The following is a 60948-nucleotide window of genomic DNA, read 5'->3' as shown; positions in this document are numbered from 1 at the left end:
AAGTTGGTGAATCAACCCACTCAAGTGACACACCCCTCCATCTAGTGGTGTGAGGGCTGTGATTTGGCAAAGTGGGTGGGGTTATATCCTGCCTGTTTGGCCCTGTCTGGGGGTATCGTCTCAGGCTCCAGTATTTATGCTGCAATAGTTTGTGTCAGGTCTCTCTCTCTCTCTCTCTCTCTCTCTCTCTCTCTCTCTCTCACTCTCTCACTCACTCACTCACTCACTCACTCACTCACTCACTCACTCACTCACTCACTCACTCACTCACTCACTCACTCACTCACTCACTCACTCACTCACTCACTCACTCACTCACTCTCCCTGCTGGCCATGTTCTGTTATAATCTCCACCCGGCACAGCCAGAAGAGGACTGGCCACCCCTCATAGCCTGGTTCCTCTCTAGGTTTCTTTCTATGTTCTGGCCTTTCTATGGAGTTTTTCCTAGCCACCTTGCTTCTACACCTGCCTTGTTTGGGGTTTTAGGCTGGGTTTCTGTACAGCACTTTGTGACATCAGCTGATGGAAGAAGGGCTTTATAAATACATTTGATTGATTGATTGGTTGCTGGATCAATCCTTGAGCTGACAAGGTAAAAATCTGTCGTTCTGCCCCTGAACAAGGCAGTTAACCCACTGTTCCCCGATAGGCCGTCACTGTAAATAAGAATGTGTTCTTAATTGACTTGCCAAGTTAAATCAAATAAAATTGTGTTAGTCATTGTTACAAAAAGTCTTAGGAGACATTTTTTCGCCACATCCAGTAAGGGGAGCAGGCTACACCCGGACAAATTGGGCGTGGCTTCCTGCCCTTTCGGGAAGTCGAGAATAAAGTCTCCAAAGAGTTTTTAAAACTCAGCCAAGCCAACAAAGCGGTGAGTGTTGAGTTAGCGACGAAGAAAATAAGTATTACGAATTGATTAAATGCAACGAGTTTGCTAGCTACAGTAGTCATAAAAAAATATCGTCACCGTTAGTTAGCTAAACAACGAAGCTAGCGTTAGCTGACTCCTAGTCAATGGCTAGCTAACTTAACGTTATCTAGCTAAATTAATTAACGTTAGCATCTAGCAATGGAACATTAGAGACTTAGCGGCATAATTATTGAATGGCACATGTGTTTAACTTTCCAATGAATCACATTTATGTCCCGGGAAGCCACCATGGCTAGTAACGTTAGCTAGCTTGCTAAGTTAGCTGTGTTTACATGTAGCTACCATGTTATCTAGCCGCAGTATAAATTATTTGTCTTGACCGACTAACTTGGTAGCCAGGTAAAGGCTAACGTTTAACGTTAACTAGATTGAAAATGGTAAACTAGCGTTTAGCTAGTTAGCTGGCCAAATAAGTTTTAAAAGCTAGCTTGGGTCTTGTCAATAATCAGTTGTAGCTAACTTACCATTATGTGTTTCAGTTGCGCTAACTAAACATGTATGTTGCTGACCTTTATGGAGATGCAGCTGGATTATACACAAAGCTAACTAGGTAAACCTTTCACATCCTGTTATATCCGTGCCACCTAGCTAAATGTTATGTCTCGTCTCTCAACACAGGGGAAAAGATGCACTACTATCGTTATGCAAATGAAGAGGTCAGCTGCTGCTACAAGTACCTCATGTTTAGCTACAACATAATATTTTGGGTAAGTAGCACTAGCGGTAGCCCTGTAAAACCTTTAAGACAGGCAAATGTTTAGCCTCTCTTTAGAACCCGAGAGTATGATACTTACTCATCTCTAACATGTAGGCTCAGCATTCCCGAACAGCCCTATTACAAGTCAGAATGTTGAACAGACTTCACTTCAACTTACTTTACCTGTTGTCTGCTGCTTTTCTCTGTCTGAAGTAATCTGAGACAAAATATCCACAGGGAAGTGTTATCAACCAGACTTGAGTACGCTGGCTTGTATTTCTGGTTGTGTTTTCAATACTGACAAAACAAACACATGCATAATATGGCTGAACCACAGACCGAACCTGTCCCATCCCAATCAGCTGGCAAACTTCACCATCACTTCAAGCTGATTGTGAGGAAACGTGCTTCGGTTTATTTACTATGTTCTGGTAAAATCGGCTATTGGTTACATATTGTGCAATGTGTCAGGAGATTGTAAATCTAAGCGGCAGATACTACCGGCACCGCAAAGAGTTGAGTTAACAACACTTTCCTGTGGATACCTTATCTCTACCACCTCCCGTCAAAAGCACAGACAACCGGTTAAGTAAGTGTAAATATAATTGTATTCAACATTCTGGCTCGTAGACTCCTGCTTCTTTTTTTAGGCCTTTCCTCTTGAATATAGGCATACAAATACTATGACACCCCCATGTCTCATTTGGTGCTAAGCAATGAATGTAGCTATGAATATACTGTTGGCTATGAGTCATCCATGAACAGTACCTACATCAGATACTAGAATACTGCAACAATAGGGTGGTGCCCATTGTTTTCTTTTCATGCAATAATTTCTAGGAATCCCATGTAGGAAACACATTGATTCACTTCAACCATTTTCTGCCTTGGAGGCCAGATGGCAGCCTCTGCAGGCTGACCCGGTGCCACTGTCTATCTACACAGAGTACTTTTTCCATAGCCTCTCCCTCTGATAAAATCCTCCACTGGTAACAGCCATGGCTTTGGTTTATTTAGTCAATTAAAGAATAGTGCAAAATATTGCTTTGTGCTGTCACTTCACACATTTCTATCAATTCCCTGCCAACATCGAGTTGAGGATGAACATTGAGAGACCATACTTCCTGCTTTAGAGTGAACAGGACTCAGTCTGATGGGTGCTAGTTTCCTCTCTTGGTGTCAACAGGAAATGTAGAAATGTTTTGGTTTGTTTTCTGGTTAAGTGTTACTTCGTCTCTTGATAGGGAAGGGGGTGTGGTAACCATTTGTGACTGCTCATCCTGTTTTAAAAAATGTATTATGTTGCTCACCCCTTTGTAATTAAAGTGTTTGTGGTCAGCAGGATTCCTATTTTTTTTCTAGTTTATTTATATATATCTATGCTTCAATGTTCGTTAGTGTGCAGAGGTCTACCTAATGCCCTGGTTAAATACAAGTAAACACACCTGATGTAAATAAATGAACACACCAGAAAAAAATGTTTCTATGTTTCTTTTCTCAGCTGGCTGGAGCAGCATTCATTGCCATTGGGTTCTGGGCCTGGAGTGAGAAGGTGAGTTAGCAGCTTCTCCCATGGCCCTGTGAATGTTTCACCACTGGACAGAGACAAATGACTGTTTGTATAATTGTGTTTGAGATTGACCTTAAACACACAGACTGATTGGCTGTATAATACTTAAGCCAGGATTATCCAGTCACTTCTCTTCACAGCTTTTGAAAGCTTCACAATTATCGAATTCATATGCAAATTCCACTCTTGTTACACATGGCTTAACTTTAGCTGATAAGGCATTTTAATGTAAATGTCTGTTGTCTAGGGTCAAACCGCTTGACTACATTAGAGGTTATTCCAATGCGTATTGGACCTATTAATTTTTACTAGGTAACACATCAGCTTTTAATCACAGGTACGCTGTGATTTATTCAATGTTTGAAGTAATGCCTGCATGTTGATGCTATTCTTGAAATTATATTAGTCTGTGTCATCAGTGTTTAGTGCTGTGCGATTAGTGCTTTTTTTTAGGCCTGTTTCAGTTTGATTATTAAATGTTTTCATTTTCTATTGAAAAAAAGTAAACATTAAATGCATTGTGTTGAATGCTGTCCCAACACAGAATAAAACAATTAATCAAATTCCAATGATGTTAGTGACTGCTTATCACTGGGGCATTTAAAGAATAGTGCAAAATATTGCTTTGTGCTGTCACTTTACATATCATTGAACGATTTAGTCACTTTACACAATTGAAATATTGTATTATATTACACTTGTTGGTCATCTAATCTCCATAGAGCTGCTGCCTATGCTGTTTGACAAAATCACTATGGTTTTAGTTCTTTAAAGTAAATAAGGCAAACATGTCACTGCTGGATACCAACCATGTATTTTCAGGTAGAGAGACCTTGTGAAACAACTGCTCTCTACCCCCTCGCACATTCTAACCTAATTTAGCAGTCCTAAAAGAGAAACCGGACAAGTAGATGGATTGTAGTTAATTACAACATTTTCTGCACAAAGCTATATAGGATATGGACTTGTTGGAAACCATTACTCCCTACTACATCGCACAGTAAAGGCTTGACATGATTTATATCTAGAGAAACTGCAATATGCAAATTGAGCTCACTGGAAAACAATTCTCAAAATAGATTTCAAATAATTGACCAGACTTCGGTCCTGTGTCGCCATACACAATAGCCTGGGGGTCTGTTGGCTCAACTATTAAAGGTCTGATGCAGCTGTACCTTACTGGGATTGTTTTTCAATTAAAATGTTAAAGAAACCAGCCTCCCGGGTGGTTAAGGGCGCTGTACTGCAGCGCCAGCTGTGCCACCAGAGACTCTGGGTTCGCGCCCAGGCTCTGTCGTAGCCGACCGGGAGGTCAGTGTGGCGATGCACAATTGGCCTAGCGTCGCCCGGGTTAGGGAGCTTGTCGCCCGGGTTAGACACCAGCTTGTTAGCGAAGAGCAATAATTTTGTTAGGGCTGTTTTGGGAGTGGCGGAAAACTAGCTGTTATTGTAAGATGTTTGGAACTTATTGGTCTAACTAATTGTGACTGCCTGATGTCACCGTTGAAGGCCAAACCCCCATCTCACCAAAACAGGCAGTCTTTTCAAACAGTTCTTGGACTTAAAGAGCATTATCATTTTTACAATACCACAGTATTATTCCAACCTCATTGTGTGGCTATATCTATATTTGAGAAATCTCGTCTTTGACTGCACTAGGCCTTTAACTTGACTGCTCTCTCACCTGTAGGGTGTGCTGTTGGACCTGACCCAGGTGACACGGCTGCATGGCTTTGACCCTGTGTGGCTGGTGCTGGCTGTGGGAGCGATCACCTTCATCCTGGGCTTCGCAGGATGTGTAGGTGCACTCAGGGAGAACATTTGCCTCCTCAAATTTGTGAGTACCGCACCCCTTCAACAATCCTTTTTCTCTGTGTCTCATAGCATACTGGTAAATATATTTTAGCTGCCCTTACAAACATGCACCTCTGTTGGCCCAGCTTGTGCTCCATGAGTCAGACATGCTCCACAGTTGATTCCACATCCTATGACTAACAAGGGGTGTCTATCTTGTTGAGTGGATCTATGAATAAGGGATTCCTTCATTCACCACATCCTGCATTGCAGTGTTGCACGTAAATATTACAGTATCAAAATATCACAATACCAACTCTTAAGAAAACCGTAGTAAAGTTTCATGTGACAGTAACACATTTTTCAGCCCTACATTTTTCAGCCCTACCAATCTAAAGAATCTGCTGGCGCCTGTTATAAAATGTTAAGTGTTTTATAAATTCAGTTGGATTTTTTTAAAGCAACGCTAGTCTCTTGAATGCCCCAGTCCAGTAATATCCACTTCACTTTCATGCATATATCAGGTGTGGGAGCTGTAATCAGCCAGCCGGCAGCCACATCCCCTTCCAGCCACCACTCACCTGCTTCTCTCAGTCCGCTCTGTCTGCGCATTTATTCCGCAATCAGTTTAAAATAGAATTTAGCTGGGATGGCGAGTGGGGGTGCACACCCTGATGAGTCTTCTGTTACATTGGAGAAGTGCAAGCAAAGTTGATACAATGTATCATTTCATAAAGCACAGGCCAGTCTGGGTAGGCTGTGTAAGTTCACTGTCAAGCAGCCTTTGAGCGCCAGAGGACAAATACAGCTTAGTGACAGGCATACTTGCAGCTTTACAGCAGAGATTCTTTTCTCTAGCTCAAATGGCAATAAACCATTACCTGTATTACTGGAGCGACCTTTTTACATTTTCTGCTCGATTTAATGCATATTTGATATACACTGAACAAAAATATAAACACAACATCCCAGAAACTTTCTATATGCACAAAAACCTTATTTCTCAATTTTGTGTAATTGGCATGCTGACGGCAGGCAATGTTCACCACAGCTGTTGCTAGAGAATTTAACAGGTAGGCCTAGTATGTGGGAGACGGGAGGGAGCATCTGTCTGTTTTTAATGAAGAGGTAAAGGTTTCATGCCGCGGTTTCCCCCTTATTGCCACAATGATATGCAGATCATTATGTATGTGTATTCCTCCAGCCAAAACACAGGTAGGCCCTTGAAAATGTGAGAAAATCAGCCGTTCTATCCAGTATTATGTTAGTGTGATGTTGAATATTATATGTGTGAGTGGGAGTGTGAATATCAGTGAAAGGTTGTTGATGTAGCACATGCGCATAACGTTTAGAAAACAGGAACAAGTATCACAGGGACTTGGATGAACCGGGTGCTAGGCCACTCAGAATTGTTTTCCTCTGTGGTATCGCTATTCTTGGCCTGGTATCGAATCATTAGTAAAATTTTGGTATTGTGATAACACTACTCTATTGATAGGGGTATGCAATTGTTTTTTTTTGTCTACTCGTGCTACCACGAACACGACTGTCCTGTCTTTGTGTCTGACTCGGATGCCCCTCTATTAGTCTCTCACCACGGGTAAATGGCTTGTTTCTGTCCTTCAGTTCTCAGGGGTCATCGGGTTCATCTTCTTCCTGGAGCTGACGGCAGCCGTGCTGGCGTTTGTCTTTCAGGACAACGTCAGGGAGTGGATCAATGACTTCTTCCTGTCCAACGTCAAGGCCTACAGGGAGGACATCGACCTGCAGAACCTCATCGACTCCCTGCAAAAGATGGTAGGAGAGCTATGCAAGGTCTGGCTGTGGGGGTGGTTAATGGGATATAGAGGCAGAGAAAGGGATTGTGAGACACAAGGTGATGTTTTAACCAGTGCCTCTTTCCCCTCCCTGATAATGTCTTGCTGCTGTTTTGTTTCATGCTCTCTCTCACATCCTTTCTGTCACATTGTTTCCTTTCCTCCCAACCGCTCAGAGATTGTTCATACATTCCAGTGTTAGTGTGTGCTTGTTTTCACAAGTCCCGCTGCAATGGCCTGTTGTTCTCTGGGGACCTGATGAGACCTGAACTGTTGTCCTCCTAATGTATATGTACTGTATGCTCAGTCCTACACTGTCAGATGTGTGGTATGAAGATGCTTCAGTGTGTTTGGTTAGTTAGAACCATCTCTGACTCAAACTCCCCTCTACTGTCTGTCCTAGAACCACTGCTGCGGAGCCAAGGAGCCTGATGACTGGAACCTGAATCTTTACTTCAACTGCACCGTCAACAACCCCAGCAGAGAGAGGTGTGGAGTGCCCTTCTCCTGCTGCCTCAGTGACCCTGCAGTAAGTACTCTCTGCCTGTCTCTCCATGTCTCTTTTGTGCTACTGTTACACTAGTGTATACACCCTTATGTTATACTAGGGAAAATGTGTTTGTATAGCTAGGGCTGACCGTGAGGACTTGTGAAGAGCAGAATCAACAACCTCTGCATAATCAAAACAGCTGCTTTGTGAGATGGTGTTAAAGTTCAATTCGCCATTATGTAAATGAAAGCTGAAAAGTACCAGTGGCCTGGGCTTTGGCCCCAAGTGTGACACCGGGTGCTGTGCTGCGTAGGTTGAAACCGAAAAGCCTGATTTTATTTTGGGTGAAACACTGGTCAAATCCGTAATGGAAATACGCCATTGGTGTCATTGCTCCGTCAGTATTCGTCTCCTCTGAATAAGTCACTCTGTTCTCGTGTTACAACTCCCACTGTCATACTCATTTTTAGGTATGCTTCTTATTAGTCCTTGACACTGCCGGTACTAAATCGAACTGTTTCTCTCTCCTCAGGACACCGTTTTAAACACCCAGTGTGGATATGATGTCCGTAAAGGTCCAAAGGTAAGACCCTATCCAGCGCACACATCACATACATGTGTTCATACTATATGCTATTTAGTAGATGCTTTTTCTCTTCATTATATCATACTGCATGTCTTTTGAAAGGGATACTTCAGGGTTTTGGCAATGAAGCACTTTATCTACTTCCCCAGAGTCTGATGAACTCGTGGATAAAAAGTTTGTCTCTGCGTTCAGTTTGAAGGAAGTTTCCAACTAGCATTACTGCAATTGCTAACTCGTGTTAAATATCCCGAACTGTCTTTATATCACCTATATATGCATCCATGTCTACTGTTTGTGACAATCTGCCTCTGTACTAGCTGTATTAAAACTACTGCTGTGAAAGGAAAACATTTTGTATTGTGAGAAAATGTTTAAGCAATTTCAGTGCAGAAAGAGAACTTCCATTTCTTAAGGGTAGATGATACAGGCTTTAGTGGCAGGTCATTTAAACTCTGTATTGACGGTGTCTTTTCTTCCCATTACCCAAATGGGATAAACGCATGTCCTGGTTGGCTCCCTTCTGCCTCTGTGAATCTCTCACTACGGAGAGCGGCAGGCTGAAAAATAAATGATTCTTCATCTATATTTTGGCCTAGTGTTTCAGTGGTCGCTCTCCAAGTTGGGGTTTAAAGTGGTGTTTTTCACATTCACCCTGTTTTACATTGGTTCTGGTCCCCTGGCTCAGAATGAACTATTAGTCTTCATTGTTATTAGTTTGGGAGACGGAAGAACCATACAGGGGTTTACAAGGTTTCAAGGCAGACTTATTTGTCTTCTTTATTGATCAGGAAGGACGTCTTCGACACTGCAGATGCACATGGATAAATGTTTTTTTAATTTTTATGCTGAACATGGAAGAGCTGAGTTTTTTTGTTTTTCATCATAGATGACTCAATTCATTGCAGAAGAACCAAATATTTGCCAACATTGACCTTTCCTCTGTCCTTTATGGTGCTCTATCAATTTCACAAAGATTTTTTTCATACATAGGTTGTCATGGATGAAGGCTACACAATAGCAGAAAGTACTTTTTTGTTCAAATTCTGTAAACTTCTTGACAACACACACTTGGTGTTAAATCTTTAGTATTTGAAAAAGCAATCTGTTGGATCTAGCCTTTATAAGATGCATTAAGTGCACCAATCGTTGTAGTAAGGTGATTTGAGTAAGCCGGTATATACGAAGGTATGGAAGAGCATTCTATATAGCTGTCATTTCCTGTTGCAGGGGGTCTGGAGTAACGCCATTTACGTCAAGGGCTGCATCCCAGCCTTGGAGGAGTGGCTGCCTCGGAATATCTACATAATAGCTGGAGTATTCATCGTTATATCTGTACTCCAGGTAAATATAAGTATATCCACGTGTAAATGACAGACTACATGTGGATATGTTCTAAGCTAATGCTATGAATTTTTCTCACTTCTCAGATGATGGGCATCTTCTTTGCTCGGACACTAATCGGTGACATTGAGAAGGTCAGGTTTAACTACTACTGAGTGGTGTGGTGAAATGCATAGGCCTACAGAGGACAGTACTGGGACTATCCACCATACATTCCTCCCTATCTCTGATCTCTCTCTGAGGCATGGCAAGCGACAAGAATACGTCTATACCCGTGGCTTGTTATCTTTGGACTGTTCTGTCAGTCTCTGGAGATGGGATACCTCTGCAAGAGCCTGCACAGTGGACATTTAATCCGCCTTATTCAACTCAAGACTCTTATGTGCCTTCTCTCACAGGATTGCAGTTGGACTTAAAAATACACCCTGGGTTTCCCTTTGTTTTTGTAATTAGATACATTTTTGTATGGTTTGCCTCAGACACAGTGAATGTTTTCCTCTTTCCCGGCGACAGTCTTAACCAATAAACCCAGGTAGATTCCTGGGTCAATACATCATACCTCAATGATCCAAAAACAACAATTTAAGTCGCCGCACAGGTTTAAAAGGTGTGTTCTCTAGCCTTCAGCGTTTCATGAGTAGAATGGTAGCATATCAGACTGGGGGAGGAGGAGGAGGAGTTTACCACGTCAGTGCAGCTGCAATGGCTCCGATATAAGACCTCGCCCTAGAGCTCAATCTGAAACAACAGGATTTTGGCACTGTTATGTGACAGGCTTTCAACTGGCACCACCATTGTCCCTTACCTCAGCTAAACATGAGAAATGCAGCTCTATTTTAAAGGTAGACTCAGTAGATGCAGACAGTAAACTGCATGGTGGGTCAATTTCCACAACAAAGTGTGAGCCTCAACTTCTCTTTTTTTTAATTAAAAATTCTCTACCTACAATGCTGTAACAGAGTGAAGCGAACCCGTGCAGATACTGTGTTGAGCGCAAAGTATTGCATCTTGCTCATCTCAATATCTGTGGTGCTGCTCGTGGCAGTCATCTAGCAGAGTCTACCTTTTAAACCATTAGAATCAGTCTGCAGCCAGTCAAAACCAAAAGTGCACAGCTGAACCTCTGACCTATTGTCCATCATGCCTTGCCTTTTCTAGCAGTCATGTCTCACAACTTGTCATTCCACAATGTGTACTGCATCATGCCAACTAGTGTTGCGTATCGGTCATGTAGACACAACTTAAGGGAAACGACTGTTGACGCAATGTGTGTGTAGATGACATGCTTTATTTTGATCAGTCTTAGATGACCCCTAAGTGAAGTATTAGTTGTTAGCTTGTTGACTCAAGAGTAGCTGAGTTAGATTATTTTACTGTTGTGTTGACTCCAGCCAAGGAAGCTTGGGCAAGTGCAGCAGTGGAGACTCTCACCCAGACCGACAGACAGGGAGACATCCAGAGCCCGGTGTCTCTCACCCAGACCGACAGACAGGGAGACATCCAGAGCCCGGTGTCTCTCACCCAGACCGACAGACAGGGAGACATCCAGAGCCTGGTGTCTCTCACCCAGACCGACAGACAGGGAGACATCCAGAGCCTGGTGTCTCTCACCCAGACCGACAGACAGGAGACATCCAGAGCCCGGTGTCTCTCACCCAGACCGACAGACAGGGAGACATCCAGAGCAGCATGGGCCACTTGAACCACAGGTAAGATCTGATCATAGTGCTCATATCCCATCAACCTATAGCCGGGATTGTGTTGTGATCACATCACTAGACCTGGTTATCTTCCTGCATGGTGAGAGTTTTGATTGAGCGATTGTATTCACCTATAATGTCTTGAATAATTTTTACTGTCTTATCTTGATCTGTTTTTCTAAACACATTCACAAATGCAAACCCAGTCGTCGCCTTTTTAATTTTAGCTTGAAAATGTGCTGAGCTGTTCCACTCTGCTCTTGTTAGATATTAAATACAATGCTGTCTGATCGGGCTGCCCGGAGGCACTTTATGTAGAAAAGATACAATTACAACTGTACGGGATGTCTTGATGCCCAACTTGCCTCCTCTGCTCAGCCTTTACACCTCAACAAGACACTCAGCCCACATCCAAGTGACCTCTGGCCACAGAATGAGCACAGACTTCCTGAAACATTACTCCAAGCCTTCCAAAAGCGTTTTCAGCGGCGGTGTTTGCTGCAAGCTAGAACTGCTTGAGCTTGCTTTACCTTCATCCTGTCCAATGATGCCCTGCTCATTCCCCCTCCACTGCTGTCCTCATACCAGAATGGGGTGCGTTACAGAGCCATCTATGGCAGGTAGCCTAGCGGTTAAGAACATTGGGCCAGTAATTGAAGGGTCACTGGTTCGACTCCCCAAGCCTGCTAGGTGAAAAATCTGATGTGCCCTTGAGCAAAGCACTTAACCCTAATTGCTCTGTGTAAGAGTGTCTGCCGATTGACAATGTAATTGTTGAATGAGGATATCTTTACAGCTGATGAATGCTATATACTTGAGCTAAATGTCATACATTACAAGATCAAATTAAAGGACTTTCATTCAGGCCTTCAACTCCCATTTACACATCTGATGGTCTAGGTCTTTTATGTAGTTTAACAATTTTGTGTGCTTGTGTTAGATTGCTTCCATGTGATCATGGGAGTGTTTTTAACAAAAGGGACTTATTTTTTTCCCATATGTAGATGTTCTCTGTTTTACCAAATGACATTTTGTAAATGTGAATTTTCTTAATTGTGGATAGGTTTTTATAAGCAATAAAGTATGTTGTCCATTTTTGTTAAATTTCCCTGTGTAATTAATCATCATCACAGATTAAAATGGCTTCATTTACACACACCCCAATTCTAATATTTTCCTCCCACTATTTGATCTTTTTACCAATCAGATCAGCACCTGGCAATAATTGGGCAAAATTTCAGAATTGGGCTTCCTTTATAAACACAGACATATTGGCTTTGCCCCAAAAAACAAAGGTAACTTTATTCTAAAAAGTACTGACTTAATTGTGCTTTAGAGCCCTCTTGTGTTCATAATGGGAAATTACCAGAAGTCCTGAACAGCCTTCATTTATTTTGGAATCTTGCAACATTTTAGACAGTGTAGATATTACACTATAAATTGATAGCCATAATTGTGATTGTTTTGGTCAAGCCCTAGAATTAGCTTGTTATCTTTAGGGTGTTGGCAACTACTTAATTGTGTCAATTATGTGAAATGTGACTACCATAATGTTGGTAATTGACTCCCTGCAGTTAAGAAATTCTCTACAAGTCAAGGCAGTATACTATTCGTAAAGCAACATTTATACAATGTATATAGTCTATCCTTTATCTCAAAAAGATGAATGTAATTTATTGCATGAAAGAACAGATCTGTGTAATTTGCTGGTGACAGTGTCGCTTGCCAATTTCTGTTTCTGACAGTTTGTGTTTTGTGTCATTTCTGAAGAATGTGCTGTGTAAATACAATGGCCACAATAGTACAGGAAGGACAGTCCAAACAATTTAGCGCAGTCTGGCAGTAACTCCATATACAGCTATTGCCTACCTGGAAAAGGTGTTGCCTGATAGGAAAACAAAATCCCTCTATATTAGACAAGGTGTTTTATTGTTTTTGGGGCAAAGTAGTAGGAACAATTCCATCTTTGATCCCTCCCTTTGATGCCCACGGGACCTTTTTTCTCTGTTTTCCACAGGTTGATGAGTGACAGACACTGATGAAGTTGATATTCAGTGTAGCTTTGTGTCTGTGGCAGACTACTTACTGACTGCTCTAAACAGACTGACCACCTAGCTCACTGATTAATGCTGGACCTACTGCTGAGAAACTGACACCTAAAGCTGGACAAAGGCTGCCTGCCACACAATCTCTCCTGCTGCGTTACTACAGCAGCCTATCTATACTAGCCAGGAAAATGCTGCGTCCCAGTGTTGTGGAAACCTGAGCTTATAATTGACTGTGTGTTTGCGGGGTGGGTGGGAGTGTGTGTTGATTATGTTAACTGGGGGGTGGCGGCATTAGCATAGTGCTGTTTAGTATAGGCTGTTCTAACTGCTGAATGATTCTGGCCGTTGGAAAAGAAGAGCTCTGGTTACCCACTCGGGTCCAGTGAGGCTATCACTTGCATGGAAAAAGCTGTCAGTGCTTCGACAGCACTAGTCTTGTATCATGAACAGGAGGGCAGTTGCTCCATTCATTTTAAAGATGGGTGGACCTCAAGGAATTATGAATACTTCCTCCTTATAGTACCTTTAACTGGGAGGAGGATGTGCATTCATTCGGTATATGTAATTTCTATGTCAGTGATTTCTATGCAAATTTTCTCCTTCAACTGCAGTATTGCCCAGGAACAAAGCCCAATCAGGATGACAACAGATTCCCAATAGGAATGAGTGCTTAAAAACAAGTCCTCTATGACTCCACTTTGAAGCTTTAGTACTCCCTAAAAGCATAACATCTGAGACAACCTTTGTTTAATCTGAATGTGTTTTGTGTCTCAAGTGGGGAAGTAGCTCTTTCTCTCTTATCATAAGTTTGCATAAGTACAAAGTGAGAATCTTTGTCTTCAACAAGAAATAGTGTCAATAGGAGTGTTTGACAGATGCAAGACACTTTGAACAATCCACCTCTGTTCCTTGTTGCCTCTGGTGTCTGGGTTTCTGTCTGCTTACCCGCGTACACAAGTCTGCTCTTTCCCTAAGAGCTTGATCTTGTCCTGAATTGCACTGTTGCTCAACATTTGTGTAACTTCTCAGTTAGAAACAATGTATATCCCAATGGCTCACTCTTCTCTCGTGTTAGACAGTTTCCAGTTTCCAAACAGCTTGTAGCAGCAATTTGTTTACCAATAATTCCCCACTGCAACACCTAGTGGCGAGGCGCATGCTACTGGGTGAACGGATGTCTGTAGACAGTCCTGTGGAACGGTTAGAGTCTGAAGACATGGCGCCATGCCTGGAGAAAGACGGCTCACTCGGTGGGAATCCAGGTGGGGGAGGTCAAAGTAACATTGTAGGGAGCAGAAAGGGGTTCATAGTGACCTGCCAGGGTGTGGTGGTGGGGGTCATTGGAAGAGCCCCCCATAGTCCGTGGCTGAGACTGTACGTTTACATGCCTCCTGCAGAAGCTCTCCTCCTGATGTGGTGATCACCTCCTCCTAGAGACAGACAGACATCATCAGAACAAACCCTACAGCAGTGTTACTACTTTTTTGTAAGGCGGCCACTTTGGGTTGAGACAATCATTCAGAGGGCCGCACAGATATTTAATTTGTTGTACTTTTTCTTCCATTATCATCAATTGAGAGCAAATTCAGACCAATAGAGCACTTGCAATTGATTTGATGTACAGCACATCACATAGGCTACATCACATGTATAAGACCCATATTAAGGGTTATCTCATTAGTTGGATAAGCGAAAATGTTCCTTCTGCCCCATGACTGAATTCATTCTAAATGTATAGTCTGTAGTTGCTATCCTTGTGAGGCAATCCAGGTGTGCAAACTGTTTCTCTGTTTTTGTTTCACAATATTCAATGTTAAAAATGTTGATTCACATGAATAAGTGCTGACATAAAATGTCACCTTTTGCACACACTGCTTCAGAAGTGGATACTGTGTCTGACACAAGGCTCCAGAAATGGGTAACACCTGATCTTAATTCACCTTGCAATGTGTCATTTGCCTGCAGCTCCACTTTCTCACTGTATTCCAGCACTGTCAGGACAGAGGGCTGTGATGACTGGGGTCAGAGATGACATTGGCACATGAAAGGAGTTCTCAATGATGTTGGAAAAACTCCTTGCACTCCATTATATCCTTGAATCTTGACTCAAACTCCTCCAACACACGCACAAATGCATCATAGCTAAAATGTTGCAGTACGTCTGGGTTGGATGTGGTGACTGCTGAGTTTGGGGAAATTAACAAACTGTCTGTCAGGTATGAACAGTGTGGTGATTTTATTTTGAAATTTTGTGACCACATGCAGCATTTTGCCCGGAGTTTTAGCTTTCCCTTGGAGCTGGAGATTCACCGTAGATCATCCAGCTCTGCCTCCTCTTTTCAAAACTCTGCCACGAGACAGCCATCTCACCTCATTGTGAAATATCAAGTCACCATATTCTGTCTGGTATTCCTCCAGCAACTCGCAGAATTGCAGGTGATTCAGTACCCTCGCAATAATAATATTCACCACGAGTACGACTTGCTGCATCACATTCTGTAAGTCTCAGTCTTTGAGTTTAGCCACAAGTGCTTCCTGATGAATGATACAATGAAACGTAACAAATTCGGGAACATCCTCTCTCTTTCTCATCAGGCCTGAGTCCCTTCTCATTCCCTAACATGTTTGGGGCACTGTCTGTGCACACATATGCCCGATTTGACCAGTCAATATTATTATCAGCAACAAATGTAACAAGGGCTTCCAGAATATCCTCTCCTCGTGTTTGCCTTGAAGGGCAGTAAACATAAAAGTTCCTATCCCAACGACTCCTTTTGAGGGAAACGGACCTAAACACATACATCAGCGCTTTCGTCAAGCGCAATACTAAAACACAGCACCACGGATGTCAGTCATCAATTGCTTGCTGATGTCTTTTATGCGTCTTGTTATGGTCGAGTCTGAGAGTTGCAGTCCCTTAATGTGCTTTAAAATAGCTTCCTTGTTTGTAAAATCAGCATACAATATTTCGGCTGCGAGCCAAAAAACATTTGAAAATCTCTGAGTCTGTGAAGGTCCTGTTTCTTGCGAGTATCCATGCAATCTCATGTTGCCTCTGCAACAGCGCAAGAACTGTCCATAATTTGTTGTTGTCCCTTGAGCTGTCCTTGCGCTATTTTGTTGTTTCTGTGGTTGCTTTGTGGCGGATATGTTTTGTCAAAGGGGGCATGGTGTGACTGAAAATGTGGCTCTAAATTTGCTCGTTTAAAACAATTGACTGCCTTCTGGCAAATAAGACAAAGTGGGCTAGTCCCATTATGCAGTACAAAAATACTTGTCTGTCCATTTCTTTTGGAACTTTCTCTGTTATTCTTGAATCGACCGTATATCCTTTTCTTAGAGCCACGTTAGCTAGCTGCATTTCCCCGCCGCCATCTTCCTGATTCTCTGGTGGTTCGTTCATAGTGGTCACAATGTTCTCCAGCTCTTCCCCCACATTTTCATTGTCAGATGTTTTTTTTGTTTTGTTTTGTTTTAACATATAATAGATCCATGTCGACCAGACTGCAAAATTAGCTAGTAGCAAACTGATATGTGTCGGTCGCTGAAGCTGAGCAGTTTCGTTCTATTTCGGCCTTTCTGTTCAACAGCTGCGCTATACTGCCATCTATCTGCCGTACAGGGACAACTAGATATATGGTTCTGGCCTTCATTTAAGTGGCTCAGGCCTGCATTAAACACCTTGAATTGAAATTGCATCATTACTACGCATTATGAATGGAAAATTAGATCCTGCTTGATGACCTTCCGCAGCATTTGTTTGAGCATTTTATTGAACTGCTCGACGAGCCCCTCCGTCTGCGGGTGGAAGACAGAGGTCCGGATCGGCTTGATCTGCAGGAGAGCACACAAATCTTTCATTAGGCGGGACATGAACTCAGTACCTTGGTCTGTCAGGATCTCGTTTGGGATTCCCACACGGCTAAGGAGGTGGAACAGCTCCAGGGTGATTGCCTTGGATACCTCCGCCCGTAGGGGAATGGGATACCGGGTGGCATAGTCCACTATTACCAGGATGTACTGGTGTCCTCATGCTGTTTTTACCAGGGGTCCCACTATGTAGGGGGACCAGTGGGTTTCGGAAGTGTGCCTTTGGGGCAGTCATTTGACACTCCGGGCAGCTGCAACAGTAATCTTCCTCATCCCGGGCCAGTGGAACCGGGCGGCAATCCGTTCCCAGGTCTTCTCCATTCCCAGGTGCGCCCCCAACAGGTGGGTGTGGGCCAAGAAGAACGGTTCCCACGTACCGGTTCCCACGTTCCCACGTACCGTTGGGGCAGCAACAATACCTCTCGAAGTTCCCCCTGTTGGCGCGACACCTGATACAAAAGGTTATTCTTGATTTGGAAATGGGGGTATCACCAGTCACTCACCCCTGGAAGTAGCTGTCCATCCACTGCTATCATTTGGACTGCGGCGGCTTTCAAGTTAGGATCCTCCCACTGGGCCGTGCCGAATTGTCGCCTCAGTTGGCCCCCAAGGGGTATCTTGACTGGCCCCTCGAGGAGGAGGAGGCTGGGCTCTTCCTCCCGTGGTTCCCCAGGGGGGTCGGGTTCCAGCCCCCCCTCCAACTCTGGACCCGTAGATACAGGTTGATTAACCATTTGCTTCAGGGCTGCACAGGTGATGGGTGGTCCTCACTCTCGTCCTTGGACGGCTCGTACCTTCTTCCTCAGCTCGTGCCCCTACAGGGCCACGAACAGAGGACAATCTCGTCCCACTAGGAGAGGTATCGGCAACTCTGGTACTGCACCCACCATCATCTGGCAGTTCCCTTGTGGCATCACGATGTCACGATACGGTTGGATACCGCTTTGTGTCCCCTTGAACCCAGGAAATGGACATCTCCCTACCATGTTTGGTATCCTGGTCCAGCAGGCTCGTGGTTATGAGGGTAACCATACATCCGTAGTTGTCGTGTCCGTCAACCTTCACTGGGACCATGGGTGCAGTTGATTCGTGGTGTGCCCAACAGGAGGTGACGTAGTTCCCTGCGTGACCCACCTTGCCTCCGTGGCTTGCTGATGGCATCGACTCCTCTCGAGTCGGGTAATTCCAGGCAGTGTGCCCCCGGACGCCACACTCAAAACACCTCCTTTGGTCTCCAACTACCTGGGGTCATCGGTGGCGGGTCGACCCTATCCCAGCCTTCACTCCACGGGTTTGCGGTCCCTTGGCCCTGCTGACTGTCGGTTCAGGGTACACAGCATTGAGGCTGTCTTTCCGACTCCCCGAACGGGTCGCTGACTCGGCCTGGCTCCCACTCAGCTGGGCCGGAGTGTTCTGATGTATCTCCACTGCTTCCAGGAGGCCCTCCAAGGTCTGGGGTGCACCTAGACTCGCTGCCCTCTTCATGTCGTGGGGTAGTGCCCGGAGGAAGCGATCCAGGAACACTTTGTCTAGGACGGAGAGGGTGGATACGTCGGTTAGGCTGGTGACGCGCAGTGGGTCGCTCATCTGGGCTCGGGGGGATGTGTCGGCTATGAACCTCCATTCGTGAGTAGTTGAGCCCGATGGGCCAGGCTGTGGGCCAGGCTGTACCCAAGTATCTCCTGTATCTCCTGTTTGAGTCCGTTGTAGTTAGCCGCCTGTTCATCGTTCAGGTCCCAATACGCCTTTTGGGCATTCCCAGAGAGGAACGGGGCCAGCAGACTGGTCCACTTCTGCCTTGGCCATCCTTCCCATAGTGCTGTCCATTCAAACGTACAGAGGTAGGTTTTGATGTCTTTTTTTTACATCTTCTGTTAGCTCCTCCTTGTAGCTTCCTGTTTTCCTCAATGAGGTGGACTTTTTGTAGCTGCTGTAGCTGCTGGGCTTGTTGGGCCCGGATGAACTGAGCTATCAACTTGTCCATGCCGATGCTGCATAAAGGTCAACCCTGATCTGACCACATTATCAGAATGCCCACATTCTCCACCACGTGTGGCAGACCAGGGGGTTGGGTCAAAAGGTTTACACAGATCAGACACGGGCAGAGTAGGATTAGCTCAGTTTCAAAGGTGTTTATTAAAATAAAAGTCCAAAGAAAAGAATAGGTATCCCCCAAGAAACCCTTTCCGGGATACTGTCTTCTGGGCTCCGGGTCTTGCTGTATCCTGTGGGGATCAAAAACTGAACTCCCTCCTGTTACCTCTGGTGCCGTCCCCAACTATACGGGAGTCCTTTCCTCTCCCAGTCGCTCCCCTGTGTGCTGCCCTTCTGGCAGCTTTATGGGACTTGTACAGCTGGTGAGCAATCAGCCCTTGATTACTCACCAAGCCCCAATTAGTCCTGGCGGGAGAGCCCATCGAGACCTGGCATGTCCAGCAGATGGAGACATCGCCTCGTGATGTATACTCCGTCTGTTACCAGGCCTCGATGAGTCTCCCCCTGGTGGCTGACCTGCTGTGCTCCACAAGAGGTTTCTACAACATGATTGGAATCCACCTGTGGTAAATTCAATTGATAGGACATGGTTTTGGAAAGGCACACAACTGTCTAATATAAGGTCCCACAGTTGACAGTGCATGTCAGAGCAAAAGTCAAGCCATGTGGTCGAAGGAATTGTCTGTGGAGCACCAAGACAGGATTGTGTTGAGACACAGATCTGGAGAAGGGTACCAAAACATGTCTGCAGCATTGAAGGTCCCCAAGAACACAAGGGCCTCCATCATTCTAAAATGGAAGAAGTTTGGAATCACCAAGACTCTTCCTAGAGCTGGCTGGCCAAACTAAGCAATCGGGGGAGAAGGGCCTTTGTCAGGGAGGTAATTGCTGCCAAAGGTGTGTAAACAAAGTACTGACTATGGGGTCTGAATACTTCAGTAATATTTCAGTTTTTAGATTTCTTTGTAAATTTGCTAAACCTCTTTTTGCTTTGTTATTATGGGGTATTGTGTGTAGATTGAGGGGGGAAACAATTTAATCAATTTTAGAATAAGGCTGTAACGTAACAAAATGTGGAAAAGGTCAAGGGGTCTGAATACCTTCCGAATGCACTGTATATAGTAACAGAATGGTTTAATGTCCCATTTTTACAGATTCAATGTGATGATCTGTGGTGAATCATATTCAAACTGTTGGTCAGTATGTTCTATCTGATCAGTATATAACACTCCATGTTATACTCTATGTGTGTGTAATGCCAAAGAGACATGCAAATTCCTGAAGACCAACGTGCACCATTTTCACATTAGCATATAACTAATGTCACAGATAAACAGTTCACACATTCAGTTCTGTCAGCCTCCGCATCTGAGAATATGTTTCCATGGTAAGTAAGTCAGTGTTATTGAAGATAACGCAGTTCAGCCGTGCTTGTGATTGGTTGCTAAAATAGTTGATGTGATATGAAAAGATCACGGATGTATATCATGGAGCATTTGATTAGACTTACTCCCAGATGTTTGCTGGCTGTCACTTTGATGTTGAGTTACTAAGTAACCATTTAATCTGATTTCCACATGGAGTCTCAATGCTGACACTGACATTACTGATGTATATAGCATGCTAAGTGTCTGACCCAACCCTTGCAGTTCACTGTGTGAAACCCTGTACATACTGTAACCTGCCTGCCCACCTTGTGGAAATCGATAAGGTCAGCCAAGGTGGCGTGGCGGTTCTGGTCCACACCCAGGAAGCTGTAGTAGTCTCCTGATGCGTCGATCAGGAAGTGTTTGAAGCCGTCGGCCGTGCGATAGGACAGCGTGTATCCCCAGATCCTGTCACTCACCCTCACCAGGAAGGAGCCCTCTGCTGTGTTCATCAGCAGGGTCTCTGACTCCTGTCTGGAAATCAGACCTGGGGAGGGGAGCGGGTCTGAGTGGTTAAATCAGACCTTAGGTCAGGAGGAGGGAGAGTCTGCCAGTAGTTAAATTAGATCTGAGGAGGAGGGAGAGTCTGACAGTAGTTAAATTAGATCTGAGGAGGAGGGAGAGTCTGACAGTAGTTAAATTAGATCTGAGGAGGAGGGAGAGTCTGACAGTAGTTAAATCCAAAGCAAAGAGAAGCCCAAGGTCCTTGCACAATATTCTTGAATTTTGCCCTAAATGATTAAAGGAAAAATCCACCTGAAACTACACATTCCTATAATCAGGGTTGGGTAGGTTATGGTCTAAATGTAATCCGTTAGTTACTAGTTACCTGTCAATTTTTAAAAATCAGTAACGTAACTTTTGGTTTACCCAAACTCAATAACGTAATCTGATTACATTGTTACTTTTAGATTACTTCCCATTTGAGGCATTAGTAGAAGACAAACATGTATGTTACCAATTGAATGACATCTATTGCAGGATAAATCAATGTTGAACTTTACATAGCTGGCCATATATGGATGTTAAATTTACTTTATGGCTTGGTAATGTAGGCTTCTTTCAACCCATCGCTTTCTACTGCATATAATACGATTAAATTATGTATTTACATTTAAAACCAAAGTTGATCAGAATTCCAGTCACTCCAATAAATGTTATCCTTGATCTTCAAGAATAGGATTTGGAAATATGGAAGTATAGATTAGCCAAATTGTTTACTTGAGCATAAACCTAAAACTAAGGACTTATTAGCCAGCCCTACACTGTTTATGATTTTGTTGTCATAGACTTATTGGGCTCATTGATTCATTAATTTCTCAAGTTAGGAATATTGCAATTATATGATCAATGGCTCATTCGAGACAAGATCTCCCACGTTATGACATCAGACAGTATTGAAATCTGACCTGTATGATAGACGTTTTCGCAATCTAAAAGTACACTTCCTATTAACTTCCCGTGTAGTGAGAGCAACTTTTCACAATGACACGTCATACCGGCTGTATGTCTGCCTGCGTAAATGGAAAGAGTTCAGATACACATGAAAACATAGTTGACCCCGGGAATCGATAGAACCTTGCTCGGAGATGCAGAAATACTAAACTTTTAAAATGTGTAAATATTTTCTTTTAATGTTGTGTAACGTTGTTACTGACAAAAGTATTCTCAGTGACAGAGAGATGATGACAGTTGCCTGAATGCATGATTTGGGAAAACGGTATTAAACTGGCATCTTTTCAATATAAAGAGTGGGTTTGGGTGTGCTCACATTGTTTAGATGCCTGATACCCTGTCTCTGCATGATAGCATGAAGTGCATGTTGCACCCCTCTTTCCAGTGGAGTGTGCCACTCATAGGCCCATTCATCTGGGCTTTTGTCACTTAACCAGGAGCTACACACTGTGACCTATTATGGAGAGACTTAGGGCTCAGGGCCACTCGCCAGTAATTAGTCTAGGGTGGCCTATTTATTATTGAAGAGCCTCATCCCTCCAGCCACACACCCTAGCATGCACGAACATACTAAAACACCCTAGCATGCACGAACATACTAAAACACCCTAGCATGCACGAACATACTAAAACACCCTAGCATGCACGAACATACTAAAACACCCTAGCATGCACGAACATACTAAAACACCCTAGCATGCACGAACATACTAAAACACCCTAGCATGCACGAACATACTAAAACACCCTAGCATGCACAAACATACTAAAACACCCTAGCATGCACGAACATACTAAAACACCCTAGCATGCACGAACATACTAAAACACCCTAGCATGCACGAACATACTAAAACTTCCCTTCAATGCTCAATTCCTGAGAAGACTTTTTAGTTAGATAGTTTGCATGTGGCAGTGGTAGTGAAGAAAAGTAGATTGGTGCAAGAGGGGAAGCATGGAGGGATCCACGATTGATCAAGATAACAACTCAGCACTGACCGTGGAACCAGGGGGCGATGGTGGTGCTGTTGCGCTCATAGCCAGCCTGTTTGGGCGTCTGCTCTTCTTTGAACCACAGCAAAACACACTCTCTGGAGCTGGGCCGGGGGGCTCTCACCCAGGCAGGACTGGAGAAGACAGAGAGAAAAAAGAGAAGGGAAGCAAGACATAAACACATCATATACCATAATAAGCATTTAAGACATATTATAGCACATTTTTGCCCTAAGCTTTTTAATGCTGCCATGATAAAGGTGCATAATGCTTTAGATGAGTTCCAGGCACAAAAAAAGCATGGCGGGCCTATCGGGTCTGCTTCTGTGTATCACTCAATATACAGTATTTTATATCTTATATACATTTATATATACATATACATATACATTTTTCTACTTTAACACATGCATCTGATCTGTATATTGATTGGTTCTTGCATAGTAATTATGCTATATCTATCCCTATACATATTCATGAGTAGTAGGTGTGGTGTATTAGCCGTGGTATATTGGCCATACACCACAAACCCCCGAGGTGCCTTATTGCTATTATAAACTGGTTATCAATGCAATTAGAGCAGCCAATCAGCATTCAGGGCTCAAACAACCCAGTTTATAACGATCCTTATACGCATTCATGAGTAGTAGGCTAGCGCTATATCTGTACCTGTCCATCAGTGGCTGTGCAACAATGGTGCTGTGCCTTTGGCTCTGTCTACGGCGGTATAGTGGAGGAGTAGCAGGCTGGAGGCCGGGGCGGTGGGTGGTGGAGGAGGAGGACTCTAGCACGTTGCTGTATCTCCTGAAGGGGGCTGCTGTTGGTCCGTTCCCCACCACTGGGCCCTGCTGGAACAGCCCACTGAGCCCTGCCACACGGCCCTTCTCTATAGCCCGCAGGGACTGGCGCTTGTACTCATCCCGTGCCCGCCTTGCTTTTCTCTGCATCTCCTGGTCAGCCATCTTAGAGCGCCGCACTGGACGGGGCGAAATGGAGAAGAGAGAGGATTTGAAAAGGAAGTGACTGCATTGGACTTTCATTCTCAGGTGTGTGCTGTAGTTCCACGAGAGAGCTTAACTGTACAAGTTGAGAATAAACAACAGAAGTTTTGGAGTTGATATTTAGGGAGGGACAGGTGAATACAAGATTATCATGTAAAAGGAGTAAAAATGAGGGGTGTAGAATTGAAGGAGGTGATCACTGGAAAGGAAAACAGTTGTAGACAGAAAAGGCAGGGAAGACTTGACTTACGTTGCTCCTCCCATTCCTTGTCATCCTTCTCACTCCTTCTCTGTTCCTGCTCTAGGGAGATATACAGCTCCCTCGCTCTCTTCTCCTCTGCACGTTTTATCTCCTCCTCACCTTGCTGTCTCTCCTCCTCCTCTCGTTTCTGTCGGAGAAGAAATGTGTGAGGAATGGGAAACAAAAGACTGGCGGGCGTACACCACACATCCACACACACACACACACACACACACACACACACACACACACACACACACACACACACACACACACACACACACACACACACACACACACACACACACACACACACACACACACACACACACACACACACACACACACACACACACACACACACAGCAGAGTTATTTGCATATCATTTTGTAATAAGACACATCAGTAATAATTGTCCTGAGCCCGCTGAAGACGAAGATAAGCGTAAGAACCTTCGTAGGAGAATTGTTAAATCTGTAAGCTGTTTCCCAAAACCATTACTAAAGTTGCACTTGAAAACACTCGTTATTTACCGACTGCCTCAGACCACTCTTACACCAGTAGGTGAGTCGTTAGGTTCAACCAAGTTGACTACAAATAGAAAGTTGCCAATGTCTTTGCAATTGTTAGAAATAAGCGAATGAATAAATTATGCTTCAAATGAACACTGAGATGACTGAAACAAAAGTTAAATACAGCAGGCTACATAGTCCATATTTCAATCATATTGAGTTCTATTTAGCTAAGTGTAGACTACAATCCATTTCAGGGTATGTAACAAAATGTGCGGAATTATGGGCCAAATCTAAGATTTTGTACATTAAGCCTATTGTAAGGTAGGCTAAGAAGCCTATTATAAGCAAGTAAGAAGCTATGTACAGGGTCAGTTCAAATACCGTATTAACAATGTGCAGGGATACTGGAGTGATAGAGGTGTATATACAGTATATATATATAAGGGTAAGGTAACTAGGCATCCGGATATATGATAAAAAGAGTAATAGCATTTAACCCAACCCCTCAATCAGAGAGCTGCAGGGGGCTGCTTTAATCAACGTCCACATCATCGGCGCCCGGGGAGCAGTTGCTGTTGTTGGTGTTAACTGCCTTGCTCAAGGGCAAAACAACAGATTTTTCCACCTTGCAGGCTCGGTGATTCGAGTTACTGGCTCAAAGGTTACTGGCCCAACACTCTTAACCGCTAAGCTACCGACCGCCCCCGTAGAGTAGAGTCAGAATAAACATGTGTGCATGTTATATGTGTGTTGGATGAGTGCAGTGTAGAGCCCTGTGAGTGTGCAAAGAGACTGTCATATTTTTAATCTCAGATATTCTGTTAGCTGTTTAGCTGTCTTATGGCTCAGGGATAGAGCGGTGCTGTTGCCATACCAAGAAGTGATGCAGCCAGTCAAGATGCTCTCAATGGTGCAGCTGTAGAACCTTTTGAGGATTTGAGGGTCCATGCCAAAACTTTTCAACCTCCTGAGGGGGAAGAGGCACTGTCGTGCCTTCTTCACGACTGTGCGCATGTGAGTAGACCATTTTAAGTCCTTATTGATTTGGGGACGAATAACTTGAAACTCTCAACCCGCTCCACCGCAGCCCTGTTGATGTGGATGGGAGCATGCTCGCCCTCCCGTTTCCTGTATTCCATTATCAGCTTGGTCTTACTGACGTTGAGGGAGGTTGTTGTACTGGCAACGCACTGCCAGGTCACTGACCTCATCCCTGTAGGCTGGCTCAGTGTCGCCAGTGATCAGGTCTACCACCGTCATGTCACTAGCTATCTTAATGATGGTGTTGGAGTCGTGCGCGGTCATGCAGTTGTGGTGATCAGGGAGTACAGGAGGGGACCAAGCACACACCCCTGTGGGGCCCCTGTGTTGAGGATCAGTGTGACAGAGATGATGTTGCCTACCTTCACCACCTGGTGGCGGCCTATCAGGAAGTTCAGGATCCAGTTGCATAGGGAGGTGTTCAGTCCCAGGGTCCTAATTTTGGTGATGAGCTTGGAGGGGACAATGGTGTTAAACAGCATTCTCACATAGGTATTCCTCTTATTGGTGGGTGAGGACAATGTGGAGTGCAATTGAGATTGCGTCATCTATGGATCTTTTGGAGCGGTATGCAAATTGGAGTGCGTGTAGGGTGTCTGGGATGATGAAGTTGATGTGTGCCATAATTAGCCTTTCAAAGCATTTCATAATTACAGATGTGGTAGTAGGGTGGTAGTCATTTTAAAATGAGGGGATTAGAGACTGGGACAAGGAGAGGTTGAAAATTACTGTGAATATTTCTGCCAGATGATCTGCACATGCTCTGAGAACCTGCCCTGGAATACTGTCCGGCCCGCGGCCTTGCGAGATCACACAGTCCTCTGGGTTGGTGGGGGCCCTCATACACGGTACTGTGTTGTTATTGTAGAAGCGTGCATAAAATGCATTGGGTACGTCTGGAAGAGAGGCATCATTGGGCAGATCACGGCTGGGTCTTCCTGTGTAGTATGATCCCACCTTATTCCTACATAGTCCTTGTAGCGGGACTTCTTAAACATGTTCCTGTCCTCGGCTGTAGCCTCATGGTTGTATGCAAGACCCTGTATGCAGTAGCCCTGTCCTCTAGTTTATCGTCAACCTCTGTTAATCCAGGGCTTTTGGTTGGGGAAGCAGCGAACCTTCACTGTGGGGACAACGTCACGGATGCATTTCCATACGAAGTCGCTGACGGAGGCGGTTAGCTCGTCGTCATTATCAGCAGAGTCTCGGAACATATTCCAATCAGCAAATGTGTCCTGTAGCATAATCTCTGATTCTGATATTTACAGCCATAAAGATAATAATGTATCTCCAGGAGATGATCTGTCTTCACTTTTGTATTAATGAAACCGGACCCTTATTTACACAATAAGAATCTAGTCTTGCTAACACCAACCTCTCTACGTCCTTAACGTCGCGCATTAGCCAGGCTAATCGTTATGCACTAAAATCACAGATGGCATGTTGTTACACATCATGAAATACACTACATGAGCAACAATACGTGTACACCTGCTCGTCGAACATTTAATTCCAAAGTTATTGGCATTAATATGGAGTGTTCACCCCTTCACTGTTTTAACAGCCTCTACTCTTCATGGAAGGCTTTCCACTAGATGTTGGAACAATGCTGTGGGGATTTGCTTCCATTCAGCCACAAGAGCATTAGTGAGATCGGGCACTGATGTTGGGCGATTAGGCCTGGCTCCAGTCAGCTTTCCAATTCATCCCACAAGTGTTCGATGGGGTTGAGGTCAATTCTCTGTGCAGGCCAGTCAAATTCTTCCACACCGATCTCGACAAACCATTTCTGTATGGACCTTGATTTGTACACTGGGGCATTGTCATGCTGAAACAGGAAAGGGCCTTCCCCAAACTGTTGCCACAAAGTTGGAAGCACAGAATTGTCTAGAATGTCATTGTATTTTGTCTTGTTAATATTAAGATCTCCCTTCACTGGAACAAAGGGGCCTAGACCAAACCATGAAAAACAGCCCCAGACCATTATTCCTCCTCCACCTAACTTTACAGGTAGCACTATAAATTGGGGAAGGTCGTATTCTTCTGGCATCCGCCAAACCCAGATTCCTCCGACGGACTGCCAGCTGGTGAAACATGAGTCATCACCCCAGAGAACGTGTTTCCAACGCTCCAGAGTCCGATGACGGCGAGCTTTACACCACTCCAGCCGACGCTTGGTATTACGCATGATCTTAGGCTTGTGTGCGGGTGCTGGGTTATGGAAACCCATTTCATGAAGCTCCTGACGAACAGTTCTCGAGGTGACGTTGCTTCCAGAGGCAGTTTGGAACTTGGTAGTGAGTGTTGCAACTGAGGACAGACAATTTTTTACACGCAACACACTTAAGCACCTGGCAGTCCTGTTCCGTGAGCTTGATTTGTGTGGCCTACCACTTTGCGGCTGAGCAAGTGCTCCTAGGTGCTCCTAGAGTGCTCCTAGATGTTTCAACTTCACAATAAGAGCACCTACGGTTGATCGGGGCATCTCTAGCAGGGCAGAAATTTGATGAACTGACTTTTTAGAAAGGTGACATTATATGACGGTGCCACGTTGAGCTCTTCAGTAAGGACATTCTACTGACAATGTTTGTCTATGGAGATTGCATGACTGTGTGCTTGATTTTATACACTTGTCAACAATGGGACAAGGAAATGGCGGAAATAGCTGAATCCACATTTGAAGAGGTGTCCACATACTTTTGTATATATAGTGTATGCTGAAGCAAACATTTCTGTGACCTACAATTAGCAAAATAGAACTCAATTGACTGAATAAGAAATTGATTTCAATATTATTTAAATATATATGCCTATGTAAATAGTAATAATATTTTAGTCATCTAGGTTTTCATTTGAAGGATATTTTTAAACCACGTTTGTTGGTAAAAATTACAAAGACATTGGCAACTTTGTTTTGAAGTTATCTGCAGTCACAGAGAAACCAATAAGCATCTTGATTCTATGTTAAGCACAGATCTTTTGTGTGTAAAGTGATGCAGAAGGGCAAAAAACACCTAACAATGCTTTTTTATGAGTGGTCTGAGGCAGTCGGTAATAACAAGCAACGATGGACTCTGAGATGAAACGATGCTCATACAAAGGTTCTTATGATGATCTTGGCCTTAAGATGCTTTTGGGAAATCGGGCCCAGTATGATATTCCATACATAAGCATTCAGCTCACCATCTGTACTGATGTGGTAATAATTTACTGAATAATTTATTCCCAGGGACAAACACATGGCATTGTGGTAATTTGAACCACTTAAGCCTTGTAATTAGTTGCATGGAGTAATTGCCATTGAGTTCTGGAGTGAAAACAGGCAGCTTTTGACCGGGACCGTTGTTAGCCGTTGTGTTTTGTTCTAGCTAAAAGGATTTTTCCTCCTGCTGGAGAGTGGTGATGTGTCTGACAGTTGTGATGCAGAGATAATTGGTGTTTGATACTTTGGAAAGAACATACAGTGTATAGAACCTCAGTGAACATATTCATAGTTTCAGACCACACAGGGTTCTGCTTCAATACCACGATTGGGTTTCTCAAAGAGGTCAAAGGCTACTCTGCTGTGAATGTAACCAACAGGGGTTCAAACCAGGGTTTTCAGCACAATGAACCAATCAAACAGGATAGTTAAGTGGTATTTTTAGACATGATAATGGAAGCCAGGGTTCTGAATTGAAAACTGAATTGGTGGAAGACTAATGACCTAACTCTGCTATACATAGTCTAGTGATACGACTTTAGCGTCTTCTATATTTTATATTCTAGTCCCAGAGGTTCAGACAGGAAAATGTTTAATGACTCAGCACTTTCCTTCAGGCGAGCTCAACAGAGGGCAATGATAAACAAGCTCTTTAATATTTCACGAGTTTCTTAAGAAGGTCTCAGTCGTCCGGGTTCTTCATCACCCAGGACTGCTGATGCTCCAACAGGGCTCTATGGTACAGCAGTGATCGAACGTGCAGATGTGGTGTTGCCATCCCCCACAGATTCTAGCTTCCCCTTATTTCCTCTTCTTTGAAGGTATAAAGATTATTAAATTTGATAAATACCAAACCCTTTTCCATGATCAATCCTCATATACATATACGGTATCTCTACACCCACCCACACGCACACACACGCACACAGGGTTGTTCTGTGCAGTGCACTCCCTGGAAAATACTTCACCCCTGCCCCACAGATCCCTCTAATAAGGCTGATTCTCCCTCTGCTAGTGTGCTTCCCAGATTGAGTATCGATCGTCCGATCCCCCTCTCTCATATTTCTCCCTCTACTGTAGAGCAGGGACTGTGGGGATGTCCTCTCTCTCTAACAGCATTGTGGCATTGCACCATGCAACTTAAAGGCTGAAATATTTAATGGGACTGTTCTGGCAAGGTAGTCCAGCAAAAAGAATGTATGCCCTGAAGGCGAGCATCAACACAATCCCTGTAGATGACATTGATCACTTGGATTGTATGGGAAAAGTAATCCGACTCGCATTTCCAAATTGCAACCAAAGATCCCCATCACTTACACACACACACACACACACACACACACACACACACACACACACACACACACACACACACACACACACACACACACACACACACACACACACACACACACACACACACACACACACACACACACACACACACACACACACACACACACACACACACACACACACACACACACACACACATAGCCTTTGCCCTACCTTGAGAGACTCCTGGATGTGTTCCTCTTCCTGCTTGGCAGCCTTCCTGTCCTCCGTTTCTTCTTTCCACTTCCCTGCCACAAAACGGGCCTTCTCCTTCGCCATAGCATCCCGGAACTTCTCCTCGATCTCAGCCTCTTTGGTTCGCCTGAGCAAGAGGGTTGTTGAAAAACACTTTGTTGTGAAAGGAAGGGGTGAGAAACCTACCTAAAGCCCAGTTTGACATGGGTTGCATCAAATATGTCTTTGGAGAGTTTAAATCTAGTTCTGGCACTATAACACACAAATCTCCCTATCTACCCATCTCATCCCTCATACAGTATAATCTCTCTGACAAATTTTCCCTTGCTTCAATAACATTTACCATTTACAATGGTTTATCCTTCCCCACTCACCAGAGCTCCTTGGCCTCCTGCTGAGCCTGCCGTCTGGCTTTCTCCCCCATCAGCTCCTTGATGATGTCCTCATAAGGCTTATCCCCAGGAGCGTCGCCCATCACCCACACCCACACATCCCCATCGCAGCCCTGCAGCCACTGGATACTTCTGCTGCCTGAACGGGCACAGTGGGGATAGCATGTTAGCATCACCTTTGACTGTCTGTGTCTGTGACTAATAAAACCATTCCAAACACAACATCTACAGTCTCCATTTTATTTGGAATATTTTATTTAGCGAAACTTACCAGTAACAATACAAAACATCCCTATTAAAAAATTATGTAGACACAGCTAAAAGCATTTCTAAATCTACACTCCGCTTGTCAAAAAAGACTCAGTAGAGTACACCCAGACTCACCCTTCTTTCCCTGGTCCTGGTTCTCCTGGTTCTCTTGGTTCTCCCTCTCATCCCAGCGCCTCACCTGCTCCTGGCGGATCTTATAGAATAGGATATGCTTCTGCTCCTCGTTGAGCTCTGCCAGCAGGTCCGGATCGATGTACATGTCCCTCAAAATCTGCTGCATCATCTTGGCAACACAAAGCTTCCAAACACCCAAGAGATCTGTTAACCAAGGTGGGGTTAGGTGAGTGTTAGGGGGCCATGAACCCCTTTTATCAGTTCACTTCATATTGAAGACAAGTGTCATTCCCTCCATCTATGTGTTCATACAGTCCTCAGAGACTCTACTGGGCTGTAGAGTTCAGATCCTTGTTCCTTTTCCCTGTTCTCTCACCATCATACTGGATCCAGCATCAGAACAAAATGCGGGTGCCATCTTCCTTCCTCTGCTCCATGTGCTTTGAAGCGAGGGGTTTAAACCTGATCTCTGGTGCGTGTGTGTGTGTGTGTGTGTGTGTGTGTGTGTGTGTGTGTGTGTGTGTGTGTGTGTGTGTGTGTGTGTGTGTGTGTGTGTGTGTGTGTGTGTGTGTGTGTGTGTGTGTGTAAGCACAGATCCCTTTACCTGATGTGGAACATGATAGTCTTTAGTGCAGGAGTGGGAAAGAATGAAACTCATGCTCATCTTCCATATACAGCCCATGGAAATGTTTCACATTAGTGTTGTTTTCTTTCTACCCTTCCTGCTATCTTATCATTCATTTATTCAGAGCTAAACAACAGGTAATTCAGTGTTATAATGAAATTATATAAACCGCCTAAAATCCAGTCAAATGCCTGATTCATGGAAGTCATTATACCATCCATGTCCACTGTAATGCGCCTTTTAGATTTACAACAATCTCTTATAGTGGGACTTAGTTACAGCATCTCTTCTCCCTCCCACCAGCTAAATGAACCATCCACAGTACAGTAAGTAGGGCAGACATAAAGTTTACCTTTCCCCTAGCTCGGTTCTGTTTCACAGTGATGTCATTGGGAGAATGACTTCCTCTACCATTCCCTGTGCTGTTGTTTGTCTGCCTACCTGTCCCACTCACACATAAAGTGAATAGGGACCTGTTCAGGGGAGGACAGGTTGGTTTTACCTTCACAGGCCAACACTGAAAATGGATACTACAGCAAACACCAGGTGGCCATGGCTGTCAGCTGTGTGCGTGCGTGTCTGTCTGTCTGTCTGTCTGTCTGTCTGTCTGTCTGTCTGTCTGTGTCTGTCTGTCTGTCTGTCTGTCTCTCTGTCTCTCTGTCTCTCTGTCTCTCTGTCTCTCTGTCTCTCTGTCTCTCTGTCTCTCTGTCTCTCTATCTCTCTGTCTGTCTGTCAACCCCCCCCCTCTCTCTCTCTCTCTCTCTCCTGCTCTCTTTATCAACATCTCTCTTTCTCTCTCCTGCTCTCTTTCTCTCTCTCCTGCTCTCTTTCTCTATCTCCTGCTCTCTCTCTCTCTCCTGCTCTCTTTATCAACATCTCTCTTTCTCTCTCCTGCTCTCTTTCTCTCTCTCCTGCTCTCTTTCTCTATCTCCTGCTCTCTTTCTCTCTCTCCTGCTCTCTTTATCAACCTCTCTCTTTCTCTCTCTCCTGCTCTTTTTATCAACACCTCTCTTTCTCTCTCTCCTGCTCTCTATCAACCTTTCTCTTTCTCTCTCTCCTGCTCTATTTCTCTCTCTCCTGCTCTCTTTCTCTCCCTCCTGCTCACTTTATCAACCTCTCTCTTTCTCTCTCTCCTGCTCTCTTTATCAACCTCTCTCTTTCTCTCTCTCCTGCTCTCTTTATCAACACCTCTCTTTCTCTCTCTCCTGCTCTCTTTATCAACACCTCTCTTTCTCTCTCTCCTGCTCTCTTTATCAACATCTCTCTTTCTCTCTCTCCTGCTCTCTTTATCAACACCTCTCTTTCTCTCTCCTGCTCTCTTTATCAACATCTCTCTTTCTCTCTCTCCTGCTCTCTTTATCAACATCTCTCTTTCTCTCTCTCCTGCTCTCTTTATCAACATCTCTCTTTTTCTCTCTTGCTCTCTTTATCAACATATCTCTCTCCTGCTCTCTTTATCAACATCTCTCTCTCCTGCTCTCTTTATCAACATCTCTCTTTTTCTTTCTTGCTCTCTTTATCAACATCTCTCTCTCTCTTGCTCTCTTTATCAACATCTCTCTCTCTCTTGCTCTCTTTATCAACATCTCTCTCTCTCTTGCTCTCTGTATCAACATCTCTCTCTCTCTTGCTCTCTTTATCAACATCTCTCTCTCTCTCCTGCTCTCTTTATCATTAAACTTTATCAAAATCTCTCTCCTCTCTCTTTCTCTCTCTCCTGCTCTCTTTATCAACACCTCTCTTTCTCTCTCTCCTGCTCTCTTTATCAACATCTATCTTTCTCTCTCTCCTGCTCTCTTTATCAACACCTCTCTTTCTCTCTCTCCTGCTCTCTTTATCAACATCTCTCTTTCTCTCTCTCCTGCTCTCTTTATCAACATCTCTCCTTTCTTTATCAACTCTCTCCTGCTCTTTTATCAACATCTCTCTTTTTCTCTCTTGCTCTCTTTATCAACATATCTCTCTCCTGCTCTCTTTATCAACATCTCTCTCCCCTGCTCTCTTTATCAACATATCTCTCTCCTGCTCTCTTTATCAACATCTCTCTCTCCTGCTCCCTTTATCAACATATCTCTCTCCTGCTCTCTTTATCAACATCTCTCTCTCCTGCTCTCTTTATCAACATCTCTCTCTCCTGCTCTCTTTATCAACATCTATCTCTCCTGCTCTCTTTATCAACATCTATCTCTCCTACTCTCTTTATCAACATATCTCTCTCCTGCTCTCTTTATCAACATCTCTCTCTCCTGCTCTCTTTATCAACATCTATCTCTCCTGCTCTCTTTATCAACATATCTCTCTCCTGCTCTCTTTATCAACATATCTCTCTCCTGCTCTCTTTATCAACTTTATCATATCTCTCTCCTGCTCTCTTTATCAACATCTCTCTCTCCTGCTCTCTTTATCAACATCTATCTCTCCTGCTCTCTTTATCAACATCTTTATCAACTCTCCTCCTCTCTTTATCAACATCTATCTCTCCTGCTCTCTTTATCAACATATCTCTCTCCTGCTCTCTTTATCAACATCTCTTTATCAACATATCTCTCTCCTGCTCTCTTTATCAACATATCTCTCTCCTGCTCTCTTTATCAACATCTCTCTCTCCTGCTCCCTTTATCAACATATCTCTCTCCTGCTCTCTTTATCAACATATCTCTCTCCTGCTCTCTTTATCAACATCTATCTCTCCTGCTCTCTTTATCAACATATCTCTCTCCTGCTCTCTTTATCAACATATCAACTCTCTCCTGCTCTCTTTATCAACATCTCTCTCTCCTGCTCTCTTTATCAACATCATCTCTCTCCTGCTCTCTTTATCAACATCTCTCTCTCCTGCTCTCTTTATCAACTTTATCAACATCTCTCTCCTGCTCTCTTTATCAACATATCTCTCTCCTGCTCTCTTTATCAACATATCTCTCTCCTGCTCTCTTTATCAACATATCTCTCTCCTGCTCTCTTTATCAACATCTCTCTCTCCTGCTCTCTTTATCAACATCTCTCTCTCCTGCTCTCTTTATCAACATATCTCTCTCCTGCTCTCTTTATCAACATCTCTCTCTCCTGCTCTCTTTATCAACAGCTCTCTCTCCTGCTCTCTTTATCAACATATCTCTCTCCTGCTCTCTTTATCAACATATCTCTCTCCTGCTCTCTTTATCAACATATCTCTCTCCTGCTCTTTTTATCAACATCTCTCTCTCCTGCTCTCTTTATCAACATCTCTCTTTTTCTCTCTTGCTCTCTCATTATCAACATATCTCTCTCCTGCTCTCTTTATCAACATATCTCTCCTCTCTCTCTCCTGCTCTCTTTATCAACATCTCTCTCTCCTGCTCTCTTTATCTCTCTCTCTCCTGCTCTCTTTATCAACATATATCTCTCCTGCTCTCTTTATCAACATATCTCTCTCCTGCTCTTTTTATCAACATATCTCTCTCCTGCTCTCTTTATCAACATCTCTCTCTCCTGCTCTCTTTATCAACATATCTCTCTCCTGCTCTCTTTATCAACATATCTCTCTCCTGCTCTCTTTATCAACATCTCTCTCTCCTGCTCTCTTTATCAACATCTATCTCTCCTGCTCTCTTTATCAACATATCTCTCTCCTGCTCTCTTTATCAACATATCTCTCTCCTGCTCTCTTTATCAACATCTCTCTCTCCTGCTCTCTTTATCAACATCTCTCTCTCCTGCTCTCTTTATCAACATCTCTCTCTCCTGCTCTCTTTATCAACATCTCTCTCTCCTGCTCTCTTTATCAACATCTCTCTCCTGCTCTCTTTATCAACATCTCTCTCTCTTGCTCTCTTTATCAACCTCTCTCTCTCTTGCTCTCTTTATCAACATCTCTCTCTCTCTTGCTCTCTGTATCAACATATCTCTCTCTCTTGCTCTCTTTATCAACATCTCTCTCTCTCCTGCTCTCTTTATCAACCTTTCTCTTTCAACCTAACAGTAATTGATCTTTGTTGCATCAAAGACCATTAAGAAGTTGTTATATTGTTGATCACTTTGTCCTTAACCATTGTTTTAGGATAGATAATTAGGGATAAAGGGATAAAACACTCTAATTGGGTGTTCTTACTAGTTATGGGGGAAAAATCAATACAGTTACTTATGGGGGTATTATTTTTGACGATGTCTCGTTTTGACAATATCGCAACAATATTTTTGTACTAGTTTGCTGTACCTCCAGCACAACTCCAGTATTTTTGTACCAGTTTGCTGTACCTCCAGCACAACTCCAGTATTTTTGTACCAGTTTGCTGTACCTCCAGCACAACTCCAGTATTTTTGTACTAGTTTGCTGTACCTCCAGCACAACTCCAGTATTTTTGTACTAGTTTGCTGTACCTCCAGCACAACTCCAGTATTTTTGTACTAGTTTGCTGTACCTCCAGCACAACTCCAGTATTTTTGTACCAGTTTGCTGTACCTCCAGCACAACTCCAGTATTTTTTTTTTGCTACCTAGTTTGCTGTACCTCCAGCACAACTCCAGTATTTTTGTACCAGTTTGCTGTACCTCCAGCACAACTCCAGTATTTTTGTACCAGTTTGCTGTACCTCCAGCACAACTCCAGTATTTTTGTACCAGTTTGCTGTACCTCCAGCACAACTCCAGTATTTTTGTACCAGTTTGCTGTACCTCCAGCACAACTCCAGTATTTTTGTACTAGTTTGCTGTACCTCCAGCACAACTCCAGTATTTTTGTACTAGTTTGCTGTACCTCCAGCACAACTCCAGTATTTTTGTACTAGTTTGCTGTACCTCCAGCACAACTCCAGTATTTTTGTACTAGTTTGCTGTACCTCCAGCACAACTCCAGTATTTTTGTACTAGTTTGCTGTACCTCCAGCACAACTCCAGTATTTTTTCTTCATCGCTTGTTCTCCATCTTCTTTTTCAAGATGGAGCCAATTTGTTTTCAGCTATTTTATTTCCATGACGGATCAAAACTAATTTTCTCATGGCATTCTCTTGTCTCTCTGCAGCAGACATATGGTCTGAAATATGTTTGGATTGAATCACAATACAAACCAGTATCAAATGTCAGTACATACTGTATAGAATTGTGGAAATCGTGAGAATCGCAATACATATTGTATCGGCACCTAAGTATTGTGATAATATCGTATTGTGAGGTCCCTGGCAATTCCCAGCCCTAGTCCTTACTGTGAAAGCCTCTCAACAACATAGTAATAATGGAAATGAAAGGCAAAACCTCTTCATAACGGAGTAGAAACCATTTATTCAGAAATGTAATTAATCATTGTTATATGAATAGCTATAATGAAAACTAACCAAGGTTGAACTGGTGAAATACATACTTTATCATAAGATGAAAATATACTTTAGAAAGCAATCAGACTGAACAGAAATAGTATCGTCCTCTATTGAGAGTTAATTACAGTCTTAGTGTCTACTAATAAATGTCTCTGATGTCGTTGATTTCTGTTTGCACGTCTCTCGACTTGATGTCATTGGAGTAGTAGTTTTATACTCACGATAAATACATCCTTTCCGCAGTCTAAGTCTGTCTGACAGTCAAGTAAGCTGCCAACAACCTGGCTGTACAATAAGTCTATTTGGTACATTTCAGCTCCATCTGCAAGCCTACCACAACACCAGACATCACTTCTCTCTCTCTCTCTCTGCTTAGCGTTAATGAGACTTGAGATAAAGACTGCTGTGTGTGTTTGTGTGCATGTCCAACTATCCGTGTGTGTGTGAGTGTGTTTATGTCCCCCAAAGCCTCTCCACACAGCGTTGACTGATGGAGTATTATTGGTCTTGTGGACCGCTACGGTCCACATCAACACGGGTTTTTACCACAAAGAACTATGAGTTAAAATCCCTCGTTCTCAGGAATCTTTATTTCTCCCTTTCATCCTCTGCCTGAAGCACATGACACACAGAACATTAGGCAGCTTGATTTATGAATGCATCGGGGGCTGTGAATATGGAGCCATCTCCCCAAGTGGCAGGCATCTGCAGCATAATTCCACTGCAGTATAATGAATCAAACGGTGGATTTCACCCGCCATTTTAGTGGGGAAGAAGCTGCTGGTGTGCATCCATAAACACTTGAATATGTGATAACACACTGAGATATACATGGCTCACAATACAAGAATACATACTCACCATGGGTGGCGAAGCATGCACACACACGCACACACATACACAATTTATTGTAAAACTTTTTCACTCAAACTTGAATTCACAGACAGAAAATACAGCTTCCTTGTTTCCATAAAGTTTTGTAAAAACCGCTTGTTTCCATAAAGTTTTGCTTGTTATTGTTAATGCTGTTTGACTTTTATTCTCATAGGCTGTAAATTCAAAATTGTATATATTGTAAAAACATTTTTTTGTCTTAATTTAAGGTTAAGGTTTCACATTAGGGTTAGCAGTTTGGTTAGAGTTAGGCTTAAAATCAGATTGTATGACTGTGGCTGTGCCAACTAGTGACCACTCTGTAGAGCTTTTTCATGATGAAAAACGCTAATCTGCGTTGTTAACTGTATGGACAGAGTGGCTTTTGACATGAGTGGAAAAGATAAGTGTCTGTGTGTTGATGTACCATTGCTGTAAAGAACTTGCCTCAGTGACAGATCTGCCAGACAGGGGGCATTGTTGAGCTGGGATTCTGAAGCCGTGGTGAGCCAATCATGACCAAGGTTTTCACATGACTAGAACCAATCAGGGCCAAGGCTGCAATGGCCTGGTGGCACTACCTGCTGGTCACAGTCTGGTGCCAGAGTTTGAGTAATGATGTCAGTCTGGCTCTACTTGCTTCTCTCTTGCTCTCTCTCTCTTCTGTGTCCTATTCCCCTCCTCCTCTTCCAGCTTGGATTCACACGCTTTTCCATTCTCCACCTGGCTTAGCCATTTAAATCTAGAATCGTTAGTTGCTAAATCCATTTTTGGACTTATTAATTACTGATATATACCCATTAATTATTGAAGAATATAACTCATAAATGCCCCATGAGCTTAGTTTAACTGTTGTACCCCATCAGAAACCAAAATATATGCTTACTCCAATGTTTGTTGGAACGTGAATGTCCTTGCATTCATAGCTATGAATTTGAGAGTGGTTACACTTCTCCAGACCCCATCCCCTAGCTTTTTAGAGAAACAGGGGCGTGGAGTATGCTTTGTTTTCTTTCAATACAGGATTATAGCTTTAATAAAGGAGGGAGTTGGAGAGATGTGCTGGTGTGGAGGTGCCCCCTCCAAACATTATTGCCTTATTGAGAGAGAGACGGAGAGAGAGAGACGGAGAGATAGAGACGGAGAGATAGAGAGATAGAGATAGAGATAGAGACAGAGACAGAGACAGAGAGATAGAGAGATAGAGACAGAGAGAGAGAGATAGAGAGATAGAGACAGAGAGACAGAGACAGAGACAGAGACAGAGACAGGGAGATAGAGACAGAGAGATGGAGAGAGAGAAAAACTTGAATCAGTCATAGCGCCCATTGCCCTTTATGGTTGTGAGGTCTGGGGTCCGCTCACCAACCAAGACTTCACAAAATGGGACAAACACCAAATTGAGACTCTGCATGTAGAATTCTGCAAAAAAAATCCACTGTGTACAACGTAGAAACAACGTAGAACACCAAATAATGCATGCAGAGCAGAATTAGGCCGATACCCACTAATTATCAAAATCCAGAAAAGATCCGTTAAATTCTACATCCACCTAAAAGGAAGCGATTCCCAAACCTTCCATAACAAAGCCATCACCTACAGAGAGATGAACCCGGGGAAGAGTCCCCTAAGCAACCTGGTCCTGGGGCTCTGTTCACAAACACAAACAAACCCCACAGAACCAAATCATGAGAAAACAAAAAGATAATTACTTAACACATTGGAAAGAATTAACAAAACAACAGAGCAAACTAGAATGCTATTTGGCCCTAAACAGAGAGTACACAGTGGCAGAATACCTGACCACTGTGACTGACCCAAAATTAAGGAAAGCTTTGACTATGTACAGACTCAGTGAGCATAGCCTTGCTATTGAGAAAGGCCGCCGTAGGCAGACATGGCTCTCAAGAGAAGACAGGCTATGTGCTCACTGCCCACAAAATGAGGTGGAAACTGAGCTGCACTTCCTAACCTCCTGCCCAATGTATGACCATATTAGAGATACATATTTCCCCCAGATCACACAGATCCACAAAGAATTCGAAAACAAATCCAATTTTGAAAAACTCCCATATCTACTGGGTGAAATTCCACAGTGTGCCATCACAGCAGCAAGATTTGTGACCTGTTGCCACGAGAAAAGGGCAACCAGTGAAGAAGAAACACCATTATAAATACAACCCATATTTATGCTTATTTATTTTATCTTGTGTCCTTTAACTATTTGTACATTGTATATATATATATATATATAATATGACATTTGTAATGTCTTTACTGTTTTGAAACTTCTGTATGTGTAATGTTTACTGTTCATTTTTGTTGTTTTTCACTTTATATATTCACTTTGTATGTTGTCTACCTCACTTGCTTTGGCAATGTTAACACATGTTTCCCATGCCAATAAAGCCCTTGAATTGAAATTGAATTGAATTGAGAGAGAGACAGAGAGAGAGAGACAGAGAGAGAGAGACAGAGAGAGAGAGAGACAGAGAGAGAGCAGAGAGAGGAGAGAGAGCGAGACGGAGAGAGAGAGACGGAGAGAGAGAGACGGAGAGAGAGAGAGAGACGGAGAGAGAGAGACGGAGAGAGAGAGAGAGACGGAGAGAGAGAGACAGAGAGAGAGAGACAGAGAGAGACTGAGAGAGAGACGGAGAGAGAGACCCCGTGAAAGAGAGAGACCCTGAGAGAGAGACCCCGAGAGAGAGACCCCGAGAGAGACGGAGAGAGAGAGACGGAGAGAGAGAGACGGAGAGAGAGAGACGGAGAGAGAGAGACGGAGAGAGAGAGAGAGACGGAGAGAGAGAGAGACAGAGAGAGAGAGACGGAGAGAGAGACAGAGAGTGAGACCCCGAGAAAGAGAGAGACCCTGAGAGAGAGACCGAGAGAGAGGAGCCAGTGAGATGAAGAGATCAATGTAAGAGCAGTGCCCCTTGGAGAGATGTGCTGGTGTGGAGGCGCCCCCTCTCAACATTATTGCATTATTATGGTGGCTTAAGTGAGGAGGCGGTATGTATGGCTCGCCTCTCCCACAGGAACACACTCTGTCCACACCCAAGCCCAGATTTGTGTTAGCGTCAAAAAGATGCATGGCCCTCAGTGGAGAAGCACGAACACACACACACACACACACACACACACACACACACACACACACACACACACACACACACACACACACACACACACACACACACACACACACACACACACACACACACACACACACACACACACACACACACACACACACATGCATCCAAACACACTCAGAACTAACTAACTAACTAACTAACTAACTAACTAACTAACTAACACACAGTCAACACTGCTGTTGTATTCGTACTGTAGATTCCATTGCGTGACCAAGTCACTACCCACTGTCTATTGTACATACAGTGAATTCCGGTCCATTATTACAATGCAGACTACCTCTTCTATTACTTCTACTCCTTTTATTATTTTTTTACTTGATTCTTGTTATTGTTATTACTGTTATTGATTCATGTACTGCATTGAAGCACGTAAGCATTTTACTGCACCTTGCTGTAAACTGTGTACGTGACGAATAACATTTGATTGGACTAAACCATGATTTCTACCTGCATATGAATAGATGCCTATACACACTCCCACATGCACACAGTGTTTTCTAACGTCTTAATGCTCTACCACCTATTCATCATGTTCCTGTAAACACCATGGTTTACAGTAACATTTGAATGACTCAACCTCTCTAGCAGTCAGATAGAAGACCCATATAATTATACCCAAGAGCTGTCTGTGGGAAGACCACTCAGTGAGATTACATAGCAACAAACATACCCACAATACTCCAACACTCTAGGAGGCTAGAGGGTTATGTTGCCCTCCTGCAAAGCCAACCTGCACAAACGGCAGTCTGTAACAGCAGGTTCAGTCGTCTGCAACCCCAACGTCTATGATTCTCATCAATTATTATATACAGTATGATTCTCATACATTATAGTGTATGATTGCCTATGTAAACCAGCAGCACTTAGTCAGCACTTTGATCCAGCTCCCCCTCTCCTCCCCTCTCTTCTCTCCCTCCCGTGGCACACAAACAGAACGAACAGATCGACATAAAGGAGGAGACTAATGAGAAGAAGTAATGAAAAAGTTACAGTCTGCCGGAAGCTCATACGAAGAAGATTATTCCGGAAGTGAACCCGTTCTTATTATACCTTATTGAGTGAACCGCGTTGTCGGTATAACTAGCCACGATGTCTGGCAGAGATGGAAACTGATCACCACCACCTCCCCAATGTCTGCAGGAAATCAGAACACTTCATTGCATATCAAATCTCTTCCATAAAGGAGTGTTTTATGTAACAATAATTTGTTTTTAACCCATCGAGAGCTTCTTATGCAAGTGAGGAAGGGAAATCCCATTGAGACCAAGGCCTCTTTTACAAGGGTGCCCTGCACATAATCATAGAAATCACAATATTTACAATTCTAATGCAATAAAAACATACAATATTTAAGGCATGTTTAGTTCATGCTCTGGTGCAGTGAGCTTCTGAACATACTGTAGGGTACATTAGATGTCCAGAGCCAGTACTCTGTTTGCACAGGGACACTTCGCTAGGAAAAGCAAATGGACGGGGCAACTACGCTGATATAATTTGCTCTGGGTGAGCGAAGAACATAATGTCAAATTACCGCCTGGCTGAAGACCTTTTGCACATTGATATGGCATTTGAAATGGCTGGGGTTGGCTGAGGTGTCTTGGTGGGCTAGAATGAAGGCAAGAAGAGGAACTGAACACTGAAAGGTCCGACTATAATTGATCTAGTGTGAATTCAGTCATGGTCTAAACTCTGTAGACTCTCAATCAGCTACAGTATCTACCTTTGCAGATGGATGAGTATATGGATGCCATGTACAGCAGATCACATGCATGTCCAGTCTATGCGTGACACAGTCACATAGTACATCACCTAGGATTCTGTTACACTATAATGACTCACGCAATGAAACGGCGTGCATGCTACACTGTTACTGTTTTAAGTCTCATACGGCATGTACGTATAATTCCATCCTGAACTGCAGTACTGTATCTGCCTTGGGCCACAATATCATATTTTCAATAGGGAAACATCAAAGCAGCTCTCTGTGTATAACCGGTGAATGTAAACGATTCAGAAACCCATGTCATCACTTTGATTGTGATGCACTAATGGGGAGGCCTGCCTGAGGAAAGTGGCACACCAGCAAACATGTCTCCTTTGTAATTCCAAAGGCCGTGGCTGCATTGGTAATCTCTTGTTGCCCAGGCATCCGTTTTCTTTTATATTACACCCAAACAAAACGGTTGATGTGACACAAGCCAGCAGGGGATGTCTTTTGATTTGTTTCGTTTTTTAAATTGGAGTGCTAGCTCTGTGGTTTAATTGTGGCTTAACGTAGTTGTGGCAACTAATGAAATGTGGAATAAAATAAAGAAGGAAAGGCTGGTCATGCCGTGCAAAATGGATGATCAAATACGAGTTGGTTAGATTTCATCCCTATCTGTAAGACCCACCATGCCAATGAAACATGACACCCAACATTAAAACAACTCAACATGTAAACTGAAAGAGGAAGTGTGGACCCGTTCTCACTCAACTGAACCAAAATATCAAAGTTGGGCTCTAATGTTAACATTGTAACAGCCTTTTTAAGGCCCCACAGGCTGAAATTATGTTTTTACATCCTATTCATTTTGAGATTTGTTTGGTATATTGTCCATTTAATATTAATATTTTCAAAGAGTAAATATAAAAATGTCAAAACCTTGATGCAAATGTATATTTTCTTTAGTTAATCATACTACTGTCATCAACATTTCAATACATTTTAACCACTTTAAAATGGACATACACATCATTTAAAAGGTCATTTAATAGAGAACGTTACAAACTGGACTATATTTAGTAACTTACTTTGAAGAGATGGGGATTGGGTCCAAATAGGTGTTTGTTATTTGATAGTCTAAATTCAGCGTACTTGTTGGCTGGGGTTGGCTGAGGTGTCTTGGTGGGCTAGAATGAAGGCAAGAAGAGGAACTGAACACTGAAAGGTCCGACTATAATTGATCTAGTGTGAATTCAGTCATGGTCTAAACTCTGTAGACTCTCAATCAGCTACAGTATCTACCTTTGCAGATGGATGAGTATATGGATGCCATGTACAGCAGATCACATGCATGTCCAGTCTATGCGTGACACAGTCACATAGTACATCACCTAGGATTCTGTTACACTATAATGACTCACGCAATGAAACGGCGTGCATGCTACACTGTTACTGTTTTAAGTCTCATACGGCATGTACGTATAATTCCATCCTGAACTGCAGTACTGTATCTGCCTTGGGCCACAATATCATATTTTCAATAGGGAAACATCAAAGCAGCTCTCTGTGTATAACCGGTGAATGTAAACGATTCAGAAACCCATGTCATCACTTTGATTGTGATGCACTAATGGGGAGGCCTGCCTGAGGAAAGTGGCACACCAGCAAACATGTCTCCTTTGTAATTCCAAAGGCCGTGGCTGCATTGGTAATCTCTTGTTGCCCAGGCATCCGTTTTCTTTTATATTACACCCAAACAAAACGGTTGATGTGACACAAGCCAGCAGGGGATGTCTTTTGATTTGTTTCGTTTTTTAAATTGGAGTGCTAGCTCTGTGGTTTAATTGGAGTGCTAGCTCTGTGGTTTAATTGGAGTGCTAGCTCTGTGGTTTAATTGTGGCTTAACGTAGTTGTGGCAACTAATGAAATGTGGAATAAAATAAAGAAGGAAAGGCTGGTCATGCCGTGCAAAATGGATGATCAAATACGAGTTGGTTAGATTTCATCCCTATCTGTAAGACCCACCATGCCAATGAAACATGACACCCAACATTAAAACAACTCAACATGTAAACTGAAAGAGGAAGTGTGGACCCGTTCTCACTCAACTGAACCAAAATATCAAAGTTGGGCTCTAATGTTAACATTGTAACAGCCTTTTTAAGGCCCCACAGGCTGAAATTATGTTTTTACATCCTATTCATTTTGAGATTTGTTTGGTATATTGTCCATTTAATATTAATATTTTCAAAGAGTAAATATAAAAATGTCAAAACCTTGATGCAAATGTATATTTTCTTTAGTTAATCATACTACTGTCATCAACATTTCAATACATTTTAACCACTTTAAAATGGACATACACATCATTTAAAAGGTCATTTAATAGAGAACGTTACAAACTGGACTATATTTAGTAACTTACTTTGAAGAGATGGGGATTGGGTCCAAATAGGTGTTTGTTATTTGATAGTCTAAATTCAGCGTACTTGTTTTTAACTGCCATTTCCCGAAAGTCAGACCCCTCCCGCATGCTAACTCCATTTTCACAGCTTCAGAAGCATCTGCATTCACCAAATGTTGTGTGGTTATCCTTAGGTATATTCTCCAGACTTGCCCTGAGGGAATTGTTGATATGTTGTAAATAACATTTGCATATTGTTATGAAGTATTTCAGAAACGTTTTAATAGACAAAAGTATTATATTTGTGTCTACATTCAACTGGTAAAACATTATTTGTGATATGATTAGGTGAAAAAAAGTACCCTATGAGGGTGTGGTGCTTGGCCTTAAGTTGAAAACTCTGCTATTACAATAGTACTTCATTGAAAATATGGCATTGTTTTTGCCATTGGAAATATGGCCTGGAGGTGTGTCGCTTGAAGTCTTCAAGGATCATGGAGCCAGCTAAATGTATGGTAATGCTGAGGAGACTGGTTGATGACACCACCCTGCCAACCCAGGATTAGGAGGAGAGATGGTGTAAGCCTCAAGAGCCTGATATACTAAGGAAACAAATAGCGCCATCGAAGAGAGAACGAATGAGGGAGAGAGTGTCATGCGGGTGAAAGAGGACCCAAAAGCGACTTAACAGAAACAGAGTTTATTTAAGTCCAAACAGGGAATAACAGAAATCCTCTAGTCTGTAGAGGGGAATAACTGGAGAAGCGGCCACAGACTGCAGGTCGCTTCGGGTAGGCGCAGGCCGTAGTAGACAGAGACACCTGCTCACACGCAGCATCTGATGAAGGCAAAAAACACGACAGGACAGGGCGATACACAATCACAGCAAAAACACGACAGGACAGGGCGAAACGCAATCACAGCATGGTGAATACTAAACAAGGAACCGACGGGACAGGAACGGAACACAAAGGAATAAATAGGGACTCTAATCAGGGGAAAGGATCGGGAACAGGTGTGGGAAGACTAAATGATGATTAGGGGAATAGGAACAGCTGGGAGCAGGAACGGAACGATAGAGAGAAGAGAGAGCGAGAGAGTGAGAGGGGGAGGGGGAGAGAGAGGGATAGAAAGAGGGAAAGAACCCAATAAGACCAGCAGAGGGAAACGAACAGAATGGGGAGCACAGGGACAAGACATGATAATAAATGACAAACATGACAGTACCCCCCCACTCACCGAGCGCCTCCTGGCGCACTCGAGGAGGAATCCTGGCGGCAACGGAGGAAATCATCGATGAGTGAACGGTCCAGCACGTCCCGAGACGGAACCCAACTCCTCTCCTCAGGACCGTAACCCTCCCAATCCACTAAGTATTGGTGACCCCGTCCCCGAGAACGCATGTCCATGATCTTATGTACCTTGTAAATAGGTGCGCTCGACAAGGACGGGAGGGGGGAGGGAAGACGAACGGGGGTGCGAAGAAAGGGCTTAACACAGGAGACATGGAAGACAGGATGGACGCGACGAAGATGTCGCGGAAGAAGCAGTCGCACAGCGACAGGATTGACGACCTGGGAGACACGGAACGGACCAATGAACGCGGAGTCAACTTACGAGAAGCTGTCGTAAGAGGAAGGTTGCGAGTGGAAAGCCACACTCTCTGGCCGCAACAATACCTTGGACTCTTAATCCTGCGTTTATTGGCGGCTCTCACCGTCTGTGCCCTGTAACGGCAAAGTGCAGACCTCACCCTCCTCCAGGTGCGCTCACAACGTTGGACAAACGCTTGAGCGGAGGGAACGCTGGACTCGGCAAGCTGGGATGAGAACAGAGGAGGCTGGTAACCCAGACTACTCTGAAACGGAGATAACCCGGTAGCAGACGAAGGGAAGCGACCAGAGCGTATTCTGCCCAGGGGAGCTGTTCTGCCCAAGACGCAGGGTTTCTGAAAGAAAGGCTGCGTAGTATGCGACCAATCGTCTGATTGGCCCTCTCTGCTTGACCGTTAGACTGGGGATGAAACCCGGAAGAGAGACTGACGGACGCACCAATCAAACGACAGAACTCCCTCCAAAACTGTGACGTGAATTGCGGGCCTCTGTCTGAAACGGCGTCTAACGGGAGGCCATGAATTCTGAATACATTCTCAATAATGATTTGTGCCGTCTCCTTAGCGGAAGGAAGTTTAGCGAGGGGAATGAAATGTGCCGCCTTAGAGAACCTATCGACAACCGTCAGAATCACAGTCTTCCCCGCAGACAAAGGCAGACCGGTAATGAAGTCTAAGGCAATGTGAGACCATGGTCGAGAAGGAATGGGAGCGGTCTGAGACGACCGGCAGGAGGAGAGTTACCCGACTTAGTCTGCGCGCAGTCCGAACAAGCAGCCACGAAACGGCGCGTGTCACGCTCCTGAGTCGGCCACCAAAAGCGCTGGCGAATAGACGCAAGAGTGCCTCGAACACCGGGATGACCAGCTAACTTGGCAGAGTGAGCCCACTGAAGAACAGCCAGACGAGTGGAAACAGGAACGAAAAGGAGGTTACTAGGACAAGCGCGCGGCGACGCAGTGTGCGTGAGTGCTTGCTTAACCTGTCTTTCAATTCCCCAGACTGTTAACCCGACAACACGCCCATAAGGAAGAATCCCTCGGGATCAGTAGAAGCCACAGAAGAACTAAACAGACGGGATAAGGCATCAGGCTTGGTGTTCTTGCTACCCGGACGGTAAGAAATCACAAACTCGAAACGAGCGAAAAACAACGCCCAACGAGCTTGACGGGCATTAAGTCGTTTGGCAGAACGGATGTACTCAAGGTTCTTATGGTCTGTCCAAACGACAAAAGGAACGGTCGCCCCTCCAACCACTGTCGCCATTCGCCTAGGGCTAAGCGGATGGCGAGCAGTTCACGGTTACCCACATCATAGTTGCGCTCAGATGGCGACAGGCGATGAGAAAAATAAGCGCAAGGATGAACCTTATCGTCAGACTGGAAGCGCTGGGATAGAATGGCTCCCACGCCTACCTCTGAAGGTCAACCTCGACAATGAATTGTCTAGTGACGTCAGGAGTAACGAGGATAGGAGCGGACGTAAACGTTCTTTTAGAAGATCAAAAGCTCCCTGGGCGGAACCGGACCACTTAAAACACGTCTTGACAGAAGTAAGAGCTGTGAGAGGGGCAGCAACTTGACCGAAATTACGAATGAAACGCCGATAGAAATTAGCGAAACCTAAAAAGCGCTGCAACTCGACACGTGACCTTGGAACGGGCCAATCACTGACAGCTTGGACCTTAGCGGAATCCATCTGAATGCCTTCAGCGGAAATAACGGAACCGAGAAAAGTAACGGAGGAGACATGAAAAGAGCACTTCTCAGCCTTTACGTAGAGACAATTCTCTAAAAGGCGCTGTAGAACACGTCGAACGTGCTGAACATGAATCTCGAGTGACGGAGAAAAAATCAGGATATCGTCAAGATAGACAAAAACAAAAATGTTCAGCATGTCTCTCAGAACATCATTAACTAATGCCTGAAAAACAGCTGGCGCATTGGCGAGACCGAACGGCAGAACCCGGTACTCAAAATGCCCTAACGGAGTGTTAAACGCCGTTTTCCACTCGTCCCCCTCTCTGATGCGCACGAGATGGTAAGCGTTACGAAGGTCCAACTTAGTAAAGCACCTGGCTCCCTGCAGAATCTCGAAGGCTGATGACATAAGGGGGAAGCGGATAACGATTCTTAACCGTTATGTCATTCAGCCCTCGATAATCCACGCAGGGGCGCAGAGTACCGTCCTTCTTCTTAACAAAAAGAACCCCGCCCCGGCCGGAGAAGAAGAAGGCACTATGGTACCGGCGTCAAGAGACACAGACAAATAATCCTCGAGAGCCTTACGTTCGGGAGCCGACAGAGAGTATAGTCTACCTCGAGGAGGAGTGGTCCCCGGAAGGAGATCAATACTACAATCATACGACCGGTGAGGAGGAAGGGAGTTGGCTCGGGACCGACTGAAGACCGTGCGCAGATCATGATATTCCTCCGGCACTCCTGTCAAATCGCCAGGTTCCTCCTGAGAAGTAGGGACAGAAGAAACGGGAGGGATGGCAGACATTAAACACTTCACATGACAAGAAACGTTCCAGGATAGGATAGAATTACTAGACCAATTAATAGAAGGATTATGACATACTAGCCAGGGATGACCCAAAACAACAGGTGTAAACGGTGAACGGAAAATCAAAAAAGAAATAGTCTCACTGTGGTTACCAGATACTGTGAGGGTTAAAGGTAGTGTCTCAAATCTGATACTGGGAAGATGACTACCATCTAAGGCGAACATGGGCGTAGGCTTCTCTAACTCTCTGAAAGGAATGTCATGTTTCCGAACCCATGCTTCGTCCATGAAACAACCCTCAGCCCCAGAGTCTATCAAGGCACTACATGTAGCACCCGAACCGGTCCAGCGTAGGTGGACCGACAAAGTAGTACAGGACTTTGATGGAGAGACTTGAGTAGTTGCGCTCACCTGTAGCCCTCCGCTTACAGATGAGCTCTGGCTTTTACTGGACATGAATTAACAAAATGTCCAGCAACTCCCGCAATAGAGGCACAGGCGGTTGGTGATCCTCCGTTCCCTCTCCTTATTCGAGATGCGAATCCCTCCCAGCTGCATGGGCTCAGTCTCAAAGCCAGAGGAGGGAGATGGTTGCGATGCGGAGCAGGGAAACACCGTTGATGCGAGCTCTCTTCCACGAGCCCGGTGACGAAGATCTACCCGTCGTTCTATGCGGATGGCGAGAGCAATCAAAGAGTCCACATCTGAAGGAACCTCCCGGGAGAGAATCTCATCCTTAACCACTGCGTGGAGTCCCTCCAGAAAACGAGCGAGCAGCGCCGGCTCGTTCCACTCACTAGAGGCAGCAAGAGTGCGAAACTCAATAGAATAATCCGTTATGGACCGTTCACCTTGGCATAAGGAAGCCAGGGCCCTAGAAGCCTCCCCACCAAAAACTGAACGGTCAAAAACCCGAATCATCTCCTCTTTAAAGTTCTGGAATTTGTTAGAGCAATCAGCCCTTGCCTCCCAGATAGCTGTGCCCCATTCTCGAGCCCGGCCAGTAAGGAGTGAAATGACGTAAGCAACCCGAGCTCTCTCTCTAGAGTATGTGTTGGGTTGGAGAGAGAACACAATCTCACACTGCGTGAGAAAGGAGCGGCACTCAGTGGGCTGCCCGGAGTAGCAAGGTGGGTTATTAACCCTAGGTTCTGGAGGCTCGGCAGGCCAGGAAGTAACAGGTGGCACGAGACGTAGACTCTGGAACTGTCCAGAGAGGTCGGAAACCTGAGCGGCCAGGTTCTCCACGGCATGGCGAGCAGCAGACAATTCCTGCTCGTGTCTGCCGAGCATGGCTCCTTGGATCTCGACGGCAGTGTAACGAGCGTCTGAAGTCGCTGGGTCCATTCCTTGGTCGGTTCCTTCTGTCATGCGGGTGAAAGAGGACCCAAAAGCGACTTAACAGAAACAGAGTTTATTTAAGTCCAAACAGGGAATAACAGAAATCCTCTAGTCTGTAGAGGGGAATAACTGGAGAAGCGGCCACAGACTGCAGGTCGCCCGGGTAGGCGCAGGCCGTAGTAGACAGAGACACCTGCTCACACGCAGCATCTGATGAAGGCAAAAAACACGACAGGACAGGGCGATACACAATCACAGCAAAAACACGACAGGACAGGGCGAAACGCAATCACAGCATGGTGAATACTAAACAAGGAACCGACGGGACAGGAACGGAACACAAAGGAATAAATAGGGACTCTAATCAGGGGAAAGGATCGGGAACAGGTGTGGGAAGACTAAATGATGATTAGGGGAATAGGAACAGCTGGGAGCAGGAACGGAACGATAGAGAGAAGAGAGAGCGAGAGAGTGAGAGGGGGAGGGGGAGAGAGAGGGATAGAAAGAGGGAAAGAACCCAATAAGACCAGCAGAGGGAAACGAACAGAATGGGGAGCACAGGGACAAGACATGATAATAAATGACAAACATGACAGAGAGAACAGAAAACTAAGGAGATAGAGAAAACAAAGGAGAATTTGCAGAAAGAGAGAAAGAGAGATGGAACTGGTGGCTAGAAGAGAAAGACAGAAACACAAAGGAAGACAAGATCGAAGGATGAAGACAAGAGAAGAAATCGAGTGGCAAGGTGGCAGAGATGAAAAATGACTTATGGAATGCGAGAGAGATGGATGGAGAGAGAGAGCTCTAAGGCTAAAGGAGTGAAGAGAGGGAACAGATGGCAGGACAGACTCTTTCATTGAGTGAGAGGCTCCCTCCGCCTCCAGGACCTCGCCGTCTTCGCCTGGCACGGATTAAAAACAGCCTTCGGTGTGCTACCTTGTCTCTTACCCTGGCTGATTTTGGCCCATGTACAGGAAGAGTGGACATTAAGGCTGATGAGAATTAACGTCCATGACACGTGTCAAAGATGATCCAAACTTTGAAATAAAAGGCCTTTGAATTAAGAAATGTTCAGAGGTGAAAGGTTTCCAAAGTCTAACTTTATTATCTAGTTTCCATTATAATTTCCCTTGGTCGCCTCTAGCTAACCAAGGGGAACCCAACTGTTCCACAGAAGTTACCTGGTGGTGGCCCACCTGCAGTCAGACTAATAGCAGTAGATGTGGCTTGCAAAGCATGTAATGATATTGAAGTTAACGCTGTGAAATAAAATACAAATGATTAAAGGGCATATCGTGATTGCTGGTTTGACAAAAGATACTGTAAGCCAGGTGAGAGTTGAGATTCAGGAGTCAGTGCTGGGGAGTTTGTTCATCAAGCTGTTAAATTACTTTATCCTGTTTTAGTTTCACGCCAGAGTGATAGACCACAGAGTTGGCGCCAAGTTTGGAGTCTGAGTGTGTGTGTGTGTGCGTTGGAGATGAGGCGCGTGGAGCATAGAGGGGAGTGTGTAAAACACAGCGGCACCAACGAGCGCAGTGTTAACCAGGGTCACTACCCACCACCTGCCTTCTAGTCAGTAACACACTGATGGAAATAACGGGCCGTGAGCTCGGCAGAGTGATGGATGACAGCGGTATTTCGGAGTCCATGTGATTGTAGCACAGATAATGTTGTTCTTATTTCATTATGCTGAGACTGGCACCTATGGGGTTAATGTGTTCTATTAGGTCACTAGATTGTGCCCCTGCAAGTTGCTTGGCAGCAGTTCTGGAGAAAAACATGGGAGGGCAGTTAATAAGTGGTTGAACTTGATGTTCATTACACCCAGGCCAGACCTTTGCCTTTTCACCCTGTCCAATCCCTCAGTAGCCCATATTTCCCAGAGGCCTTTGCAGGATTTATCAGAGTGCAGCCCAAACAGACGATACACAACAACAGGCCTTGAGCTCTTCTTGCATTTCAGACAAAGAAGCAGCCTATATCTGACAGTAGTCGGATATCAAATTATGTCTGACAGTGAAAAGAGAAAAACACAAGCAGAACAGAAAGTACAGGACATTTCCTCCAGCCTTTTATATGGTGATAAGGCCTTGGCATTGAACATGGCTGTCGAGCATCTCGCTGAACACACTTCAAACTCTTATCTGGTGCTCCAGCAGAGAGGACGGTTTTCAGTAGGCAAGTCGTTTCAGAAGGTACTTCTAATCTGAACCATCAGCAGTCAGCTGCAGCACAGCGGCTGGCTTGAACCAAAGGGGTCGCTAAGAAACACAATGTGATGCCTCTTTAAGGATTAAGCCAGCGTTTAAATCCCCCACGTCCTGTACTTGTAATTGATTTGGTGCTTTTTTTGCAATACCATGCTGCGTGCCATTATCACTTGTCAGAAGTCAAAGTCATAAAATATCATAAAAGTGTTTGGCTTTGTAGAGTGTCGATGTCAGATCAGGGGAAATGCAGAAGAAATGACAGTGCAGCTAGAATTAACAGCATCTACTAATATCAGTATTAAGGTCCACATGGGTAGATCAAAGATAGTAAGCTTGTTCACAATGATACACAAACATGTCCTCACATTCCCTAACAACCAACATTGGCTGTTCAGGGATAGGGATTCCCAGTCAGGAGATGTCATATGAGGACTATCATGATGCTCTTTGATATTGGCCGACTGAAAGTTATTACATTTGGAGTGTACTTCCCCATAATATTGCAACATCATCATCTGTAGAACACACCCCTAGATTTTAGGATGTTCTTTATTCCATTGAATGTCAGTAACAGTGTCTGTACTGTCTGACCAGTGAGTTTCACTGCATTAAATGACAGACAAAAGAGAGTTAAGGCGAAGCTTGAGTGGATACGGTAAAGCAAGCCCAGGTGCACCCATGCTCCCGAGTGGCGCAGCGGTCTAAGGTACTGCATCTCAGTGCAAGAGGCATCACTACAGTCCCTGGTTTGAATCTAGGCTGTATCACATCCAGCCGTGATTGGGAGTCCCATAGGGCGGCGCACAATTGGGCGTCGTTCGGGTTTGGCCCGGGGTAGGCTGTCATTATAAGTAAGAATTTATTCTTAATTGACTTGTCTAGTTACATTTTAAAAATGACAAACATGTCAAACACTGCTTTTAAAGAAAGGGAGCAGTCTCTTGAACGACTACATTGAGCACTCTTTTCATTTTCCTTACTTTTTCACCTTCCAGCCTAATTAGATTTTTTCTCTCAAAATAAATGTTGTAACAGTGAGGCGTTTAGCAGAGTAATTGTTTGAAGTTAAGCTGGGATCTCAATTTATTGGAATGGATTGATATTCATTTGAATCATTTCTGTTCTCCATCAGGTGCTGTGATGGGGAAGGGAATTGTGCCCTGCTTAGCATGCAGGCTGTTTCATAATGGGGTCGTGTAGATGAGGGAGGGAACACACTGATGCACAGACTGTCAGGATAGCTGTCAGCTTGACTTTCACTGCAACCTGAATAACAGCTCAGTAATCAGCTAGACGCTAAGCTAGTCATTTGAGTTCAACGCTCCACTGCAGCGAAAGACTGCATCATCTTCTTGTAAATAGAATGGGCCCTGCATTTTATCATTGTATAACCTCTGCTCTTGGTCAAAAAGACCCTATTGGAAATAAGTCTCACTTTATTCTGTTTATCTTTGATCGTTTTATAAAATGTAGGCCTATGTATTGTTGTTTCAGCATAGTGATGGAACAACCTTATGTATTTTTCAACACATGAAGGTACGCACACACACACACGCCGCAAACTGAGGTGAGCTTAGTGAAATAAAATGTTTCTCTACTTCAGCAAACGCACACAGAGGGAGAGGGTGGCTAGGAGATTTCAATTAAGATTATGGCAGACACTGCTGTACGCATTAACAGCTGTGTCTTCTAGGGGCCTCCATCACACACACACACGCACACGCACGCGCACACACACACGCACACACGCACACACACGCACACACACGCACACACACACACTGTCTGGGTAGTGGGGGGTTCACTTCCACCCTTCTCTGAGTTGGCTGGGAACAACAACCCTGCTAATCCTCACTATGGCAGCCATGGTTTGGCAGTAGTTTGTCCTCACACTTCCAGAGTGCTTGGTTTCAGGGGCCAACCACAGTTCTGAGGGGGGACGGTGGACCTAAGAGATCTATTATAATTCCTAATTTTGTGTGTTGGACCATATAGATACACATATATTATATTTCATTCTGTGTGGATGACTCTCTGTTGCAGCCTCTCCTCTACTATGGCCCAGATGGTGTGTCAGAGGAACTACTGTGTGTTGCATCAGCTGGAATAAGTGTGTAAAATAGAGAAAGGGATTCATATCAATGCTTGTTCAGGAGAATTAAATATGTATCACGTCTTGGTCAGTGAATAAGTGGACAGTTTAGAGGTTTTGGGGGTATATACGTTTCAGGATAAGTGTAACAACAGTAGTGAATGGGCCCATCTCAACGCACAGCTACAATAGTGAATGGGTCCATCTCAAAGCACAACTACAGTAGTGAATGGGCCCATCTCAAAGCACAACTACAGTAGTGAATGGGCCCATCTCAGAGCACAACTACAGTAGTGAATGGGTCCATCTCAAAGCACAACTACAGTAGTGAATGGGTCCATCTCAAAGCACAACTACAGTAGTGAATGGGCCCATCTCAAAGCACAACTACAGTAGTGCATCTTAAAGCACAACTAGAGTAGTGAATGGGCCCATCTCAAAGCACAACTAGAGTAGTGAATGGGCCCATCTCAAAGCACAACTACAGTAGTGAATGGGCCCATCTCAAAGCACAACTACAGTAGTGAATGGGCCCATCTCAAAGCACAACTACAGTAGTGAATGGGCCCATCTCAAAGCACAACTACAGTAGTGAATGGGCCCATCTCAAAGCACAACTACAGTAGTGAATGGGTCCATCTCAAAGCACAACTACAGTAGTGCATCTTAAAGCACAACTACAATAGTGCATCTTAAAGCACAACTACAGTAGTGAATGGGCCCATCTCAGAGCACAACTACAGTAGTGAATGGGCCCATCTCAACGCACAACTACAGTAGTGAATGGGCCCATCTCAAAGCACAACTACAGTAGTGCATCTTAAAGCACAGCTACAGTAGTGAATGGGCCCATCTCAAAGCACAACTACAGTAGTGAATGGGCCCATCTCAACGCACAGCTACAGTAGTGAATGGGTCCATCTCAAAGCACAACTACAGTAGTGAATGGGCCCATCTCAAAGCACAACTACAGTAGTGAATGGGCCCATCTCAAAGCACAACTACAGTAGTGAATGGGCCCATCTCAAAGCACAACTACAGTAGTGAATGGGCCCATCTCAAAGCACAACTACAGTAGTGGATGGGTCCATCTCAAAGCACAACTACAGTAGTGAATGGGCCCATCTCAAAGCACAACTACAGTAGTGAATGGGCCCATCTCAAAGCACAACTACAGTAGTGAATGGGCCAATCTCAAAGCACAACTACAGTAGTGCATCTTAAAGCACAACTACAGTAGTGAATGGGCCCATCTCAAAGCACAACTACAGTAGTGAATGGGCCAATCTCAAAGCACAACTACAGTAGTGCATCTTAAAGCACAACTACAGTAGTGAATGGGCCCATCTCAAAGCACAACTACAGTAGTGCATCTTAAAGCACAACTACAGTAGTGAATGGGTTCATCTCAACACACAGCTACAGTAGTGAATGGGTCCATCTCAAAGCACAACTACAGTAGTGAATGGGCCCATCTCAAAGCACAACTACAGTAGTGAATGGGCCCATCTCAAAGCACAACTACAGTAGTGCATCTTAAAGCACAACTACAGTAGTGAATGGGTCCATCTCAAAGCACAACTACAGTAGTGAATGGGTCCATCTCAAAGCACAACTACAGTAGTGCATCTTAAAGCACAACTACAATAGTGCATCTTAAAGCACAACTACAGTAGTTAATGGGCCCATCTCAGAGCACAACTACAGTAGTGAATGGGCCCATCTCAACGCACAACTACAGTAGTGAATGGGCCCATCTCAAAGCACAACTACAGTAGTGAATGGGCCCATCTCAAAGCACAACTACAGTAGTGCATCTTAAAGCACAACTACAGTAGTGAATGGGCCCATCTCAAAGCACAACTACAGTAGTGCATCTTAATGCACAACTACAGTAGTGAATGGGCCCATCTCAGAGCACAACTACAGTAGTGAATGGGCCCATCTCAACGCACAACTACAGTAGTGAATGGGCCCATCTCAAAGCACAACTACAGTAGTGAATGGGCCAATCTCAAAGCACAACTACAGTAGTGCATCTTAAAGCACAGCTACAGTAGTGAATGGGCCCATCTCAAAGCACAACTACAGTAGTGAATGGGCCCATCTCAACGCACAGCTACAGTAGTGAATGGGTCCATCTCAAAGCACAACTACAGTAGTGAATGGGCCCATCTCAAAGCACAACTACAGTAGTGAATGGGCCCATCTCAAAGCACAACTACAGTAGTGAATGGGCCCATCTCAAAGCACAACTACAGTAGTGGATGGGTCCATCTCAAAGCACAACTACAGTAGTGAATGGGCCCATCTCAAAGCACAACTACAGTAGTGAATGGGCCCATCTCAAAGCACAACTACAGTAGTGAATGGGCCAATCTCAAAGCACAACTACAGTAGTGCATCTTAAAGCACAACTACAGTAGTGAATGGGCCCATCTCAAAGCACAACTACAGTAGTGAATGGGCCAATCTCAAAGCACAACTACAGTAGTGCATCTTAAAGCACAACTACAGTAGTGAATGGGCCCATCTCAAAGCACAACTACAGTAGTGCATCTTAAAGCACAACTACAGTAGTGAATGGGTTCATCTCAACACACAGCTACAGTAGTGAATGGGTCCATCTCAAAGCACAACTACAGTAGTGAATGGGCCCATCTCAAAGCACAACTACAGTAGTGAATGGGCCCATCTCAAAGCACAACTACAGTAGTGCATCTTAAAGCACAACTACAGTAGTGAATGGGTCCATCTCAAAGCACAACTACAGTAGTGAATGGGTCCATCTCAAAGCACAACTACAGTAGTGCATCTTAAAGCACAACTACAATAGTGCATCTTAAAGCACAACTACAGTAGTTAATGGGCCCATCTCAGAGCACAACTACAGTAGTGAATGGGCCCATCTCAACGCACAACTACAGTAGTGAATGGGCCCATCTCAAAGCACAACTACAGTAGTGAATGGGCCCATCTCAAAGCACAACTACAGTAGTGCATCTTAAAGCACAACTACAGTAGTGAATGGGCCCATCTCAAAGCACAACTACAGTAGTGCATCTTAATGCACAACTACAGTAGTGAATGGGCCCATCTCAGAGCACAACTACAGTAGTGAATGGGCCCATCTCAACGCACAACTACAGTAGTGAATGGGCCCATCTCAAAGCACAACTACAGTAGTGAATGGGCCAATCTCAAAGCACAACTACAGTAGTGCATCTTAAAGCACAGCTACAGTAGTGAATGGGCCCATCTCAAAGCACAACTACAGTAGTGAATGGGCCCATCTCAACGCACAGCTACAGTAGTGAATGGGTCCATCTCAAAGCACAACTACAGTAGTGAATGGGCCCATCTCAAAGCACAACTACAGTAGTGAATGGGCCCATCTCAAAGCACAACTACAGTAGTGAATGGGCCCATCTCAAAGCACAACTACAGTAGTGGATGGGTCCATCTCAGTGAATGGGCACAACTACAGTAGTGAATGGGCCCATCTCAAAGCACAACTACAGTAGTGAATGGGCCAATCTCAAAGCACAACTACAGTAGTGCATCTTAAAGCACAACTACAGTAGTGAATGGGCCCATCTCAAAGCACAACTACAGTAGTGAATGGGCCAATCTCAAAGCACAACTACAGTAGTGCATCTTAAAGCACAACTACAGTAGTGAATGGGCCCATCTCAAAGCACAACTACAGTAGTGCATCTTAAAGCACAACTACAGTAGTGAATGGGTTCATCTCAACACACAGCTACAGTAGTGAATGGGTCCATCTCAAAGCACAACTACAGTAGTGAATGGGCCCATCTCAAAGCACAACTACAGTAGTGAATGGGCCCATCTCAAAGCACAACTACAGTAGTGCATCTTAAAGCACAACTACAGTAGTGAATGGGTCCATCTCAATGCACAACTACAGTAGTGAATGGGTCCATCTCAAAGCACAACTACAGTAGTGCATCTTAAAGCACAACTACAATAGTGCATCTTAAAGCACAACTACAGTAGTTAATGGGCCCATCTCAGAGCACAACTACAGTAGTGAATGGGCCCATCTCAACGCACAACTACAGTAGTGAATGGGCCCATCCCAAAGCACAACTACAGTAGTGAATGGGCCCATCTCAAAGCACAACTACAGTAGTGCATCTTAAAGCACAACTACAGTAGTGAATGGGCCCATCTCAAAGCACAACTACAGTAGTACATCTTAAAGCACAACTACAGTAGTGCATCTTAAAGCACAACTACAGTAGTGAATGGGTCCATCTTAAAGCACAACTACAGTAGTACATCTTAAAGCACAACTACAGTAGTGAATGGGCCCATCTCAAAGCACAACTACAGTAGTACATCTTAAAGCACAACTACAGTAGTGCATCTTAAAGCACAACTACAGTAGTGAATGGGTCCATCTTAAAGCACAACTACAGTAGTACATCTTAAAGCACAACTACAGTAGTGAATGGGCCCATCTCAAAGCACAACTACAGTAGTGAATGGCTCCATCTCAAAGCACAACTACAGTAGTACATCTTAAAGCACAACTACAGTAGTGAATGGGTCCATCTTAAAGCACAACTACAGTAGTGCATCTTAAAGCACAACTACAGTAGTGAATGGGCCCATCTCAGAGCACAACTACAGTAGTGAATGGGCCCATCTCAAAGCACAACTACAGTAGTGAATGGGCCCATCTCAAAGCACAACTACAGTAGTGAATGGGCCCATCTCAAAGCACAACTACAGTAGTGAATGGGCCCATCTCAGAGCACAACTACAATAGTGAATGGGTCCATCTCAAAGCACAACTACAGTAGTGAATGGGCCCATCTCAAAGCACAACTACAGTAGTGAATGGGCCCATCTCAAAGCACAACTACAGTAGTGAATGGGTCCATCTCAAAGCACAACTACAGTAGTGAATGGGTCCATCTCAAAGCACAACTACAGTAGTGAATGGGCCCATCTCAAAGCACAACTACAGTAGTGAATGGGCCCATCTCAAAGCACAACTATAGTAGTGAATGGGTCCATCTTAAAGCACAACTACAGTAGTGAATGGGTCCATCTTAGAGCACAACTACAGTAGTGCATCTTAAAGTTAACACCTGAGGACAAGGTAAGTATATTATGTTATGCTCCTGCCCTGTCCTCACATACTACGAGTGGCCACTGTCAGTCACTAGAATATTACAGGTTATATCCTTTTATCTGAGTCAGCCTTGTACAAAGTTACATACAAACTTCTGTAAAGCACATTAGTCCACATCGCATAATAGTCCTCATATTACATCTCCTGAAAATCCCTTCCCTGCATAGTGAATGTTGGCTGAAAGGGAATGTGGGGACACATTAGTGGGAGTACACCTTTAATACTGTATATCATAGTACATTAAGTGCAGCTGAAACATGAAGTGTACTTTCTTCTCGCTCCGGCTGGCCTCATCTACCCTCTCAGGGCATCCGAAGTCATTCTGGGAGGTCTACATGTATAATGGCCATCATGATGATTATGGTGTTTGGTTTAGGCTCTGAGACTTTTTTCCAGCTCACCTGCACACGTCATCTTTCTATATGCCTACTAGGTCATTTACATACTGTAAATAGTCTGTGAGTGCCTGTCTCTTTCACAAGATGAAAGAGTGAGGCCCTCCCTAAATCTTGTTGTTGTTATTTTTACTTGAGGCCAGGTACGTGCACAGATCAGAATCGATCTGTTCCCAGTACGTGACCTTTGTCCCCCACTAACTAAGTGCCCTTTTGGGTGCCCTTTTGGGTGCCCTTTTGGGTGGTGATATACATTTTTTTTGTCCGTAAGTCGTCTTGATGTCATCAAGTTCGCCACCCCCACACCTCCACCCCGCCTGGGCGAGTGTGTGTAACTGGCTACCTAGTTTAAATACCAACAGTTCTGCCACTGCAGCATAACATTGTATTAACGCTTGATAACACTTGATTTACGTCATCATCCATATTCGGTCTAGTTGGGTGATACTAGCTGAGAAAGGCAGAACGAGAGAAGAGCCTCTCCGACCCAACTCCATCCCTTCCTCAGTCTGCAGCAGCAACACAGGTAGTCTAGACTC

At 44.2% G+C, this 60948-nt stretch overlaps 2 protein-coding genes across 2 annotated transcripts; one reads left to right on the top strand and one right to left on the bottom strand.

Moving 5' to 3' along the window:
* Nucleotides 1–763: 763 nt before the first annotated feature.
* On the top strand, nt 764–12034 carry LOC124041184 (tetraspanin-14-like). Its single transcript, XM_046358458.1, has 9 exons — nt 764–875; nt 1554–1642; nt 3134–3184; nt 4893–5039; nt 6623–6793; nt 7217–7342; nt 7836–7886; nt 9117–9230; nt 9317–12034. The coding sequence occupies exons 2-9, from the start codon at nt 1562–1564 to the stop codon at nt 9383–9385; spliced, it is 810 nt and encodes a 269-aa protein (XP_046214414.1). The 5' UTR covers nt 764–875; nt 1554–1561; the 3' UTR covers nt 9386–12034.
* A 2223-nt stretch (nt 12035–14257) lies between these two features.
* On the bottom strand, nt 14258–31202 carry sh2d4ba (SH2 domain containing 4Ba). Its single transcript, XM_046357823.1, has 8 exons — nt 31001–31202; nt 30623–30779; nt 30228–30375; nt 23970–24108; nt 23388–23694; nt 22725–22852; nt 20537–20757; nt 14258–14408 (listed from the first exon to the last, which is right to left on the bottom strand). Exons 1-8 carry the CDS (start codon nt 31191–31193, stop codon nt 14316–14318), a joined length of 1386 nt encoding a protein of 461 aa, XP_046213779.1. The 5' UTR covers nt 31194–31202; the 3' UTR covers nt 14258–14315.
* Between the last annotated feature and the right edge of the window lie 29746 nt (nt 31203–60948).

The sequence above is a fragment of the Oncorhynchus gorbuscha genome, linkage group LG08 (assembly GCF_021184085.1).
Source record: "Oncorhynchus gorbuscha isolate QuinsamMale2020 ecotype Even-year linkage group LG08, OgorEven_v1.0, whole genome shotgun sequence".
Taxonomy (NCBI): domain Eukaryota; kingdom Metazoa; phylum Chordata; class Actinopteri; order Salmoniformes; family Salmonidae; genus Oncorhynchus; species Oncorhynchus gorbuscha.
Note: the sequence above shows the minus strand (reverse complement) of the source record. Positions and strands in the feature narration are given on the sequence as shown.

What these genes read in the sequence shown, in the direction of transcription:
- LOC124041184 (XM_046358458.1), top strand. Translation starts at nt 1,562, where the DNA reads ATGCACTACTATCGTTATGCAAATGAAGAGGTCAGCTGCTGCTACAAG. An exon ending in ACATTTGCCTCCTCAAATTT is followed by an intron (nt 5,040 to 6,622) that starts GTGAGTACCGCA and finishes TCTGTCCTTCAG; the next exon opens with TTCTCAGGGGTCATCGGGTT. An exon ending in TCGTTATATCTGTACTCCAG is followed by an intron (nt 9,231 to 9,316) that starts GTAAATATAAGT and finishes CTCACTTCTCAG; the next exon opens with ATGATGGGCATCTTCTTTGC.
- sh2d4ba (XM_046357823.1), bottom strand. Translation starts at nt 31,193, where the DNA reads ATGATGCAGCAGATTTTGAGGGACATGTACATCGATCCGGACCTGCTG. An exon ending in CAGGAGGCCAAGGAGCTCTG is followed by an intron (nt 30,376 to 30,622) that starts GTGAGTGGGGAA and finishes CCTCTTGCTCAG; the next exon opens with GCGAACCAAAGAGGCTGAGA. An exon ending in ACATCCAGGAGTCTCTCAAG is followed by an intron (nt 24,109 to 30,227) that starts GTAGGGCAAAGG and finishes CTTCTCCGACAG; the next exon opens with AAACGAGAGGAGGAGGAGAG.